Source organism: Sparus aurata, chromosome 10, assembly GCF_900880675.1.
Source record: "Sparus aurata chromosome 10, fSpaAur1.1, whole genome shotgun sequence".
Taxonomy (NCBI): domain Eukaryota; kingdom Metazoa; phylum Chordata; class Actinopteri; order Spariformes; family Sparidae; genus Sparus; species Sparus aurata.
In genome coordinates, this window is record NC_044196.1 from 2,587,302 (window position 1) to 2,656,575 (window position 69,274).

General features: G+C 42.6%; 2 protein-coding genes and 1 long non-coding RNA gene across 3 annotated transcripts; all 3 read right to left on the reverse strand.

The window, feature by feature from the left end:
- Nucleotides 1-19,286: 19,286 nt before the first annotated feature.
- Nucleotides 19,287-22,396, reverse strand: LOC115590028 (uncharacterized). The gene is made up of 4 exons (XM_030431271.1): nt 22,356-22,396; nt 21,533-21,886; nt 21,296-21,394; nt 19,287-20,120 (listed from the first exon to the last, which is right to left on the reverse strand). The coding sequence occupies exons 1-4, from the start codon at nt 22,390-22,392 to the stop codon at nt 19,696-19,698; spliced, it is 915 nt and encodes a 304-aa protein (XP_030287131.1). The 5' UTR covers nt 22,393-22,396; the 3' UTR covers nt 19,287-19,695.
- A 23,545-nt stretch (nt 22,397-45,941) lies between these two features.
- Nucleotides 45,942-55,376, reverse strand: LOC115590352 (zinc finger protein OZF-like). The gene is made up of 2 exons (XM_030431702.1): nt 55,064-55,376; nt 45,942-46,348 (listed from the first exon to the last, which is right to left on the reverse strand). Exons 1-2 carry the CDS (start codon nt 55,374-55,376, stop codon nt 45,942-45,944), a joined length of 720 nt encoding a protein of 239 aa, XP_030287562.1.
- Nucleotides 55,377-56,939: 1,563 nt separating this feature from the next.
- On the reverse strand, nt 56,940-58,480 carry LOC115590096 (uncharacterized). Its single transcript, XR_003985658.1, has 3 exons — nt 58,398-58,480; nt 58,211-58,302; nt 56,940-57,065 (listed from the first exon to the last, which is right to left on the reverse strand). It is a non-coding gene; the product is annotated as an uncharacterized LOC115590096 (long non-coding RNA).
- Between the last annotated feature and the right edge of the window lie 10,794 nt (nt 58,481-69,274).

A 69,274-nucleotide genomic window follows, 5' to 3' on the forward strand; every position in this document is an offset into this window, starting at 1 on the left:
AGTATTTCCATCGAAGGTTTGGTCTGAAGTTTCTAACTGTGGTCAGACGCCATTAAAGTTCTGGACCTGTAAATAAACCACTTCAGATTAATGAGGGATGTTTTAGTGTTTCTCTTTATTTTGTGACATTTGTGAATTTGTTCCCTTATTACAACTTTTATCATGTATTCTTCAGCTCAGAGAGTAGATAGACTTTTATTTTGTAAAGTAGAAAGCGAGCCTTTCTCAAACAGGAAGTTCCGTGCGTGCTCGTGCCTTTCAAAGCCGCCATCACAGCGGCCGTTAACTCAACAGACTGATCAGCTGTTTTAATCTCTCTGATCTGCTCCGACCGATGATGACGTGTGCTGACGAAACGCTCGTGATATCAGGATGAACATATCCATCAGGTCCGGATCCAGGGGCGGATCTAGAAACATATTTATGGGGTGGCGAGAGGGGGGCAGGAATTTTTGAGGGGTGGCAACATATGGTTGACGTATATATACTGAATTTAATCACAGTACACAAGGACACGGGCTGCCATTTACAAACTCATACAGACAACTTTATCTCATGCAATCAATGTCTTGTATTTGAGGTTTCATGTGAAACAGTACATATTAGGAATAAGTGACCATACAATGTGATCTCAATTAACAGGAGATGGAAGTATGGTAACACTACTGTAGATGGGCCATTATCACAGGAAAGGCATTAAGGTAAGACACAGGTGATAAGTGGCAGATGTGTGAGAGGGGAAGCAAACAGATTTGACTGTGTCAGAGTGCCAGTGTTGCAGACAGCATTTGTACAAGAAGAAACAATCCAAATAAAAACTTACCCATGAAGATCTATGGACTGAGCTGTACTAAGGTGAGCGTAAATACACTGTAGTAATAAATGGGCACGGCACTCAAACAAGGTGCTGGACATCGCTTTTATTGTTTACTCAGAACACACATTCTCCCTATTTGTCCCTCAGTAGCTTGAACACTGTTTGACAGGTCAGGTCTTTACTGATAAAGTCATGAGAAATACAGTACAATATATACAGTATTCACAGCAGTTAAGGAGACATGAAAGGGACATTTCATGCATGTAAATCTGAGCTGCTGTATCAACAAATTACACAAAAAGGCTCACAGAGTTACAAAAGGGTATGTTACATAAGAACATCTCCATCAACCTGAAAAGAAGTCATATAAAAGTCCATTTTGCCCCCAGTCTGAAAAAGTACAGAAACATTGTGTGAGTAGGTTCATACAGGCTGTATACTGTACATGTAAAAGAAGAGACATCAAAAAACAATTACACAGTTTTTCCCCTATAAATATTTGTAGCAGCGGTGCTCTGAGTCATTAACTTACTAAATCCAGGAGGGTCCAGAAGAACATTTAGAAATATAACCCTTGTGAGAAAAAAAATGGACAGGTTGAGACTTACAAAAAATGGCACAATGCAGAAACGTATTTGTTGAATCTAATTTATTTTAAATACCGCTGCTTATATACTGCTGGTTTGGAGTCAGTGGGTCACATGACATTGAAGATATAGAAAAAACTGCAATTATTTAGTATGAATATATTTGTGCTCAGTAATTTAATGACGGTCCCTAAATCAGTGTCCAGTGATTCAGCTGGAGGCTCTGGGAGGTGAGCTGACCGTCCTCCTGCTGCTAACACTGGGTGAACCTCAGTAAAGTCACAGCTGGGACCACAAACAGAAACCACTGTCTTTCATTTCAGCTTTTTTCCACTTACGATAACCCTTGAATGAGATGAAAACAGTCCTTGGAGCATCGGGAGGGAAAAATGCCTACAAGCAAAACAGTGCGCTGCATGTTTGGACTGCGAGTCTTCTAACCAGGTGAGATTTGTACCAGTGGCTGCAGAAGATTCTCCTGCTCCTGGAGGGACTCAGGGAAACTCTCTTGCTTTGGCTGCACTGGCACCTCACACCTGGACATGGATACGTCTAGAAGATGGAGGGAGGAAACATTAAAACTGCATTACATCTCAACTCATTATAGAATATAACTAGTAAAAACACAATCAATGTAGAACCATCATTGATTAGTTATAACCATCAGACTGTGTTAACACACACTAACATTTTAGCCTGGGAGAGTATTTTTTAGGTTCATTTATTTAATTTGGGAATTTAAGCTGAGCAATAGAACTAAAATACATTGTACACAGAATATTAAAACTCTGTCCCCATCTCATCACACTTTCACTTACAAGTTTCCACAATTATTCATATTCAAGCAAACATGAATATGTATATTTATTTGAAGAAGTCCCTTTTGCATTTAAGCACTTTTTCCTAAATGCACCTTAATGTTCTGATCAAAATGTCCGTTTTTGTCACGTGTTGTTCTTATTGATATGTAAGTTAGTTTACTACACAGCAACAATGTCCACACCATGTGGAGCAGCTGGACTAGAGATGGTTGGTGATGCTCAGCACTCTGCTTTCCCTTTCAGTGTCTGAGCCCTGCACGTTATCTTGTCTCTCTCTTTCTCCTCCTCATCTCGGTGTTGCTCTCCCTCCTCGTATCTTCATCGCTGTGGTGTTCTCCCTCCTCCTCCTCCTCTCCCTGGTCGCCTTTCTCTCTCTCCTTCCACCTCATCTCCTCCTTCTACCTTGCTCACTTCATATGCTACCTTTCCTCTTCATTTCTGGAAGATTCAAAGTAACTTTACCGTGTTTTCCTTGACAGACGTTGAATCAATATTAGCTTTTGTAGCCTAACGTTAGCTTACTTTACACAGAAGTGACGTCAGACCTAGCTAACATTACATGTACAGTTAGCGAAATAACGTTCTTCAACCTGATTTTTATCATCTTAAATCAGCATCGCAGCTATACTAGCACTGGGCTTTGATATTATTTCATTTCTTGATAGATAGTTCATCAGTTTTTACCTCTTTCCTCCCGTGTCTCCTTTCCTCGCGACTCCTGCTCTTCGCTTCGCGCCACTCAGTTTTCCAAACGAAGCGTCTCTTGCTCTGACGTCATCTCGTGCTGCATTCAGGGCAGTCGGACATTGGAGATTCGCGCTCGTAGATGTCAACTTGGCCATAACTTTTCTTTGGATTCGTTGCTGCCAACTGGGGAGGCAAGGCTTTCTTTTAGATGCCACCCCGGTAGATGTGAGCATGCGCGGTGATCTGATCAACCTGATGATGAATCGTAGTATTGATAAATTGATGAAAGAAACAAAAAGAACATCATGGCTTCTCATGGCGGACGCACTGGCGTCTGATTGGCCCGAGGTGACGGACTGCGGGCCAATCAGAGAGCGCGCTGCGGGAGGCTGCCGCTCCTAGCAACAAGAGAGTTCAGACTTGTTATTGATTGATTTACTAAGACAGGTGTGTCACCTTTAACACCTGAGACACGTGTTTATATATCTGTAACAGATGTGTTTCATCAGGAGGTTTAAAGATGTTATTATTATAAAATATAATCTATCATAAAGAGGAACATGTGATCAGCTGTTTAACATCATCACATCGATCCAGATGTGACTGTTTAATCAGAAAAGTCTTTTATTTTCTTTCTTTTTATGGTTTATTATCTTTATTAATAAAGTGCTGCAGCCTGCTGGGCGACATTTTGTGTGTTATTCTCTATAACATGGTGTTAAAATGTCACCCAGACAGACAGAATCTAATCTCAGCTAAATATACTAAAGTATAATCAGCACTTTCAGATTATTTGTATGAATATAAGAGTTGTTTTTAATCTGATTGTTCATCAAATAACTGAATTTAAAAAGTGCTGATTCAGCTCTGAGGCAGCATGTAATCTGTAAAGTAACTTAAACAGTGTTTTCAATAAATGTAGTGGAGTAAAAAGTACATATTTGCAGAAATCCTCCAGTAAAGTACAAATAGCTCAGAAGTGTTCTGAGGTCCAGCAGTGGAAACGTTGTCAGAGGTAATAATCCTGCTGTGCTCATGTCGCCCTCTGGTGGTTGTTTACCAGAACATCAGTGATGAACTCTGATTGTCTGACAGGAATCTTCATCTGATATCTTATAATCTGTTCTTCATGTGTTTCTGTGAAGAAAACATGGTCCTGCAGCTGAAACACACTGATGAAGTGAAGATGACACAGATCCACATTAAAGACATGTTGGACTCTAAAAAACACTTAAAATATGAAAGAATGTCCATTTATTCATTGATTAAATCATCTTTTACGTTTGGAGTGTATTTCCGTCAAAGGTTTGGTCTTAAATTTCATATAAAGTGGCATTAAAAGGTGTTAAAGTGTTAAATGTGAGTGTTTCTGTCTGTAGACACTCTGTAAAGGTAATGATACATGTTGTTACTGCAGAGACCTGCTGTCTCTACATCTGAGGTTGTATTTACACTTTACTGTCAGAGTTCAAAGGATCTAAACCACATGTTTCAGTCCAAACCACCATGTGACATCACTCTGACATCACTCTGACATCACTGATCAATAGTCATCAATAGTGAGTGTGTAGACTGTGTGTGAGAGTCAGAGTGAAGAAGAAGCTGATGAAGTGTCCTCCTGTCTTCATCCGTCCTCCATCAGCTCCTTCACCTCCATTTAGTCTCTGATCCAAAGTCACATCAGATCAATAATCAAAGATTGACCAACAGACCGATCAAACAGATTGATCAGCCATCAGAGGAGTCGGATCAGTGGAGCTGCTTCTGTTCCTGATGTTCCCTGCAGAAGAGACAGAGGACAGTTAGACAGAGACAAGCAGCCAACCAGAGACAAGCAGCCAACCAGAGACAAACAGCCAACCAGAGACAAGCAGCCAACCAGAGACAAGCAACCAACCAGAGACAAGCAGCCAATCAGAGACAAGCAGCCAATCAGAGACAAGCAGCCAACCAGAGACGAGAAGCCAACCAAAGACAAGCAGCCAATCAGTGACTAGCAACCAATCAGAGACAAGCAGCCAACCAGAGACAAACAACCAACCAGAGACAATCAGCCAACCAGAGACAAGAAGCCAACCAGAGACAAGCAACCAATCAGAGACAAGCAGCCAGCCAGAGACAAGCAGCCAATCAGTGACTAGCAACCAATCAGAGACAAGCAGCCAACCAGAGACAATCAGCCAACCAGAGACAAGCAACCAATCAGAGACAAGCAACCAATCAGAGACAAGCAGCCAATCAGTGACAAGCAGCCAATCACATACAGACACACAGACCTCTGTTCTGTATCTTCATACTGACCTTTGACTTTCAGCTCCACTGTTTTCTCTCTCCACACGTCCTTGTTGAAGACTCTACACCAGTATCTTCCTGTGTCTGTCTCTTTGGGGTGTTTCAGGGTCAGACTGAGGTCTCCAGTCTTCAGCAGGTCTTTCTTCATCTCTGTTCGGTCTTTGTAATCCTGGTCCTGGTCATCAGGCCGGTCAGATCTGTTCCCATACAGGTGGACTGTCCTGTATGAGGGTTTATAGCAGAACCACCTCACTGTAGCGTCCTCAGGCAGGTCAGGTGTAGTTCTGTAGGGCAGCTGGACAGACTCCTCCCCCTCCTCCACCTCCACCTGACAGACTGAGAGGAAACAAAGCACAACATCAGCTGTTCAGACAGCAGCAGCAGTTTTGAATAACTTTATTGACTGATTACAAAGTAGTAGAGAAAGCTGAAGGACAGAACCAGATGAGAGCAGCAGGTAACAGGGGACAGAAACACAGGAAGTAAAACCAGGTTTTCAAGGTGTTGGACATGATCAGAGTCCTGATGGTGTTGTGATGTTTTGTCCCTGTGGTCTTCACAGTAATGTCTCATCTCAGTGTTCAACTGCTGTTTGTTGCTTCTCTTTGTCACTTTCACATTTCTGGACGTCACATTTAACATTTTCTTTGATCAACTTCTTCAACAGGAAGTGAAGATTTGTTGAATCAGCTGAGAACTGATCATCAATCAATAACTGATACAAACTATTAAAGCTGCATTTCTTTGTTCTAAGTGATGAAAAGATTTGTTGTTTCTTTCAGCTCGTTCCTTCAACTTTCTTCTGGATCAAATAAAAACATCACATTCAGATCAATACTGTCAACTCTGATTGGAAATCAATCAGCTGATTGATGTCAGTCAACCAAAAAACAACACGGTCAATAAATGAAGATTCACAGAATCTAAATCATGTCAGTCACGTCCAAAGAACAGCTGGTCATCAACAACACAACAGAACACATGTTTATAACACCACACACTGGAACACTTTACACATCTTTCATCATTCTGTAATCATTAAAATCTAGTTTTAAACCAGTTTCAACATTTTTACAAACAGTAAAACAGCATCATCATCCACAGCTGTCTCTGTTCTGTTTCTTCTGCTCAGATACACCAACATCTTTGTCCTCCACACAATGAAATTAAGAAGCTGCCATTTGTCTTTATTTCTCTGAGAGGACCTGTAGCCCAGAATGAACTTCTGCTTCAAACAAACTCCCCAAATAGTCTGAAAACATGTTCCAACATCACAAACAGAGGCAGCAGTGGACAACACTCCATGAAACAATGAGAAACAGTCTCAGGATGAGACAACATGGACAGACAGGACTCACATCAGAGTTAATGACAGAGACAAACACAACACATGACAGCTGATGTCATAAAGTGGACCATACTAAACTGTTGGTGATGAGAACTCGACCTCTGTAGGACATTTTTGTTTTAATCCACTTCCACCTCGCTAGACGACCTTTAACATTCTCCCAGTTATGAAGAACAAATGAAGGATCACCTAAAAACACTCCTCAGTATTTCAGCCCCCGTCTTCCAGATCAACCCTCCAGACACACTGAGCTTCTTCTCCACTCCACCAACACTGACAGCTTCACTTTGTGACCAACAAACTTTAACAGTCAACAGGTAGACGTCTCTTCCTGGAGCTTTCCCACTCTGATGCTCTGCAGAGCAGCATAGAGCTCATCAGAGGAGAGAGCTGCTTCCAGCTCTACATGACTCTGCTGCTCAGCCTGAGGAAGACCAGTGTAGAAGCTGAGAGACGCTGCCTGCTGCTCTCTGTGCTCACATTCAAACAGCTCACTGGAAAAGTTGACAGCATGTTTGTGGATTGCAGTGTGATCAGTCAGCAGCTGCCCAGTGTCAGACCTTAAACTGTGAATGAACCTCTTCTGTCCATTCTTACGCTCCAGACCAAAGAACAAGTGTGATGGAACATCCATCTGGGATACAGTCTGGAAGCTGGACCGGACCAGAACCCCCTGAGCTGAGACACCCAGCAGGAAGCTAAAAGAGACTTTTTAACTTCAGAGTCTCAGTCTGGTTCTGGTCTCTGCTGGTCTCAGCTAGGCAGGGTGCTGCCAGGGATTTAGGGCCCCATGAAAAGAAATCTAATTGGGCCCTTGTTCAGGCCGGAGAAAACATGTGATGCTGTTTTATATAAAAGTGCATTTTAATGCTATATTTGACTGTCATTCCCATATTAGTGAAAAGAACAACATGACAGTTACTTGGTTACTGCTCACTGTCTCCTTGTTGTCCTGCAGCTCTGATTTATCTCCACAGCTGCAGACTCACAGCTGCTGGCTTTGGATTTGGGCTGAATAAATACAGATATGAGGCTGTATGGTTGTTGTGATTTCATCTTCTGATTTCCAGAAAATAGAAACATTTCTCTGATTGTATTGAGTCACACAGTCTGCATGCAGCAGAAATGTTCTCCTCTGTTCTACTGCAGAGCAGGAAGGTGAGAGTCCCAGACTACTGACCAAACACTCTGTTGTAGTCAACTATATTATATATACACATACATATGCTCTTTTTATTTCACAACTGTTTAATACATGAAAATCATTCTGACATAAATATGGATTATAGACCATTTCTTATTTTATAACTCTCTTTTAACCCTCAGAAAGTGATGGTGGATCATCTGGCATCAACATTACTGTCTTCTGAAGGTCGTCACAGGCTCAGTTTTAAGATTTATTTAAGCCATGAGCTGACACCAAACATGTCCTGCTGTCTTAGAGGGAAAGGAGCTAAATATCGCTCCACATTTGAACAGTTTTCACCTCAATGTGAAATGATGACTTGTAATAATAACTTTGAGTCAGCACTTAATGAGGATGAGATGAGGATGAGGAACCTGCTGCTGCTCAAACTGAGAAACTAGATTCATGCTGTCTGACTGCCTTCAATCTTTACAGCTGCTGACATTATTATCAGCTTTAACTGTTCTTAAACTGTGTTAGCTGTGAACTGTGCTCACCTTTCTTTACAAAGAAATGTGTGAGGAGTTGTCTTCCTCTCCTTGCTTTCTTTCCTTTCTGCCTTTTCCTTTCCTTTAAGGCTCCCTGGTTTTATTTTCTTGGGTAAAGACATGTTGATGAGCAGCAGCCACTCCACTGTTAAGCTGTTTGGACTGAACCATTCTGTACTGTGAGGGGTGAGAGGGGCCTCAGACAGTCTCCACTCTTTATTTATACAGAGTAAAGTCTCTCATCTGATTTATTCTGCCAGTTTTAACTTAGTCATGACACTAATTACTTAAGCCCTATTCACACAGGACTAGTATAACCTGGGGACCTCCAGTAATCTGTAATAATTGTGGAGGTCGTCTGTGATCTAAATCCTGTGTGAATCTGCCACGTCTGTAATTTGTAAAGTAAAAATTCCACCACAAATGACCTGCCATATTTCACCAACCACAGAGGTCATGTGATGATATTAGTCCTGTGTGAATCAGCATCTCTGAGATTTGGAGTCGTTTTCTGTTTTTCTTCAGGTTTTTTGTGTTTTCCACCTTTTTCTGCCTTTTTCCCGGTGGAGAATTATGGATGCTGTGTTGGGAATTATAAATGAAAGTTTTGACAGCATTTTGGGTGCAAATTCAGGAGGCTCAGTGAAAAATCTCAAAAGATGATTAGATGGATTACATGCATGGCAGCAGGCCGTAAGGAACATTTTTCTATCTTTCAACAGGCTCACCAGTTATTATATTAGGGCTCCGGTACGATCGATCCGGGAGATGATGTCAGTAAATTAGAGTTAAAACACAGACTTCACTTATCCTGTGTGAATGAGCTGCACCAAACAAAGACGTGGTGGGATCATTTCTAAATCACTTGAAGTCCCCAGGTAATACTAGTCCCGTGTGAATAGGGCTTTAGAAATAAAAAATAAAGTAAAAAACAACATTTTTATTTCAGGCCTTTCAAGGCCCCTCCCACACTGGACCCTGGTAATCAGTCCCAGTTGGACCCCTCAGCTGGTCTCAGAGTTCCTCCTTCAGACTCCAGAGCTTTTACTGAACTGATCAGGGCCCATATTCACAAAGAATCTTAAGGCTAAAAGTAGCTCCTAACAGGCGAATTTAGGAGCAACTCCTAAAAATAATGGGGGTGTCAGTCGTAACTTTAGGACTCCTAATTTTTGAAAATAAGAGTTATTCACAAAACATTTTAAGCCTAAAAGTAGCACCTAAGTCTGGGAGACCTTAGAAGTCGTCCAGAGGACTCCTGACTCGCTAAGACCTGGTCACAGCCAAATGTTTTGGAGATGCTAAATAACAGGGAATTATTAAAACGATGTCGGATGGACCGTGAAGGGACTGAAGTTGTGGTTGAGTTGGTGAGGGACGCAATAACGTCCCAACCAACCGAAACAATCCAATAACGCCAGAGTTAAAATACACACCGGTATTTGGCTACGGGGAAAATGCAGCTCTTCGCACGGGACTAGTATAACCTGGGGACCTCAAGTGATTTAGAATTTATCCCACCACGTCCGTGTTTCGTGCGGCGCATTCGCACAGGATAAGCAAAGTCTGTGTTTTACTGACATTATCATCCGGGTCGATCGCACCGAAGCCCTTGATGGAGCAGCACAACGGTTAGATATGGATATTTTTAATATAATAACTGGTGAGCCTGTTGAAAGATGGAAAAATGTTCCTTACCGCATGCTGCCATGCATGTAATCCATCTAATCATCTTTCGAAATTTCGCTCTTTTGATGAGCCTCCTGAATTTGCACCCAAAATGCTGTCAAAACTTTCATTTATAATTCCCAACGCAGCCTCCATAATTCTCGACCGGGAAAAAGGCAGAAAAAAGGTGGAAACACAAAAAACCTTAAGAAAAACAAAAAACGACCCCAAATCACAGAGATGCCGATTCGCACGGGACTGATATCATCACATGACCTCTGTGTTTGGTGAAATATGGCAGGTCATTTGCGGTGGAATTTTTACTTTACAAATTATGGACATGGCAGATTCACACGGGATTAAGATCACAGACGACCTCCGCAATTATTACAAATTACTGGCGGTCCCCAGGTTATACTAGTCCCATGTGGGCTTTTGTCAATCGGAAAAAGTTGCATTCCATCAATACACAAATTGTCTTTGACGCATGTTACAATATACTGGACAGTGTTGCAAAATGGCCCGGATCAACTCACGATTCCCGAATGTTAATGGAGAGTGGTTTGACGCAGCTTTTCGAGCAAATTCCGCTTTTATTAGCAATTCACGTTTTTCATCGCAATCTTCTAATTTGTAGTTTTTCTCTGAAGCGTTTTTGTTTGGGGGGGGGGGGGGGGGGGGGTTGCACTTCATTCTCATCATAAACACATTTCTTTATCCAATATCTTTCCATAGGCTTTGTCATGGGCTTGCAGGCTTCTTCCTTATTTTCACTTCATGCATTGCGTAGAAGATCAGAGTCTCGATAGAATTGGTGATTACGGAGCTCCGAATATATATTGAATTGACTTTCTTGCGTAAAAATAACTGGGAGAGAAATGCCGGCCGGACAATCCTTCTCTGTTACTAAATACAAGGAAACAAAAATGGTTTCTTTGGCTTTAAGTACGATACTCTAACAATGAGCAAAATATCACAAAATAAAAGAATCAATTTCGTTCTTGCTCGAATTTCACAGAAAAAATCTTTTCAGAATAAAAGAGCTTCACCGGGAGAGGTATCTCGCAAGTGGCTCAAATCTCTGGAGGTTACTAAGTCTCAGAGCTTCAAAAATCTGGCAAAGTACGGAAATTAACTTGAAAAGTAAGAAGTTGCGCGTACTAAAAATTAAAGTAAGTACGAAAGTGGCAATCGAAAGCAAGCGAAGAATGCGAAGAAGTTTTTCAGGAGAAGAGAGGAGAGTTTCAGGAGAAGCGGAGTTTTTCAGGAGAAAGCCAGTGAGCAGCGGGATACATGGGCTTTTATTGTTTTAACCGGGGGCGGAACTGAGGGCGGACTCGGGCGGCCTGGTCACGTTGTTTCCTCCGGCGACGTCATAGCTCATGTTACCGATTTCTCACTTGTTGAATCAATCTAATGATTTGATAAAGTTTTAAATCGCAACTGACTATGTGCTGAAATCCACCATGGTCTCACATTAACAATTGTTATGGAAATATAAAAGAACACAATTGAAGTTGCCTAATAGGCAAAAGACAAATTATTGGTTTAAATACAACACAAATACAAGCACATAATCAGTAAAGGCACTAATGGCTCAAGAATATCTCATACATTGACAGTTTATACTTCCCAGACATGTATCAGATTAAAAGAAATCGTCTAAATACTTAGAAATAGATGATAAAATAGAACATTCCATTAGTATTGGCCTTTGAAATTATACCAAAACTTACCAGGAGGTGGTACTCTAGCTCCACCAAAATATTGACATTAACCCTGTGATTCTTAACATAAGTTTTCTTTAACCAACACAAATGAGAGACAGAGCATGTTTGAGGTCTCATTTAGCTAGTTAAAGGTAAACTGTCAAAAAGAAAATGAGTTTGTAACCTAATGTTTTTTTGTATTACAGAAGAAATCAAGGCTTTTGGTTTCTTTAAAATGAATGTGAAGACACCCTGCCGGGTTTGAGTGTCGTAACTTATGGGATGACATCTTTTATAGTACATGCCAGATGTAAGCCTTTCCTTTGGTGACAAGCAAGTTGTAACAAAGGATAAACCTGATGTTCTCCAGTGATTGAATTGGCACTGAATGTAAACAGTCCGTGAAAGCGTAGACAGGCACTGATGTAACCCAGGTATTGATCAAGTCCTTTCCGAGCCTGATTGTCCATAGGTTTATTATGAGAGGCTCTAATAAGGCCAGAGTGTGAGAGAGAGGGCAATAAAAGGGTCAGAACTCTCTCTAGGCGGGGGAAGGAACAGAATCAGGAGGTTATCTGGTGATTCCACATGAGAACTCAGCAGACTGTCCTTTCTCGCAGGCGAAAAATGCATATAGCTGGATCACATGCTGTTTTTGTCAACAGCATAGTGTCAAAGAAAAGGGGGGCAAAGGAAGTACAGTATCCAAGCTACCACAATATGGCAGGGAGTAGGTGAGAGGTGAGATGGACACTGACATGCCATTCACACCTCCTGTGGTGAGAGAAACAGAGGACGATGGCTGGTTCCTACAGTGTAGTGCCAATAGAAAGCGCGGTCTGACGGCGATGTAAAGCAGTGTGAATTTTACCTATACAACGTACACTTGACCTGATGTAAAACATTTTAGGTGAGCCTTGTTTTAGGTGGTTAATGTCTCTTTTTCTCTGGACCCGTTCACTGCAGTACAAAGCTGAGCGTCTGGGCTGGAGCGGCTCTCTACTTCTCCAAACTTAAGCTGCGCTGATCGGTGATTACGGTAGGAAACAGATCGACTATAGATATGTACTTTATATGACCCCACTCCAAAAAAACCTAACTATCCCTTTAAGATGGATAAAGAAAAGGATAGAGTTTTAGGCGGAAAGTTTCACTTTAAAAAGTTGCCAGACGGATCTTTTGAGAGAACAAAAGTAATCTGCCCTTTTTGCAAAGCCGAATTTAATTACCACAGTAGTAATTCGTCTTTGGTGTACCACCTCAAAGCAAAACACCACTGCCGAAACAACCGGGCTTCACCAGGCTATGTTACAGGAGTGTGGTACTTGTCCTGGGCGAATAACGAAACCTGTAAGAGAGAAGCTAACTAATGCTTTGGCTAAATGGATAGCTAAAAACTGCCGCCCAGTTAGCATAGTAGAAGACGATGGAAGGGATAAATCGTTCAAATTGCATTGGGAGAAATTTCTTGTAATCTACACTCGAGGGGAACCGTCGTGTCAAGAATACACACTTGGTATGAAGATGAGAGGGCCTGGAGGATGAACATGCTTGACCTAGCAAATGGTGACGTGCTCACAGGGGACCACTGGACTTCTGTGACCAATGACAACTACTTGGGCGTCACAGCGCATTTCACTGATAAAGAATGGCATCTGCAATCATTTGCACTAACTGAGTAAAACAGAAGAGCGACACTATGCTGAGGCATGTGCTAATCACTCGAGGAAGATTGAGGAAAGGTTAACCACAGTTGGCACCGACACTGCTCGTAACATGGTTGTAGCTGCCAGATTTCTTCCATTTGAACACCTGCCCTGCAGGGCCCACAGCCTGCAAATGAACATGGTTTCCCTTCATGACAGTGGATTTGAAAGTGGCTGAAGATCGCCACTGCACTTGACCCCAGGTTTAAAGACCAGGGCCCGTATTCACAAAGAATCTTAAGGCTAAAAGTAGCTCCGAACAGGTGAATTTAGGAGCAACTAAAACAATGGCCGTGTCAGTCGTGACTTTAGGACTCCTAATTTTTGAAAATAAGAGTTATTTTATTTGTGTCGATGTCAGATGGACTGCAAAGAGATTGAAGTTGTGGTTGAGTTGGTGAGGGACGCAATAACGTCCCCAACCAACCGAATCAATCCAATAACGCCGGAGTTAAAATGTTTGGCAACACTCCAGTATTTGGCTACGGGGAAAGTGTAGCTCTTCGCACGGGACTAGTATTACCTGGGGACTTCAAGTGATTTAGAAATTATCCCACCACGTCTGTGTTTCGTGCGGCGCATTCGCACAGGATAAGTGAAGTCTGTGTTTTAACTCTAATTTACTGACATTATCCCCCGGGTCGATCACACCGGTGCCCTTACTGGAGCAGCACAACGGTTAGATATGGATATTTTTAATATGATAACTGGTGAGCATGTTGAAAGATGGAAAAAAAATTCTTACCGCATGCTGCCATGCATGTTATCCATCTAATCATCTTTCGAGATTTCGCTCTTCTGATGAGCCTCCTGAATTTGCACCCAAAATGCTGTCAAAACTTTCATTTATAATTCCCAACGCAGCCTCCACAATTATAAAGAAAAGGGCAGAAAAAAGGTGGAAAACACAACAAAACACGATTCGCACGGGACTAATGTTATCACATGACCTCTGTCTTTGGTGAAATATGGTAGGTAATTTGCAGTGGAATTTTTACTTTACAAATTATGGACATGGCAGATTCACACAGGATTAAGATCACAGACGACCTCCGCAATTATTACAGATTACTGGAGGTCCCCAGGTTATACTAGTCCCGTATGAATAGGGCTTTTGTCAATCGGAAAAAGTTGCATTCCATCAATACACAAATTGTCTTTGACGCATGTTACAATATACTGGACAGTGTTGCAAAATGGCCCGGATCAGCACACGATTCCCAAATTTTAATGGAGAGTGATTTGATGCAGCTTTTCGAGCAAATGCCGCTTTTATTGACAATTCATGTTTTTCATCGCAATCTTCTAATTTTTTATTTTTGTCCGAAGTGTTTTTGTTTGGGGGGGGAGAGGTACTTAATTCTCCTCATAAATACATTTCTTTATCCAATATCTTTTCATAGGCTTTGTCATGGGCTTGTAGGCAACTTCCTTATTTTGATTTCATGCATTGCGTAGCCTAAATGACTTTTCAATGGGCTGCCCTGTCACTCAACAGCCAATCACCGTTGTCACCGCTTCTAAGTGCGTCCTTATAAAATGACGTCATCCATAGTAACAGAGAGTTACTTCTAGTTTAGGAGTTCACTGTTTTCATAACTAAAAGTAGGTCTGAGCGGCTTTGTGAATTACTTTTAAGAAACGACTCCTACATAAAAACTTTTAGTCTGATTTAGGAGGAATCCTAACGTTAAGATAAAAGTCTTTGTGAATACGGGCCCAGGTCTTTGTGACATTCTGAGTGTTCTGCTGACAGAGTTTCCTGATTTGGACTTTTCTAAAATCCCACCACTGTTGTAAAGACACAAACTCAGATTCATACTTTGGTGTTTCTTTGCAGTTTTTCTCCTCCAGTCAGGCCGTGTTAAAATGCCAACAGGCACTGTTGGTTTACATGTTATAAAAACAGAAGCTGTCACAAGTGAGTGATCAGAGAAGCCAACAGGGCTGATAACACAACTTTTAAACACATTAAAATGATGTTTAAAACAATAAAGCCATCCAGCCTGGCCACAGACAGTGAGTTATGTTCAGGTGTGTCCACACTCTTAAAAAAAGGGTTCATCAAGGTTCTATATCGAATCCTAAGGTTCTATATCCTCTATCAAAGAACCGTCTGTCTAAAAAGGTTCTATCACATTTCTGTAAAAAAAAAAAAAAAAAGGGAGTGATTAAATTTATGTGCTTAATGAAAAACAAGAGACTGGCAATGGAATAATTGAGATCTTGTTTCAGACAATAAAGAAATGAATAAATAAAAAAAAAATAAAGCCCTGAAAATAAGTAACAATATGCTATATATATAATATATACAGCAATGTATTTACTATAACTGCTATATATAGGCTATAAGTAGCCTATAGGCTACATATACACAGCCTGTATGTGCTTTCATTGTGTTATTTTGTATGTTTTTACCCCTACAATTCAACTAAAGAATGTACTTTTTATGATCTCTTCAATAGCTGTGTGCACATTCTGTCCATAATCGAAAAGTATATAATAAACATATTATATATGTGAGTGTGTGTGTGTGTGTGTGTTATATCAGCCTATATATAAACTATGTTATGTATGCTAAACGTGTAGGCCAATAGACTACTGAATTAATCACTCGCCCACTTTATATCTTTTATTTTTTAATTACAAAATCATTTTCATCATTTGCTGATTCTCTGCAGCTACATTCTCCTCGTTGGCATTTCATATTTACGGTGAATCCGACATGTGACTGTATCATTCATTCAGTATATATATCTCAAAGTGGAGGAGGCGGAGCCACAGAAACATACAGGTGCATCTAGCAGCCACCTGCTCTTCAGTCGGCAGGTGTGTTCACGGAGGATCACACAGTCTCGCGGTCTTTTGACTGTGACCGGCAGCAGCGTCTTCACTGAATGTGCACGAGCGACGACGGTTCAGTGCCAACGGCTGTCTGGAGACTGAGCGTTCGTTTTCTGCCGTTACAGTTGCTAACCTAGCTAACCTAGCTAACTAACGTTAGCCACCAGACTCCACTGACAAAACAGTAATTTAACCTCTCAGAATCCAGGAGCTGCGTCGATCTGTGAGTTTGTTTGTGTTATAGTGTGACGAGCTAACCATTTGAAACACCAACGTCATTGTTATTGTGACACTTTTGTTAGCACAGGAGCAACTCCCGTACGTGTTGTGAGAGGTACAGTGACCGTTACTGGTTGAAGTGGTTAAATCAGCGCTGTAAAAACGACTGCAAGTATTACCAGCTTCATGTAGTCTCACAGTACACAAAGTGCAGTGTAATGCAACGTTATATATGATAAGTATGAAGTAACAGAAACCTTCTTCTTGTCTTTTTCCCCTGGAAACTGTATTTCCTGGACTCTCTCCACACTTTAACTGAAGGTGTTCAGTGTTTTCATGTAAAGTGGGACACTGCTTCATGCAGTGCTCCTACAGATCTGCTTCCTTCAGCACTGATGACCTATGAGACATTTTGAGTCTTTGTGTGCTCTGTGTTTTTAATTTGAATCAAAGTAAGATGAACTAGCTTTAGTTTATTCTCAAATGTGCCTCATGTGGATCCCTAAAGCCAACACAGCCAGTAGTTATATTTAATATATGTTGCAAAGGGTTGAATCAAACTGCATCACCTACTTTATAACTAATGTTTCCTCATTGTGTTTCATCTGTTATTCATCTGAAACTCATCTGCAATTTTAAAATGAAATGTAAAATGTGTTCATATCTCCTCCAGATGCTCCAAAGCTTCCCTCTGTGTCAGTGAGTCCTTCTGCTGAGATAGTGGAGGGCAGTTCAGTGACTCTGACCGGTAGCAGTGATGCTAACCCAGCAGCTACTTGTACCTGGTACAAGAGCAATGGAGATGGAGTGACTTACAGCTCTACTGAGATCTGTGCCTTAAAAGGATCAACAGTGGACATTAGCTGCAGCTACAGATACCCATCCTCTGTAAAGAGAGCTGAGAACAGATTTTGGTTCAGGACAGTGCAGAATGAGAATTATGTGGATCTGAAAAATGAAGCGAGGTATTTAAGTTGTGTGCAGTATAACTGTGGTAACAACGACTGCACTCTGAGAATCACAGACCTGAGAGAGAGCGACTCGGCTGAACAGATGAAACACACACTGTCATTTGTAGAACATTATTTGTTCAAACTAAGAAATGGTAAGAAAAGAGTGTCTATTCCACTTCTCAAAATGTACATCAGCTTTCACAGTGAATGATGAAATTGATATTCAACAAAGTCTTTGCTGAGATTAAAATCTTTACCGACTGTTCTTTTGTTTTTGCTGCTTGCATTTAACCCGTCACTATTATTCAGTAACATTTATTGGTGATCTCAAATGTATGAGGATTGCCCAGTGATATTTTAATATTTAAATCTATCTATCTAATCTATTTTAACTGAAATTGAAATTTTGGTGCATGTGTTGCTAATATATTTTAATTACTGTGTGCATGGTACTGAGCCTTGTTAAAATCACATATTAAATTATACAACTTTTTTGCAGAATCAGTTTTTGTTGGATATTTTTCCTTCTAGTAAAAATCTTTATTTTGGGGAATTGAAGCTTTTAAGTGTCAGTTTAAAGTGGAGCAGTTCTCACCAAGAAAGTTGTGTAAAAGCTGAATTGATGCACTCATTGACTCTATTTCAGCAGCTGTTATGTGATTTTGCCTGGTTTATCACTGTAATATTTTATATCTTGTAATGTAACCTACGATTCATGTTGTGTTTTGTATTGTTTTTATATGGTGCAACTACTTTTTGATGTTCAATACAGTCAATTTGAAACCATCTTTCTCTTTTTTCTTCAATCTGCAATAGGTTGGTAGTGGAAAAGGACTGACTATATGTTATTTAGGTTTTAAATATTAAAGGTTATTGGTTATTTTATTGAAATTAGTAGTAATAGTAGTAATAGTCGTCATTAACTCCGTATCATGGTAACTCTGTAGAATAATTTAACAAAAATGTGGCAACCAAAGCAGTAAGGGAATAAAAGGTTTGGGATATTTATTGAAACTTTAAAAGGTTCTATATTGAACCATTTTGTCTCGCCACAAAGAACCCCAAGGATTCTTTTAAATGAACCCTCTGAAGCGGTTCTATATAGAACCATTTGAGGGTGCCAAATACGTACCAAGCTATAGAACCCTTAAAGGTTGAATATAGAAGCACTTGTTCTTTGTGTCCAGGTGTTTTGTCTCTCCACACATCACACAACTCCTGAGCCTCCATGAGGTGAAGCAGACGAGTGTGAGAGGCAGCGTGAGGCTCTGCATGGTTCCTGTCTGACCTGCTGTCCTCAGTACTGTTACAACCTCCACCCATAAATACATATTCCTCATTATTACATTTATCAATCACTTCATTTAAAACATGTAGAAACACCACTCTCTCCACTCCCACAGCCGGAGCATCAATATTAATAAACACCATCTTTACGTCTTCACACACTGCTCTCACTTTTAACAGACGGCCTTTAATAACTTCTTCACTTTCTACAGACTGAGGAAGAAAGTTTGTGGAAACAACAAGTCCAGCCCCACAACTGTTACTGGTTTGTGACTGAAGAAGGTTTCAGCAGTCCACTCTGTCCTCCAGTCAGTCTGGTTATCAGCAGTACTGTGTGTCTCTGCTACCAAAATAACATCCAGCTTGTTGAGAGAACACAGCTTGAAAAGAGACGCCCTTTTCCCATCAGCCCTTGCTGCATTTATATTCAAGCTGCCTGTTCTTATGTCTCCCATAGCAGAGAAACAAGGTGTAAAACAATAAAGAGTGAACAAAGCAGGAAAAAGAAGAAGTAACTATTTGACTCATTCATCCAAAACATTTCATCCTCTCAGAAGACTCATAAACAGTAGAATCAAAATCCTCCACTGTGAACTTCAACATCCAGCTGAACTCCTCAGTGTTGTTCAGAACCATGAAGACCTGCCTTCTGAAGGAGACAACATGTCTCAGGTGTGGAGGTTTACAGCCCAGAGGAATCAGTTTGACTGGAGACATTAACTGTCCGTGTCTCTCCAGTTCTCTCTGCAACATTTCATTACTAATGAACGGAGGAACTCTGGACAGAATGATGTTTCTGGCTGGATGAACCAGCGGTACCACCTGAACAAAGGTGTCCTGGATCACTACACCTCGTTCAACAACCGTGCTGACTTTATCAATACTGTCCAGAAAAATAACCACTCCATTGTTCATCCTAGATTTGGACTTTATACCGTCATAACTGACTATTTCTCTGATTGCTGGACTGCAATCCTCCACAGAGCAATTAACAGTGGGACAGAGTTTGACTCTGTGTCTGTGTGTGAGCGTCTCCAGCTGAGGACGATTGATACTGATCCACTAAAACTACAGCACAGAATACTACTGCAGAAATAAATCTAACACACAGACACACAAAAGATAGAAACACACTCGCTCACTGAAATGCACATCCACACTCACTAAGAGAGAAACAGAGAGAGAGAACTGACCTTTGACATTCAGCACCACATCTTTCTTCATCAGGTTGCGTCCCTCCCTGTTGTAGACGGTGCAGGTGTAGGTCTTACTGTCATAGTTTGTGGGGTATTTCAGGGTCAGACTGTTTCCAAGCAGTTTTCTCTTCATCTCTGTTCGACCTCTGTAATATATATCCTGTTCTTCAGGCTGGTCAGAACCGTTCTGATACACATGGAGCTTCCTGTAGCTGTCCTCCCACACCACTTGAATGTCTTTCGGCAGGTGAACTATGGTTTTGCAGGGCAGCTGGACAGACTCCGCCCCTGAATCCACCTCCACCTGGTAGACTGAGAGGACAACAAACCACAACATCAGCTGAACAGACAGCAGCAGGAACTGTGATGGTAACATGACCTCACTGTCTCATCCTTCACTTATAATCCCAGACCTCACTGTTGACAGTCTGCATCAACAGTCAGGGAGCTACCAGAGTAAAGATGCTGCCCAGGTGCATGATGGGTAGTAGGGGTGTCAACGTTTACAATTTTTTCTACACGTGTAAACGGGGCTTCTAACCGACGTGTACCCGGTTACACGTCGGAGATTTATGATCTCTTTCTATCGCAGTTGTGGTAGCACCGATGCCAGCAGCAGTCTCTCCCTCCAACTTGTTCGGGTGTTTCCATCACAGGTGGTTTAGCATGGATTCCGTGCTGTTGTTGTAAGCCAACTTTGCCTGACATAGCCTCCACTCAACTTGATTTCCACTGGCAGTTTGTTCAAAAAACACACAGTGCTCCGCTTGTTGACCGCCGCCATCGTGTCCCCCAGTCAACTTGAAGTGATGTGACGCGACACTGGCTGTGGCTGCGGGTTTTTTTTTAATTTTTTTATTATATCAACGTAACATTGTGCCCCATTCATCTATTATGTATGCGGATAACTGCGCTAGTGGGAACATTTTAGTGTATAGTTAGTTAATGTTATTATCTGAAGCTTTCAGGCAACATTATCTTACTTTCACTTTTAAAAATTGCGTCCGTCCAATTTTCCTTCAGGCGTCGGTATCAATTTATAGCGGGTCGGCTCTGGTACGGAATGTAATCTGTGCTACTGTCGGAAAACGGGTCGGATGCGGTGACCCGTGCAGGACTCTGCTCTAAGTGACCATTTTAATCCTCTAGCCAATCATCAAGCTAAATATCCAACATGCTAGTTAACGTCAAAGACTGCGGTGGAAGACAACGGTAAAATATTTCCACTAGATTTATTTATGCCTGAATTTTTAAGGTGTGGCGGCTTTTATTTTGCCGTGGCGGTGCGCCACAGTCAATTAAATGTAGAGGAAACCCTGAATACTATATATATTGATGAGAAATGAACGAGGAGGAGGAGGAGGAAGAAAAAAAGACGTGTAAATGGTTATTGATTTTTCTAAACGGTTATGATTTGTTATCCGTGTACCCGTTTACACGTGTAGACGTTGACACCCCTAATGGGTAGTGTAGTAGTAGTGACATACCTGACATGAAATACTGCCTAAAATATACTAAAAGAGCTCCAACAAGAAGTCCAAGAACCAGGAGAACCAGGAGAGCTTTGGCCCAGGATGGGAATCGTTCTGTGGGAACCAGAAACATAAAGAATATGACCTCTGACCTCTGACCTCTGACCTGTATCTACAGGAGGTTTTAGGGTTAGTTGCTGACCTCTGACCTCTGATCTGTATCTACAGGAGGTTTTAGGGTTAGTTGCTGACCTTTGACCTGCAGCTGTACGTCCGTCACTCTCAGTTCTCTGTGTTTCCCCCCTCTGAACCATCTGACGGTGCAGGTGTAGGAGCCGCTGTCAGAGTGGTGGAGTTTTGTCAGATTGAGGCTGAGGTCTCCAGTTTCCAGAGCGTCAGTCTTCATGGATGTTCGGCCGCTGTAAAGCTGGTTTTGGTCTTTAAGTTTGTCACCTTCCTGCTGACGCTGGTGGACGGTTGAAGGATTGAGATCGTAGCGGCTCCACACCACTGAGGGCTCGTCCAGTCCATCAGTGTCAAAATCACAGGGCAGGAGGACAAACGGGTCCCAGTCATCCACCTCCACAGCTGAGGCATGCTGGGAAACTGTGAGGTCACACAGACAGAGAGGGTCAGTGACAGCAGCCTTATTTCATGTCATGAGTGAATGTGGTCCTCTGCAGTGTGTGCAGCCTGTAAACTGTGCTGCTAAAGCTCAACTCAGACTCTGTGTGAATGAAGGCCAACATTTACATCCACATGTGACGCTGCTGTCAGCAAAGCATCATTATTACGTTTGTGAACAGAAGCCATCAGAATGTGAGCGAGCTGCAGGGATCTAATCCTGAAGAACAGAAGTGAGGACAGTGTGACTGTACAGTCTTCTACATTCATCAGGGTTTAAAGACACAGTGAACATCTGCTGCCTTTAATCTGTTCTTCATGTGTTTCTGTGAAGAAAACATGGTCCTGCAGCTGAAACACACTGATGAAGTGAAGATGACACAGATCCACATTAAAGACATGACGTTGGACCGAGGTGACGATCAGATCAGAGGGAGGAAGGTTATCTTACCGTGCACGAGGATCACAAACACCACAAACATCTTCATCTTCCTGTCACAACTACAACAAGCACAAAGTCCTCTTTACTGAGCTTCACTTCAGAAACACATGGAGGACATCAGTTCACAGCCAGTCGTCACTTTGCTGCTGCTGACCGTCCACTGACACCAGGACTGAACTCAACTTTCACTTTGAGCTGTTTCCAGTGAAGCAGCTGCTGGAATGTGAACAAACAGGTCCAACATGTCTTGTTTTGATACGTTTGTGGATATTATCTTTAATATCTCACACAGACGTGTGTGTGTGTGTGTGTGGGTGTGTGTGTGTGAGCAGCCTTCAGATGAAAACAAAATTGACTAATGGACGATCAATATTCCCTTTGATGTAAATACTGATGAATTCATCTGTTAAGGGAGTCTGGTGACTCTCTGGGTGACAGGCTGTTGTTGACCCGTCGGCCGTTGTCAGTTCAGAGTTGAGCTCCAGAGTTTGTTAAAGCAGCTCTCTGGAATGAAGTCAGACTGCCACAGATCACTTCTGAGGAAAGAGGAGGAGCTTCAGTTTCCTCACACTTTTCAGAGCTGTTGGTCCAGTTTGTGTGAGCATGAAGCAGCCTCAGACTGACAGACAGGAAGCTGAACCTTCAGTCCTCCTGATTCTCTGTACAAGAACAAAACGTCTTCATCATCTGCAGAGTGTTGTGGAATTTCAGTTTGTATGACCATTTAGATGAGATGAAGACTCAGAGACACCGATGACTTACGTTGAAATAGTTTAAAGAACAAGATCATGGAGGAGCAACACAACATCACATCTGTGACGTGTTCCAGCAATCTGAACTCTGCTCTTCCATGACAGTAAACCAGCCATATTATAATCTTTGCAGAAGCATACATCTAATTACTACCCTACAGCAAGCCAGCATATAAAACGGTACAGTATCATCACTGCTTGGTTCCACACACACACACACACACACACACACACACACACACACACACACAGCTAACGTAGCCTTAGACCTATATTAGCTAGACAATAACCTAGACCACTTTCCCGACTTTCCAAGGTTACACATTAACACAGCTTGCATAACAAAAAGAAAATCATGGGCGAGCAGGTGCAAACTAGAAATACAGGCAACACATCTAAAAGTGTGACAGTTCAAAGAAATAACTACTGTGACTGTTAGTAGGAACAACAATGTTTACAACAGCAAAGTCACAGTAAACTCAATATCTGGAAGAAGTTCAGATAAACAGCCACACAGACAGCTGTTGGATTAGATTATTCTTAACTCTCATTAACAAGCAGTTAGCTTAACAAGGACAAATGAGTGCTTTTCTGAAATACGACTCATATTTAAGCACGTTGAATAAGTGGAAGGCGACTTGTTAGCCGTCTCATCTATGTGTGTGGTGGAGTTCTCAGTGAGGCAGCAGCTTCTCTCTCTCTCCATTTTTTTTCAATTCAATTCAATTCAATTCAAAGGGGCTTTATTGGCATGAAAGTTTCAACAACAATATTGCCAAAGCTCTGATGACTGAGCATAAGCTGGACATGATTGGCTTATGTGAAACATGGCTGAAACCTAATACCTTTCTGCCATTAAATGAAGCCTCTCCTCCTGACTATAACTACGCCCATGTTGCTCGGGCCGCTAAACAGGGGGAGGTGTTGCTCTAATCTACAAATCTATTCTCAGCCTAAGCTCCAACCAGGATATTAAATTTACTTCATTTGAGGCTCTGGTTTTAAAACCATCCTCATCAAATAGTAACAGCCTTGTCCAGTGAACAGGCTTTCACCTGGTTGTACTGTACAGACCTCTTACTCCCAGTTCCTAGAAGAATTTGGTGAATTTATTGCAGATCTTGTGACTCGCTCAGATAAAATCCTAATCATTGTGGATTTCAAAATTCACTTAAATAAGCCCTCTGATCCTCTTGGGAAAGCTTTTTTGAGACTTCTTGATATTTCCAACTTTATTCAGCTTGTCCATGAACCCACTCACTCCAGTGGAAACACTCTGGATTTGATCATTTCCCATGGACTTGATGTGTCAGCCCTGAACGTCGCTTCTGTCTCCTCTGCTATGTCGGACCACTTTCTCATTACATTTGAAGCATCATTAGCCTGTCCCTATGTCAATGACACTAATGTTTTTTCTTCTCATCTTTTCAGCCCGGCAACCACAGCGACGCTCAGTGATAAAGTGCCCGGGGTCCTGGCTCCCTTTGTGACTGCGACAAAACCTGTGGAAAGCCTCACGAATGAAGTGAACTCAGCACTTGTTTCGCTCCTCGATTCTGTGGCACCGGTCTCTACCAGGACAAGACGACCAAAGAAATCTACTCCCTGGTTTACTGACGAAACCCGGCATAAATCTAAACTGGAGGTTTTTCATCTTGCCTGGCATGATAGTGTGCTAAACTATAAGCGTGCTCTAAATACTGCTACAACAGCATATTTCTCCAGCCTAATAAACAATAATAAACACAATTCTAGATTACTCTTTAACACTGTGGCTAAACTTACTCAAAAACCACAGTCAGTGAGCTGTGCACCCTTTAATGCAAATGATTTCTTAGATTTCTTTTGCAATAAAATTGATGAGATCAGAATTAAAATTAACTCATCATCTCTGGCTTCCTCGTCAAACGTTGACAAAAAATATCCTGCTGCCGATTCTGAGTTAGTCTCAGCTCTAAACACTTTTGAAAATATCTCCCTTCAGATACTGTCTAAAATTGTCTCATCCTCTAAATCAGGGGTGTCAAACTCATCTTCAGCCCAGGCCACATCAACATTATGCTTGCCCTTAAAGGGCCGGTTGTAACTGTAAGACTGTATGAATGTAACTACTCCGTAAAATATTGTAACAAATAAGTGTCTCTGCATTTAATTATTATTTATTCAACTGTACAAATATTGAACAAGCATTTACATAAATGTAAAAATATATTTAAGCACATTGCTCTGTAATTATAACTGGTCCCTTTAATTTATCAGGTTAAGAAACCCACCATTACTCCATCAATCACAGATCAAACTTTTCAAATTAATAACAAAGATAAGCCAAATATGATCACACACAAGTTATTACATCAACTTTGTTCAAAGTGTTTTTGTCACTGTTGAGTTGGGCAGAACTATGGCACACAAATAATTCTGAGCTGCTAAAACACGTCTCACGTGTGTGGCATTTTATAAAAACAAAAAGCAGAGAGCCTTGCAGAGGGTAATGAGAGATGGTTTTGATTACAGTAAACATTTGAACACATACACCTGTAAACACACTGAATATGTGGCATTAACAGAGCACATGAAAAAGCACCAGGAACTGAGGCTGAGACGCTTTGACAGACAGGAAAGTGGGCAACATTGTCCTGTTCCAACTGGGACCTCCACAGGTGTAGTTTTCGCTGGAAAGCTGTGACCATGTCGGACTTCTTGTGTGATGACTTCACTAATCCAACCAAGCCCGTTTTTCCTCCACACATTGCAGATGCACCATCGGTAGTTAACCCATCAACTTGTCCCACGGTAATGTAGTTTTACTCACGGACCTTTCCACCGCATCAAAAATGTTCCTGCCCGTCGTCGTCGTCCCATGCATGGCAGCTACATCCAAGAGCTCGTCGCTGACGGTGAAGTCTGCCTTCACGCCTCTTATGAAAGTGGACAGATGCGCTTTATCCATGTTGTCCGCGAAAAAGCAGGTAACTGCGTGACTCTTCGGCCAGCTGTGTTGTCAGATTGTCTGCTAGTTCCTTAACTCGGTCTGCGATGGTGTTTCTTGACAAACTGATATTGTTAAAAGTCTGATTCTGGTCGGGGTACACCTGCTCACACACCTGCTCACACACCTTTAGCTTGCAGCGCTTCACAAATGCGCCCTCCGAAAAACACTTGGACGCTCGGTGATTTCTTCAGCCACAATAAAGCTAGCTTCCACTGCTGCATCACTTTTAGCGGTAGCTTTGGTGAACACATTCTGCTGCAGCTGCAGTCTGCCTTTTATTTTGTGGACAACTTCTCCATCACTTATTAGAAATCCGCTTTAGTCAAACGCTGATATGGAAACACTGGGATCTCGCAGCAGGATGCGATCTTTTCGCGGGTCACACAATGCACGTCGGGTTATCGGGTCATCGACATGCATTGTGGGAGATGTAGTTTATGGTCACTGTACACTGTAAAGCAGTGTAGACTTTTATTTTAAGACAATTGTATACCTTTTAAGCTCTCGCGGGCCACATAAAATGACGTGGCGGGCCGGATTTGGCCCGCGGGCCTTGAGTTTGACACATATGCTCTAAACCAACTACCTGCGTCCTGGACCCCTTTCCGGCAACACTGTCTAAAGAACTACGTCCAGCACTGGGACCTACAAAGTTAAATACTGTTAACTCATCTCTCATGACTGGTGTTGTCCCTTCTAGTTTTAAGTCTGCTGTGGTTCAGCCTCTACTTAAGAAACCACACCTCGACCCAGGATCACTAGATAACTATCGACCAGTATCCAACCTTCACTTCTTCTCTAAAGTCTTAGAAAGAGTCGTGTCCCAAAAACTTTCAGGCTACCTACTCAATAATAATCTCTGGGAACCTTTTCAGTCAGCGTTCAGAGCCTGTTACTCCACTGAAACCGCCCTTACTAAAGTGGTAAATGACATTCTACTTAGCTTAGACTCTAACTCGACCTCAGTGCTCATGTTACTGGATCTCAGTGCTGCATTTGATACTATAGATCATGGCATACTGTCAGACAGACTTGAAAGCCATTTTGGCATCTCTCATCCATTTTTACTGCTGTGAAGTATGGAGTTCCCCAGGGCTCTGTTCTGGGCCCTTTGCTCTTCTCTTTATATATTTCACCTCTCGGCCAAATTATTCGGAGCTATGGAATACATTTCCACTGCTATGCGGACGACACTCAGCTGTATGTGCCCTTAAAAGCTGATGACAAATCTCAAATCACGAAGCTAGAGACCTGCCTATATGCAGTGAAGAAGTGGATGTCAGAAAACTTCCTGCTCCTAAATTTGGAAAAAACTGAGATGCTGGTCATCGCCCCCGCCAAACAGAGACACCATGTTGACCAGGTGACTGTAACTCTCGACAACTGCCTTATTTCTCAAAGCTCAACCGTTAAGAATCTAGGTGTTACTTTTGATTCTACACTCTCTTTTGATCAGCACATCAAAGAAATTACCAAGATTGCCTTCTACCACCTGCGCAATATAGCTAAAATTAGGTCCTTCCTGTCCACCGCGGATGCAGAGATCCTGATTCATGCCTTTGTTTCGTCTAGTTGCATGTCGAAGTGTCCTTGAGCAAGATACTGAACCCCAAATTGCTCCTGATGAGCAGTTGGTGCCTTGCATGGCAGCCTCCGTCATCAGTGTATGAATGTGTGTGTGAATGGGTGAATGTGGCATGTGTTGTACAGCGCTTTGAGCTGTCGTTAGACTGGAAAAGCGCAATAAAAATGCAGACCATTTACCATTTAGGCTGGATTACTGCAATGCCTTACTTTCAGAGTCTTAACACGTACAAGAACATTTGATCATATTACACCAATCTTAGCATCTCTGCACTGGCTCCCAGTGCATCTAAGATCAGACTTTAAGGTGCTGCTGGTGACATACAAAACTGTACACGGCCCCGTCGTACATGTCAGATCTCATTAAACCATATATTCCAACTCGGGCATTACGCTCTCAAGATTCAGGGCTCCTGATGGTTCCCAGGATCAAGAAGAAGTCAGCTGGCTGCAGGGCTTTTTCCTATCGGGCTCCTTTCCTCTGGAATAACCTCCCAGCTGACATCAGACAATCTGGCTCTGTTGACGCCTTTAAATCTAAACTCAAAACTCACTTCTTCCATTTAGCCTTTAATTAGCCTTGATATCAATTATAAGCTTCTTCAGTGGGTCGGTGTCGGTCTCTATGAGTTCCTATAGTACTAGAGTTACACTGTGCTGCTGACAAGAAACAATCTGTTTATTCTGATCAATATTGCATTTCTCTAACCTTTGTTTTGTTTTCTGTTCCTACAAGCTGCAAGCTGTGTCACTCTCTACCCTCTCTATAGCTTCTCCTCCCCCTCCTCCTCCTCCTCTCTCCTCCTCCTCTCTCTCCTCCTCCTCCTCTCTCCTCCTTCTCTTCCCCCCCCTCCTCCTCCTCCTCCTCTTCTCTCTCCTCCTTCTCTTTCTCCTCCTCCCCTCTTTCTTTCAGGCTCCCTTCTGCTGGACCACGGCCCCCTGGGACCATCCACCATTTCCAGGCTCCTGCTGCCTTGAAACACTGACAGATCTGGATCATCACACCCCGGGCTCTGCTGGATCATTGCTCTCCTCTGCCTCACTATCTCCTCATATCTATATTTCTGTTAATCTTGATCCCTCTCTCTGTCTATTACTAATGATCTTGTGTGGCCTGCCCTCTTGCAGGTCATCATGGTGGACAGGAGGTCGTCTGGCTCGGGCTCCACTTGGTGATGCCTCGTCCTGCTCGGTCGTCTCCTGGATCCACTCACTTTACATAACTTGTATCAGACTTTCTGTTAATGAAACTTGTAAACTGTGAATTGTTGCTTTTTTCTGTACACACAACATCTATTGCATGTCTGTCCGTCCTGGAAGAGGGATCCCTCCTCTGTGGCTCTTCCTGAGGTTTCTTCCATTGTTTTTTTTACCCTGTTAAAAGGTTTTTTTTCCATCAACATGTGAAGTTTTTCCTCACTCTAATCGAGGGTCTAAGGACAGAGGATGTTGTTCACTGTACAGATTGTAAAGCCCACTGAGGCAATGTGATTGTGATTTTGGGCTATATAAATAAAATTGATTTGATTTGATTTGACTGAGTGGACCCCAGGACTCACTACTATACAGCGCAATGGGCTGGATGTTTTTACACCGTCGTTTTTTTTACATCCCTATGCACAACAGGAATTTATTTATTCATTAAAAAAACACATAAAAAGGGCACTTTTTATTACGAGGCTAAAAGGGGCTCAATCCCCCCTTGGGCCTGCTGTGGTACAATCCAACATGACTGGTGGTTAAAAACGTTGAGGGTTCTCTTGTGATTGTAGATTATCAGTGGGTATCTGTCTAATTCCACTCTACATGCATTTGTTGGTGTGTTTCTGTGTACTGATGTACTGATACGGACATATCAGCAGAATTCTGCATGTAAGGATTGTGTTGGATGTTTGTCCCAGCAGGTAGAGCTCTGATGACTGAGTGGACCCCAGACTTCACTACCATACAGCACAATGGGCTGGATGTTATTACACTGCAGTTGTTGTTTTCTTCTACATCTCTATGCACAACAGGAATTTACTTATTCATTAAAAACACAAAAAAGGGGCAGGGACTCAATCACCCCTTTGGCCCGATGTGTGCACGTGCCTGCTGTAGTGCTATAAAACATGACACACCTTCAGTATCAAACTAATAAATGAGTTTCAATGGATCATTTGTGTGAACTTTGTCCCGTACAGCTGCTGCAACAGGCCATAAAACTGAGGACAGTGTGACTGCACAGTCTTCTACACTCAACACAAACATCAACACAACACAACACTAAACACATTTTTATCGAGTTCAACTCAAAGATTTCAGACTTTTTATGCACAATGTGTTAGTGAGCTCACTCTATTGCACTATTCTCACCCCGGAAGCTCAACCCTGCCTAACGCTGCCTGGTTGACTTCCTGTATAGGACTGCAGAGTGTGAATTCTGTGCTGAGCTGGCACCATGTAATTGCATCCTCTTACTTATTTGTTCATTTGCACTAAATTGTCCTCTCTTTTTGTTGTACTGTTGTAGTTATGTGTGGTGTCCTTGAGTGCTTTGAAAGGCGCCTTCAAATAAAATGCATTATTATTATTATGACGTTGGACCGAGGTGACGATCAGATCAGAGGGAGGAAGGTTATCTTACCGTGCACGAGGATCACAAACACCACAAACATCTTCATCTTCCTGTCACAACTACAACAAGCACAAAGTCCTCTTTACTGAGCTTCACTTCAGAAACACATGGAGGACATCAGTTCACAGCCAGTCGTCACTTTGCTGCTGCTGACCGTCCACTGACACCAGGACTGAACTCAACTTTCACTTTGAGCTGTTTCCAGTAAGTCACATGTTAGACGCTGCTTCCTGTGACGCCCACAGCTGTGGTTCACTGTGTTTCTGTCCTCGTCTCTTGTCTTAGTTCTTTATTTTTGGATGTCACCACAGTAACACAGCCTCGATGAGCAAGTGTCATGATGGCTGTGCTGACTGTTCTGCAGTTGTCTCAGGTGTCTCTAATAGACAGACATGTCCGTGAGCTACAGCAACATAGACAGGTGTCTGAGAAGGTTTGACACGAGGGATGTGATGGAACAATATTAGTTAAACTCTTGTGTGACATTTCTATAACCCCGTGTGTTTGTATGTGAAAGGAGAAGTGGTTAAATGAATACCACATCCTGTCTCAGGAGTTGTTGCAGTCTGTTTCCTGTATGATGCATATATTGTTTAACCTGCATGTAACCACTAACAATAGTTGAAACGAGCACCATCTGTCATTGAGAATGTGACATGAGAAATATGAACTAAGAATGTTTGTTCCTCAACAGTGACTGTTATGCGATCACTGGGTGTGACCTGTGAAGACGATGCTATAAATGTTGCTGTTTAATATGATTCTGTGGAGATCTGCAGAGACAGCCTTACAACCTGTTACTTTGTATGATTGCTCCCCTTGCTGCAAGTAAAAGATTATTGATCAAAGGAACTCTCTCTGGTGATTCTTTCTCTCTGAAGGTTAAGAAAAACTGTGTTACTAGAGCGCACATTTTTCTGACAGTATGTAGCACTCTGCAGGTCGCAGGTGACTAGAGAGCCTGCTAGTGATACAGTCAGTGCTGTATGGACTCTACCAGCCTAGTTAATGTGGTCAGTCAGGCAGTGTGTTTACATGACACTCAAGAAAACCGAATTACTGTGTTAGTCTGACTATGATGGGATTTCTAAGTTGCATGTATTAGTCTGACTAAAATCGGACCGGATCTGATTTCTCATAGTCGAATTAAAGCACCCAGATTATTCGATTGATAGTCGCATTCAGAGCCGGTTCTAGGCAGGCATATATGAGGGGGCAGACAAAAATATGAAGGGGGCATCATGTGTACACATCATGCACCAGTAGGCCTGGGCAATAAACCGAAAATTTACCGATACCGAAATTTACAATGATAACCGACGTCATTTTGGCCATGTCGGTATATTCGGTGTCATAGGCATAACATCCACTAGGGACAGGGGACATGTTAGGTCCACTTGATTAATCTACCCCGGCGTATACCGATGTGCTTATTTTACATTAATTTGATAGCAAACTCCGCCCGCTGATGCGACACCAGCTATGCCAGGTTAGTAATCAAGTGAACCCACTCTCGCTGTGAGTCGCGGACAGTTTGTGTAAAGATGCTGCGTTCAAAGGCTGCAACAGGCCACAGTCTTCGGCTGGGCCGGTCCATTGATCAAACATTTGTGTTTTGTTTTTTATTCACTCAAAATAATGACTGTGCGCGCATCTCTCTCCTCCCTCCATTGTTGTTTGCATTTGTGTTTCTGCGTGGTCTGACACGTGAGTGTCCTCATGCTGGAAAACGTGACTTCTCGCTTAAGTGACGTCACTCCCCGAGACGCAAGAAGAAAGCAAAAATATATATTTTTTACTAAGGAAAATGACAAAACTAGTAACGCGTTACCGGCATCACTGATTGTGTAGCTTAAGTGCAACATGGGGCATGAAGATGTAAAGAAAAAAATAAAAACAATAGAATTAACTTTGAGGAAGTTTGGAGGAAAGTCGGAGGTGTGGACCCATTTTAAACAAGTCGTGGGCCGTGATAATAACATTTGTCGGCTTTGTCGAGTGCGTTAAGTGCGGCACTTGTTGCATTATTCATTAAGATTTCTGTAGTTCAAACAACTCGCAATTGTAGTCGAGAACGTCAGTTATAACAGCCCACATATTAAACAGTTGTCGGGTTTAAATCGGTCTCGGGCTCATAATTACATTCAGTGTGTCGGCCGGGCTCGGACACAACGTGCACGGGCTCGGGTCGGGCTTGAATCTAAGCTCTACTCGGGTCCAGCCGTGACTTTACTGAGGTTCACCCAGTGTGAGCAGCAGGAGGATGGTTAGCTCACCTCCCAGAACATGGCACTGAATCGCTGGAAACTGATTTAGGGACTGTCATCAAATTACTTAGCATAAATATATTAATACAAAATAATTGCAGTTCTTTCAATATCTTCCATGTCATGTGACCCAGTGACTCCAGCAGCAGATTGTATTAGTAAACTGGACGAATGAGACACAGCTATGTTTATTGTACATTAGTACTTCCTCTATTTTATGTGAATATTAATATGCAGAAATCTTGATTTTTTTTTTCTCAATAGCTTCCATGTCATGTGACCCACTGACTTCTGAAACAGATTCTGTGTCTATCAAAAATATATAATGATAAAGAAAATAATGGTAAAAAAAAGTTCTCTAATGCTGAAGAGGTTAACATATTATTAACCAGCAATGTCAACTTCTCCACTATTTTGTCTCATGTCTTAGATTCTGATTCTGAAGTCCTCAAAATGTTTATTTATTTACATCCAACCTCTTCCACCACCTGCAGTACAACCACGTGATTCAATTCGAAGAAATAAAAAAAAGGGAGAAGCGAGAAGCTTAGAATTTGTTTATAAGGGACTGTATATTTTATACTTTTTAAACTTGTTCAGTTGTTGTCATTTCAAGTGTAGCACTCCACCACCCTGTACCATAAAACGCCTAAGTGACTGGGATCAGTTTAGACTTGGATGATGGGGTGTTTTGGGTTCGGTTTGTTTAAAGGTAGATACCAAAAGGTTTACCTGCGTTTGGGTGATACCATACCCGATCAATCTCAGCAGAAACTAAAAATAGCATTCAAATCTCTCTATTTCAAATATACATTTAAAATGACTGACCCGACAACTTGGATTAAATGAATTCACATATTTTACTGCGGCTTTGTTTGGAACAAATAGACAAATAACTGTGCAAAGAATATGCACCCCTTTCTCACAGAAATAGACTTCTCACCAAACCAGCGAAATAATACACATATACACCCTTAAGGTATAATTGGCTTGATAAACTGTTGAAAACACAAATATTGTTTACCACAGGTATGAAAATAACAAACAGCATGAAAATGAATTAGCTGTTTACAAACTATAGCTCAAATTATTGGCTTATATGTTTCAGACAAAAACTCCTTATTTCCTTCTTCTCCTTTAAACTTAAGATATTAGTCACACAATATCCATTTCTCAGACAAATAATACTTTGATTAGCTTGACATTACACACAGTGGGCCCACACACACACACACGCACGCAAAACAAAAAACGTGGCAGGCCTGTGGGTTGCTCGGGTGCGGTGCGGCCGAAAAAACTCTCTCCTCTTCAATACAGTAAGAATAGTTTATCTCACCGGGCAATTTCCATTCCAGAGACACAGTTCACAGACGGATGAGATGAACCCAACAGCGAAGATGAAGTCGTCTTTAGGTCCTCGTGGAAACACCAAACACAGTGGAAGTTCAGAAAATGGCGTCCGCTGCTCCGACAGCTAGCCAGCTAGCGCAGTCAGCTCAGGTCCGAGTTGCACCCGCCCTCGGTCCAGACCACCTTGGTTACTCCAGGAATGTGCGTGACGGTCCCTCGCCTCACCGACTTGCGCTGAAACGTCCTTTTAACACTGAAAAAGACTACTTCCAAAAGTTCACTATCTGCAATCTCCAGCTCCGTGGCTCACTCATCTCACCGTCGTGTCGCTGCTTCGTCCCCTCTCCGTCTTCCCACACGTCCCGCCCCCTACTGGGCTCTTCCTTACCTACAGCCAATTACCACAGGTGACACTGACGGATACATACAGTTACCAATCAAATAAAACAAATGACAATAAAGGCACAGTCTGTATTTTTTCTTTAACAATTTACCTTACTGTTCCTTTTGACTTATTTTCCAAATATTTACAATCACTCACTTATGATTAATTTGCCTTAATCTCTGAGTTAACCATTCTTCCTCTTTCTTAAACCAAATTACTTTTAGTTTAGATGTATTACTGACTCATTTCTGCTTTTATTTAGGAACCAACTCATTTTAATCCCTGATTTCTCCACCCGGGTTACACCCTCCCCCTTCTAAAACATTTGATGACCCCATCAAATTAAGGGTTAGATGACCTGGATTGGTTTATACTGACTAAAGGTTTTTACTCTGAAACAATCAGGACACAATGCCATAGAATGACACCAGGCTGTTCTGCATAAGTGGAATCTTGAGTCTCTGTAGGTGCCGCTTCCAACAAGTACACCATGGCTCAGGACAGTCAATGGCTGGTCAGAGGGTTTTCCCAGCTCATCATAACTCAGTCTAATCACTGGTTTCTTCAATCTCCTTGTACGTTCCACTTGAGGCTCCTCCTCAACAGATATTTCATCCTCATTCACATCTGCTCCCCCTTCTAAATCTCTTCCTGCATCTGGATCAGTGGAGGGAGGCAGATCAACAATTGGAATATCAACAGTTTCTTGATTTAGGTCCACTTCAGCCAGATTTCTGGCTGGTGAAGCAACTTGGACTTCATCTGTGTCTTGACTTTGTTGTCTTGGGGCAAACTCTGGCTGTGACAAAAGATCTCTCCACTCTTTTGCTAGTGGTCTGGGTGGGTCTACATCCTCATATTCCGACTCTGAAGAGAGCGGATCATTTCCATTACTGACGATCTGTGTAGGACTTTGAGTCTGTCTCTGCTGTGTCCTAGTCACAGGCCTCTGTGGTATCTCTGGTTCATCACTATCTGCAGGTAGCCTCACTAGATAACCAATGGGTAACAGGTGATTGCGGTGTACTGTTTTTACAACTCCCGTTCCCCTTTCTGGTTTCACTTGGTAGACTGGAAGGTTTGGCATCTTCCCCACAACAATGTATGGCATTGACCTCCATTTATCCTTCAGCTTATGCTTTCCAGTGACACCGAAGTTTCTTAACAGCACACGGTCTCCTTCTTCTAAGACTTGCTCCTTCACTAGTTTGTCGTGTGCCCTTTTGTTTTTTTGGTGGTTCTTGTCAGTGGCATCTGTAGCAAGTTGGTAGGCTTTGCTAAGATCTGCTTTCAACTTAGTTACATACTGCTGGTACGTCACACTCTTTTCACTCTGATCAGTTACTCCAAAACAGATGTCTACAGGTAGACGAGCTTCTCTTCCAAACATTAGCAGATAAGGTGAGTAACCAGTTGCCTCGTTTCGGGTGCAATTATAGGCGTGCACCAGATGACTGATTTTCTGACTCCACTTCTGCTTCTGATTTGGATCCAGAGTTCCAAGCATGGATAATAAGGTGCGGTTAAATCTTTCAGGTTGTGGATCCCCCTGCGGATGGTAAGGTGTTGTTCTGGACTTACGGATCCCTAACATTTTCAGGAGGTCTTGGATCAATTTACTTTCAAAATCCTGCCCCTGATCTGAATGTACCCGGGCGGGAAGTCCATAGTGTACAAAGTACCGCTCACAAAGGATCTTGGCTACTGTTGAAGCTCTTTGGTCTTTGGCAGGAAACGCTTGGGCGTATCTGGTAAAATGGTCAGTCACAACAAGGATATTGGCAAATCCCTGAGAATCAGGTTCAAGAGATAGAAAATCAATACACACCAGATCAAGTGGGCCTTTACTGGTTATTTGATTTAAAGGTGCAGCTCTCTGCGGGGCTGTCTTTCTTGCAACACACCTGCCACAGCTCTTGACATACTGTGCCACTTCTGCTCCCATTTTAGGCCAGTAAAACCTGCCTCTGATGAGTTCAACTGTCTTTTCCACTCCCAGATGCCCGGACTCGTCGTGGAGGGATCTGAGTACAATGGGAACATATTCTTTGGGAAGGACAAGTTGTCTTACTTCGGTACCAACTGGTCTCTCTGTTACTCTGTACAGTAGGTCATTAGCTATCAGCAACTTGTTTGCCTCTCTCAGCAACAGTGTGACTCCAGAATCCTCACCCCTGACTGAGTGAAATGAATGACGTTCTTTGACGACTTTCTTCACTGGTGAGATTACTGGGTCGATATCTTGAGCTTTTATAAGGTCTTTATGGTTTATCTGTGTCAGGCAACCAAAATCCAGACGGGTAGGAAACACATAACACTCTGGGATGGCATCAGGGGACACCCCTAATAGCTCTGCACTGTTAGGGGACTCTCCAGCTGGCTTTCCACATCTGATCTGTTTACAGAGAGCTTTGACATTTTCAGGTAGGATGTTTTGCCACTCAGCACCATTGTCTGGAAGGGGGTTGCGCGACAATAAGTCGGCGTCAATGTTGCTACTCCCTGGTCTGTACTGGAGGGTAAAGTTGTATGTTGAGAGGGCAGCAAGCCAACGATGACCAGTTGCGCTTAGCTTGGCGGATGTGAGGATGTATGTTAGGGGGTTGTTATCCGTCCTTACAGTGAAACTTGCTCCATACAAATAATCGTGAAATTTGTCGACAACAGCCCATTTAAGTGCCAGGAACTCGAGCTGATGCACTGGATAGTTCTTCTCAGATGAACTTAACTTTCTGCTAGCAAAGGCAACTGGCCTTAGCCCTCCTGCATGTTCTTGGTTGAGCACAGCCCCTAAGCCCTTGAAGCTGGCATCTATGTGTAGTACATAGGGCTTCGATGGGTCAGCAAATGCTAAAACAGGTGCGTTAGTGAGGCAGTGAATGATGTTCTTGAAGGCCTCTGTGCATGACTGATCCCACCTGTCCCCAAAGGGTTCACTCACTTTGTAGTATGTCTTATCGGGTACCTTGACTGCTTTCTTCTTTTTCTGGGTCGGGGGGTAACCCTTACAGAGTTCCGTTAGAGGTCTGACTATGATGGAATAGTTCTTTATGAAGCGACGATAGTACCCACAAAATCCTAAGAAGGACTGCAAGGACTGGAGATCAGTGGGCTGTTTCCAATGGGCTACTGCTTCAACTTTAGCTGGGTCTGTTGCAATTCCATTCTCTGACACAATGTGTCCCACATAAGTAACTTGCGGCCGGCAGAACTGGCATTTGTCGAATGATAACTTCAGACCAGCCTCTTCCAATCTGTCGATTACTTTGAGGAGTCTTTCTTCATGTTCTTCCAGTGTTTTTCCAAATACTATCAAGTCGTCCAAGTACACTATGACCTCAAGCATGTGCATGTCTCCAACTGCCTTCTCCATCAATCTTTGAAAAGTTGCCGGGGCCCCCGTGATTCCCTGTGGCATTCTCTCGAACTGGTAAAATCCCAGTGGACATATGAAGGCAGTTTTCTCTTTATCCTCTTCTGCCATTGGGATCTGGTAGTAACCACTGCGCAAGTCCAAAACGGAAAACCACTTGCTTCCAGTTAAACAGTTTAATGCATCATCAATCCGTGGCACAGTATACTGATCAGGGATTGTTCTGCGATTCAGTGTTCGATAATCTACGCACATGCGCAGCTTTCCAGATTTCTTACGGGCCAGGACAATGGGCGAAGCATAGGGACTTCTCGATTCCTTTATTATCCCTGCTGCCAGGAGACCTTGAAGATGTCGTCGAAGGTCATCTAGCTCAGAAAGCGAGATGCGACGAGACCGTTCTCTAAATGGTGTATTATCATGAAGCCTTATATGATGTTCAACACCTTCAGCTAATCCAACGTCCCACTCCTCAGTCGAGAACACATTGGACCTCATAGAGAGTTTTTGTTGAAGACGTTCTTTCCACTCATTGGGAAGGGGAGAATCGCCAAAATCAAACAGTGCAGCATCAATCTTTGGGGAAGTCTCTGCCTTCGTACTTGAGACTTCAGTCACCATATCAGCTACATGCAGGTTTGCAATCACTGTGCCCATGGGAATAGAGGTGGCCTTTAATGACTCGTTCCGCAACAGAATTAGAAACTTGTTTTTGTCCATCATTTTTGAGAACAAGACAGTTGGCTGAACTAGCACACTTGGAGGGAGAGCAGGTGAGAATGCACGTTCAGTGATAAGTATTTTATCTCCCACAAGGTTTTTCTCTTTAACCTTACAGGCAGCTATATACTCACTGCCAGCAGGAATGACAAGAGGACCAGGACCGGACCACTTCACTTCAGCTACAGGGCTGTCATTGGGATTGACTTTGGGGGGGGCTGTGACTGGTATTGGTTGGACTTCCTGCTCTGGGACACATACCCTCAGTGACCGGAGGTTATCTGGACTTGCAACTTTGTCATTGGCGATGAACGGTCTAACCTTGCGAACATTGGTGCCTATCAAGATAGGAATGTTGTCTGAACATCGGGGATCTGGACACACTAAGGCAAGGACAGGGGCTGACTTAGCTTGGCCACGTTTCTTCTCTGGGAGCTCTAACTCAACTTGAATGTAACCCCTGTAGGGATAGCTGTTCCCGGACTCACTAAGACCCCAGATGGCTAAACCACTGACTGGGTGCAGGGGTACATGGGACAGGTGCTTGGCATACCAGCTGTCAAAGATGATAGTTACTTGTGATCCACTATCAAAGAGAGCGGTGCATGGCTGGCCTTCCACTTTTACACTGGTGGTGGATGGTGGCCCTATAAGTCCTTCTGGCAGATGGCTTGACGGGACATTCATGGAAAACTTCTTTACATCAGCATTATGGGTGCTCTCTGGGGTTGTAGCCACATTTTTTTCTTTTTGATTTGTTCTCAGTTGACGTTGAGCACGGATCAGTTTCTGTATCACTTTCTGGTTGTTTTCTGCAGCATTGCATTTATTGGAAATATGTCCGTCCTCACCACAACGGTAACAGAAGAAGTCACTTGAGTCTCTTTGAGAATAAGCTCTCGGTGCTGAGGCTCGCTCCTGTCTGTAGATGGGCGGAAAATCTTGACTGGGTTGGGCTCGTTTGAATACTGTGGTAGGGTTGACTGACATAACAGAGACCTGTTTCCTCAGTTTTTTTACCTCCTTCTTTAACCCTTGAAGGTGTTTATCGTCCTCTGATGATCCCACCTCAGCGATGCTTACAGATTCTGAGGCAGGTTTTTTAGCAGACTGGGCAGATGGCAGGGCTGTAAGTTCTGTGACTTTTAATTTCAGTTCTTGTATCTCAGCTTGGAGATCTTTTACTTCTACCTCTGCTGGTATTGAGACAGTCTTAACTTGTACTGATTTAGCTGGGCTTAATTTGCGGCGGGAGGTCTATACTCCTCTTCAACCCGTATCTCACTTAACAGCTGCAAAAATGTAGGTGGTTGACCCTTTCTCTCCCTAAGCCTGAGGTTTAGGAGCATCATGTCAGATCTGGTGGCACCTTTAATGAGTTGTTCAAGACGTGCTTTATCTGCGGAGGCAGGCTGCAAACCTCCCTTCTGGACTACTTTGTTCAGGACTCTCTCCATTCTTCTCAGAAAGGCTGAAAGCTTCTCACTTGGATACTGACTTAGCATTCTAAAGGCAAAGTACAGCTCTTCGCCTGTTTCAGGTGTGCCAAAAGTGTTATCAATCACATCAAGGTACTCTTTAGGAGTTGCGTCCGGGTTGTTGAATCGCACAGCTTGCAAAATCTCTAGGGCTGGACCCTTCACACTTTCCATTATTCTCATTCTCTTTTCTCTGTCTGATCGGTCACACTCCTCTATCATTAGTCGTGCTTGCTCGATCCAGTTGTCCAGCGGCTCCTCTCCAGGAGGTGTAGGTACGACGCCAGAGAAGGTTCTCAATCTTCTGTATGAATTACTGTCACTAGTGGGCTTAGACGTTCTCTGCATTATGTCTCCCACTGCTCTAATAATGGCTTCAGGTGTGGATGCTTGGAGTGTAAAAGCTGGACCAGGCACTTGTTGCTCCTCCTGCTCAGCATCCCTTATTTGTTCCTCAGTGGACACATGTTCCTCTTCAGAGGGTCCAAAACTCCTCCATGGAACGTCACTGCCCCCTGGTAACACGTCCAAAGGAATGGCTTTTGTATTGACTTTCTCCCTGCATTCACACAGTACAGTTAGTGCTTGACATTGAGGATCATACATCCTTCCTCTGACTTTGACACACCCAAGAGCTTTTATGGTCTGCATAGTTTCTTCAATAAAGTCAGTCTGTGTGTCCTCCGGGACATCTTTGACTAATACGGCATTTTGAAGGTTAATGCCTTCTCCTTTGCACCAGTGCTTTAATTGTGTCATAATGGCTGTGTCTCGGATAGGCTTACTTGAGTTTAGAAAAAACAGTATTTGTTAGTGTTTTTAGCAGAGTATTTATAGTGATTCAACTTTTTTTTTTTGTTTTTTTGTTTTTTTACACTTTTACGTTCAACTGAATAAGCTTATAAACTAAAATATATTGCAGCTTTAATTTATCCTTTTATTAACTGTTCTTATTATAATGCTTCTTTACTTTTGTTGTCGGGGTCAGGAACTAATATAACAAAAAAATTATCCCAGCGGTGCCTCCATTTTATGTAGCACTCCACCACCCTGTACCATAAAACGCCTAAGTGACTGGGATCAGTTTAGACTTGGATGATGGGGTGTTTTGGGTTCGGTTTGTTTAAAGGTAGATACCAAAAGGTTTACCTGCGTTTGGGTGATACCATACCCGATCAATCTCAGCAGAAACTAAAAATAGCATTCAAATCTCTCTGTTTCAAATATACATTTAAAATGACTGACCCGACAACTTGGATTAAATGAATTCACATATTTTACTGCGGCTTTGTTTGGAACAAATAGACAAATAACTGTGCAAAGAATATGCACCCCTTTCTCACAGAAATAGACTTCTCACCAAACCAGCGAAATAATACACATATACACCCTTAAGGTATAATTGGCTTGATAAACTGTTGAAAACACAAATATTGTTTACCACAGGTATGAAAATAACAAACAGCATGAAAATGAATTAGCTGTTTACAAACTATAGCTCAAATTATTGGCTTATATGTTTCAGACAAAAACTCCTTATTTCCTTCTTTTCCTTTAAACTTAAGATATTAGTCACACAATATCCATTTCTCAGACAAATAATACTTTGATTAGCTTGACATTACACACAGTGGGCCCACACACACACACACGCACGCAAAACAAAAAACGTGGCAGGCCTGTGGGTTGCTCGGGTGCGGTGCGGCCGAAAAAACTCTCTCCTCTTCAATACAGTAAGAATAGTTTATCTCACCGGGCAATTTCCATTCCAGAGACACAGTTCACAGACGGATGAGATGAACCCAACAGCGGAGATGAAGTCGTCTTTAGGTCCTCGTGGAAACACCAAACACAGTGGAAGTTCAGAAAATGGCGTCCGCTGCTCCGACAGCTAGCCAGCTAGCGCAGTCAGCTCAGGTCCGAGTTGCACCCGCCCTCGGTCCAGACCACCTTGGTTACTCCAGGAATGTGCGTGACGGTCCCTCGCCTCACCGACTTGCGCTGAAACGTCCTTTTAACACTGAAAAAGACTACTTCCAAAAGTTCACTATCTGCAATCTCCAGCTCCGTGGCTCCGTGGCTACTTATCGTTCATTTATCGTTATCGAGGTGAGTTGCTCAATATATTGTGATATTGATTTGAGGCCATATCGCCCAGCCCTATGCACCAGCACTTTTACAGCTTACAGTAACACTGTTTCTTCATTGAATTGGGTTGTTAGCTATGTGTCCAACCCCAACCTGGAGAAGTGGATTGCACTTTGTCAGGCCTCTACCATCAGACCTGTCCAACTTTCTCTTTGTGAGCTATAAAAAATATCTAATGAACTGCTATATCTGCATGAAAAGAACATCAGTAATGATTAGGGCCATCAAACGATTAATTTATTTAATAGCGATTAATCGTATTTTGTCCACAGTTAACTTGCGATTAATCGCAAATTAATGGCAATTTTTTTGGCACATTTCTTTCTGTTCTAAATGTACCTTAATGTATTTTTGTTCATGTTGTTAATACTTTTAACAACATAAGAAAGTGCAAATATGCTTGCTTTATGAAAATGTTTATTCAACACTTAAAATCATGCTATTCAAATAAAAGGCTCAAAAAATATCCCCTTACCCTAAATAGAATCAAAACATGGAGATGTCTGCTTTTGGTGAGGGGGGTGCTGGGCTCTCTGCATCTGCATGTGTTTGGCTTGCAAATGATATTTGAGACTCGACGTACTTCAGTGGTAACTCATTTCATGTCGACAGTACGTGCAGATAACTTTTGTCCTATGGACCGAACCATCTGGCAGTGTTTTAAGTGAATTTGCCGTTCTGAAGTTCTTTCTCCATTTACTTTCACTTTCGCTTTTCAGTCCACCGTGTTTTTCCCGAACGCCAACCCTGCTTCTTCTTCCTCTGATTCCCTTTCTTCTTCTTCTGCCGCCCTCTGGAGCAAGACTACAGATGCCACTGACAGCCGTAAATCAAACAATGCACGTTCCTTTTTTTTTGTACCGAGCATTAATCGCGCTTTTAAAAAATTAACGGCATTAAAAGGATGTTGCGTTAATGCGCGAATAACGCGTTAACTTTGACAGCCCTAGTTATAATGAATATTAGCAATAACTTATTAACTTTGGGAAGAAAACAGATGTCTAGTTCAGAAAGCCACTGACATAACTGCAGGAGTGGATGGGCTTATTGTTTCTGTGTGACTAGAACTGAAACATCAATATATGACATCTTAATATAATTCTATGCAAAGACCTATTGCCAGTCCCAGTCCTGCACACTGCACCTGTACCGGCCACTGTTTTTTTGGTGGTTCCTGGTCCACTTTCCTCCTCCTCCTCTTTCTCCTCCTTCTTCTTCTCCTCCTCTTCCTCTTTCTCCTCCTCCTCTTCCTCCTTCTTCTCCTCCTCCTCTTCCATATCCCCCTCCTCCTAACTCCTATGCCTGGCATTATCCTGTCCCTCTGCATCAACTCTGCGACTGACACTGGGCTTGTCAGCTGATATTAACAATAACAGCAACAATGATAAATGAGTTAGGATGTAAAAGACAAGATGTATAGCCTATATATATCAAATAATATCTTTTTTTAACTTTGAACACAGACTCTCTCCTGAAATATGTTTGCTTTTGCAATAAAGAAATGTGACCCTGCTGGGTCCCGTGTCATCATGGCCTGACTGACCTTCACCCCTCCACCACTAAAAGCTCTGTTAATTTGGTGCATTTGACTGCATCCTGTATTAACCGTTATTTCTATTTTGCCCTTAATTTTTCTGCTCCACCCATCTCTTTCTGCGGCTTCTTTCATTTCAGCTTGTTTGCTCATTTGAATTTATCCCGCTCATCTTTCTTTATTTAAACAGGAAAATAACAGTTTAATGACTGACTGAGCGGCTGAGCCAATCACATTTCAATAGAAACAAGGATCAGCTCAAGTTGGGAGGGGCTGCTCGTATCCCCCCTTAATATGCTAATATTAGATTGACCCAGTCTGACATTCCACTCTGTGCCACCTGCGGCTGTTTGATTGGGTAAAAAAACATTCCGACCACCGTCCGGTTCGGCCTGGAACAGACCGACAGTTCGGGAATACTCCTGTACCTCCCTATGGCCAGCCCGCCCCTGGACACAGAATATTTGTCTTCAGTTTGTCACATGCAGTGGACGTTGGCACTCATCTCTGTGCTTGTGACGCTGCTGCTACTCCAAAGTCTTCCCACTCCGTGGCCGTGGTGAAACCTGACACTACACTGTTAGGCTACGTCTTGGCTCATTCGCATACTGCAACAGTGATTGGATATTTACTGAGGGTTTAGGGGAGGTGTGTGTGTGTGTGTGTGTGTGTGTGCTGCACAGTCTGTGAATACACGCACAGCGGAGGGAAAACGAGAGGAGAGGGAAGCCGATACTGTATCGTGTGTGTCCCTTTTTCAGTGGATTTTTCTGCGACTGCAGATAATTTTGTCAGCTTGTAATATAATCATTTTGTGACTATATTAAAAAATGCTTTCTCAACTTCTAAAATTTTGAGTCGAGGGGGCGCTGCCCCCTCTTGCCCCTGCGTAGAGCCGGCCCCGGTCACATTCCTCCTGCATGTATACATTCCATCAGATAGGATCGGATTTTAAATTCTGCGCAGGCGCGAGATTTTTCCCCGGGGCCGTGAGCCGGAAGTAGACGGACGGCGACGTCTTTCCTCCAAAATCACCTTAAGAAAGAGCGCCATTGTGCCCCTAGTCTGTGTAATTATCATGTACACCATATACGAAGTGTAATAAGATGTAGCTTCGTCTCGCTCTTCGTACGCCATCTTTGTTGAATGCTGAGGCAGCTGGTGACGTAATGAGGTCAGCCGAAAGTGTCTCTGTTAACACTAGTTGAAATGGTTACAGCGCCACCGAGCGTACCGGGGTATGACATGCTTCGGCCCAGTAATCCGATTTTCTCACCGGCATGTATACTCAGATAATTGCAGTTGTCTGATTGAGTAGCAGAGTCGAACTATGGCTGTAATCTGACTAAACTGTGCATGTAAACGCACTGACTGACGTAGTGCAGAAAACCAGACTGATAGCTGAGTTTATAACACTGAGACTGTCACCTTCCCTCACCACTCTCTCACTGAATACTAAAGTATATTCAGCACTTTCAGATTATTTGTATGAATATAAGATGTGTTTAATCTGATTGTTCATCAAATAAATCAATTTTAAAAAGTGCTGATTCAGCTCTGAGGCAGCATGTAATCTGTAAAGTAACTAAAACAGTGTTTTAAATAAATGTAGTGGAGTAAAAAGTACATATTTGCAGGAATGGAAATACTCAAGTAAAGTACAAATACCTCAGAAGTGTATTTAGTGCAGTTCTGAAAACTAAACCTGGGCAGAGCTCATGTCGCCCTCTGGTGGTTGTTTATGAGAACATCAGTGATGAACTCTGATTGTTTGACAGGAATCTTTTAATATAAAGTGCTGAGTGTTACATTCAGATGTTTCTCAGAGCTTTAAAGTTAGTTTTTAAAGAATGATTTTCCTCGCTGGCTTCAGATGAACTGACGACCTGTTAGAGGCTCAAACTGATAAAATATCACAGAATAACAGAAAGTAAATACGAATCCACCTAATATTTGCTTTAAAGAGGCTTCAGTGTTTGTTTCTGTTGCAGCTTTATTGATCTATCAGTTATGATTCCAGGAACAAGTCCAGTGATTTTAGGCAGAAACGCTTAGAATTTAATAAACAGCAGCTGAAGTCAATATGTTACAGTACAACTATGACTATGAGGCCTCAAACATTCCACTGCAGCCTGTTAGGTCCTGTAGTTAAAGTGTCCTGAGTCCACAGAACCTTTTCTGGTTCAGTTGTTTCCAATGAGCAGGGAGCAGAATGTGGAGGAATGCGGTCCAGCTCATTCAGCTCTGGACCGACCGGCACCGCCTGGAGCCAACGCTGCTGATCCCCCCTCAGTGTTTGTGACCACAGTCAACAGCAACTGTGACCTCAGAACATTTGTCTGCAAAACTTCCAGAGCATCAAAATCTAAAAGAAGAATGAGAAAAGTCCAACACTTCAGCTGGACTTGAGTCCGTCCTCCGCTGCCTTCTGCACCTCCTGGTGGCTCTTCATGTGAGTCTTCAGACAGTGGCTCTGACTGAAGGCTCTCTTGCAGACGATGCACTCGTACGGTCTCTCTCCGCTGTGCGTCCTCATGTGGACTGTCAGATACGTCTTGCGAGCACAAGCTTTCCCACAAACCCCGCAGACGTACGATTTGACGCCCGTGTGGATTTTCATGTGTGCGGTGAGGCTGCTCATGCGGTTGAAGCACAGGCCGCACTCTGAGCACTGGTACGGCCTCTCCCCGGCGTGGATGATCATGTGACTGTTTAGAGCTTCTTTAGATGAAAGGCCCTTGCCGCACTCGGTGCAGGTGATTGTCACCTTGGTGTGCGTCCTCAGGTGAACCTTCAGCTCACCTATCGTGTAGAACGTTTTGCAGCAAACGTCACAGAGAAACGCTTTGTCTTGCTCTGAGTGAATTTTCTCGTGCAGTTTCAGTTTCGCAGAAGCTCCAAAATGCTTCCCCCAATAGTCCGGCAGATTAGTGAGATAATCGTTCACTTTGTGATACAAGCATCAAACTTGGCACAAATATTCTTTGGGAACCACTTTTTCCAAAAAGCCCGTTAGCCACACAAAAAATCCAATATGGCCGCCAATTTCCAATACAACCGCCATTGAAAGCCATTAGACTTGGTATTTGACCTGGATTGAGATTGGATAATCACATTTTGATGATCTTGATATTTATATATAGGTGAAAGGATATGAGCTTTTTAACTCTTCGATAAAAAGTCAAAAAATGTGTTAAATTGTGAAGATAGACGGCAATGAATGGCAAAAATAACGCCTTTTTGTACAAATTTTCGTTAGTTTAGTTAATTGTTTTCTCACTGTTTTTGGCATTTTGTTTGTTTGTTTGTTTTGTTACATTTGATACATTTTATATCAATAGAATATTTAAAATGAATGGGAAATGATCACTGGTTTGAACTGAACAGGGCACACTTCCCAGGTTAAGTAGCAGGGCTCGACAGTGCGAATGTTTTGCTCGCATTTGCGAGTTGATTTTTTCCAGTGCGAATAGAAAATTACATTCAGTCGCATCAGTGCGACTCCGACAGAAACTGTAGTACATGCACCGTTTTGCTATTTAAGTGAGCACCGAGCAGTAAACACCCACACTTTTTCTGCCATTTATCCGCAGTTTTGCACAAACGCCTCTCTACAGTCGCTCACTTTCTCCGGCCGCTCTGTGTCTGCTTTCGCTGCAGCTGCTAGGGGTGGGTGGATTGATCCAAATGTTGATAGTATCAATACCAAGGTGAGTATTGGTATCGGATCGATACTAGCGTGATGAGATCGATATTTTTGTTGTAGTTTTTCTTCTATAAATTCAGCAAATCACTTGTATTCCTTCATAGAGTTTGTGTGAGCGCAGCACTCCTCTTCACTTCTCTCACTCCGCTCACTCAGGTTCACTGTAACTGGAACTTAAAAATATATACTTATATTGATATAGAGCCTACCTCAAACCTGAAGTGTGAATATGGCAGAATATAATAACACCTTTGTGTATCTGTTGAAGGACCACCATTATTTCTATTTAAGCTACATGCAGATAGGTTATAGATTTAGTTAAGTTAAATATAATTTTCTCATTTCGCTAAAATCTTTGTCCTGTGTTTCATCATTATCTTAATCATGCTCAACTAGTTAAAGGAAAAAGTAATAAATCACTCAATGATCAGTATCGGTATCAGTATTGGTATCGGCAATACTGGCCCTGTATTTACTTGGTATCAGATTGATACCAAAATTTGCAGTATCGCCCACCCCTGCCTCCTCTCTCCTCCTTCTCCTGTTGCTGCTTCAAACATGACACCGGCTTTGGGACTGACCGGCTGATGATTGGCTGTTCTGCCTTAAGTCCCGCCTCTCTTGCTGTGTTAGATTTATTGTTCAGCTCGTGCTGATGATGCGGGAACTATTGTAAAATACCAAATAATAGCCGGACGTGTTTTTTGTTTCAATCACTTAACAGACCAGGTGTTTATTTGGGACAGGCGTTTAATTCCCTCCTCACAAAAATACGGGATGAAAATGTCACAAACTTCGCCAGCTTCTCTGTGAATTCTCTGGCATTATCCTGGGCACAACACATGAAAAAGGCGAAGAAGAAAAATGTGCAGTGTCAGTGGTCACGTCTTCTTCTTTGATGTTTTTTCAAAATAAATTAGACTCGGCATTTATTTGGAACCGGCGGTTATTTACCAAAATATACACCTTCACCCGGCGTTTAAAGGGGACCACATGATGTGTTTATAATGTGTTTATGTGTTTACAGCTGCTAATTTATGTAACGCTGTTACTGTGATGATACATGACAGTTAAATATTGAATCTGTCTATAATAACCACATCCTGACATGTAACTGTGATTTTTGATAATCTAAGTACTAATAATAACAATCATGACAAAAAATTAACAAAGACTGCAGATCAAGATAAGAAGCTGCAACTGGCAGTGAGCAGCTCTCTTTTCTGTTAGCAGTGAAGTGATGTACTCCATGACAGAACATTATAAAATATGATAATGTATACAACAACATTTAATGGTAAAATAAAAAGTACAGTTGCAGTAGGCTTCTATTATGAATATGAAGCATATATAGTTTATTATTATTATTATTATTATTATTATTATTATTATCACTACTATTTTTCTGCATATTCTTGACTTTGAATGGGAGCTGCGGTAAAGCATTTCTGTTTCTGATTCATATATTATGCAGTCAGTTGTCCACATTTTGAGTTAAATTAAATGAATCAAGACAGATGTCACATTTACATGTCAGGGTGTGGTTATTATAGGTGCCTTTAAAAAATGATCCACCGCGGTCAGCCTTTGCCAGAAACTGCCGACATACTTAACAATACATTACGCCGTCACGGTGGTTCAGCCAGGTATACTGATCCCTCCACATCGGGAGAAATAATGGTATTGTTTGTACAGTGCATTCAGAAAATCAATCACCTGAAAAATGATAACAGAATTATAGGAGTGAGAGAAATGATACATCTCAAAATATTAAATATGTTGTAATTTCAATTTTGAAATTTTAATACTTGTTATTACGCAAACCCCTGTTACTTTTTGCCATCATTGCCAGATCATACTGATTTTGCAGGGACAGACTCTCTAAACAATTAAATGGGAACAATTTCAATAAATAAACAAGTCTTTTTTTTTTTTTTTTCAAAAAAATAGTTATTTTCATTTACACATGGGGCCAGTAAAACTCGAATCTACTGGCCAAGCGGGCCAGGAAGAAGACATTTTTATGTTGGACACTGGGAGGCAGCCGGGGCTGCAGCTGTGAGGCTTTAAGACCTCCACACGAAGCAGCCTGGCCGTGTCCACAACAGAGGACCTGATGCGCATCAGCCTCGTGCGGCCTCCACTGGAGAGCTATGACCCAAGTCCAGCTGTAGAGAGGTGGCTTAGCTCCAAGTGGGTCAGGAGACCAGACTATGTTGACTGCTGGAGCAGGGACATTCTTCCAGTTTAAAAGAGCCAGTTATAACATAAAAAAAAAATGTTGTGTTCTACTAAATTTTTCAGCATGGTAGCACAGTGCTACTTGGAAAAAAGCTTAGCGTCAAGCCCTGAGTAAGTGCATGTTTTTCTTTATTCATTTTGTTTTCTTTTTGTTTGTATAGATTTTTTTTTATTTCAATAGAACAGTGAGGTTTGATAGAAGGACAGCTTTGGTGATAATTTGCACTGTTCCTTCTCAGCATTTCCTCAATGCCCACTCCATCATCCAACCAGGACATGGACTGGCAACTGGTTGACTTCTTGAAAGAGTAGTATGTTAGTGGCAATCACTGGAATAACCATTGCTCTCAGGACTACATGGTTCATGAGTTGGAGGAGATTTCAACTCTTCCTTTAAATCTGTCTGACAAAGACAACACTTTCTCCAGTCAGTTTGAGATGCAGAACTCAGAGGATTAGAAGCAGCCATTATGTGTAATAGTTGAGGCCGAGGGGCTATCCTTTTACCACCTAACCATACAAAATACAAAAGCACATTCAGATATGGGACACAACTAGGTTCAAACATCAAAGTGCCCTACACCTAGCCCGATCATTCATCTAGTGTGATCTGTACACCATCCAGGTAATTAAAGCCCCATTACACTTGGCTCAGCTTTCCTGCACTGGCACATCCTGTTAATTCAGGTGCGGCTAACTATATTACAACGAACTAAACTACTAGTTGGTAAATATAAAAGGCTAATTAGATAGCATTTGGGACACTAAGCTATACTTGCTATAACTACAGTTAGTACACTACAACTACGGTAAGTACTCTAATTCAGTGTTTTTCAACCTTGTTCCTCGGGGAACACTGTCCTGCATGTTTTAGATGTTTCCTGCTCCAACACACCTGATTCAAATGAATGCCTCCTCATCAGGCTTCTGCAGAGCTTGATGATTGGCCGATAATCAATCAGGTGTGTTGGAGCAGGAAACATCTAAAACATGCAGGATAGTGTTCCCCAAGGAACAGGGTTAAAAAACACTGCTCTAATTAGCTGACACTGAACCTCATGTTGAGTCTCACAGCAATGATGCCACCAGTGTGCCCTGGTTGTGCTTTGACATCATGCCGTAGGCAAAATAAACTTAATAGCCAGTGACACTGGCCATTTCTGATTTTTTGTTTGAGGAGTATTGTGGTGTTCTGGGATGCATATCAGTAGAAATAACGCCATAGATTGTAATGGAATAACTCCGCTAGCAACCATGCTAACTAATCAATTACATGCAATGTAATGGCTTGCAGCTAGCGAACTAACATCAAATATATTACAGCCCAGGGGTCTCCCCAGATGGTGGAACAGCGGCGCTGCACCGCTATACCGCTAGGTCAGCGCCGCTATACTGCGCGCGTGACGGACAGACGGACAGACGGTGCGCCGCTACACTAAAACTTTCTGGGGAGAACCCTGCAGCCTGATCTTTGAGTTGATCCAAGCTCACAAACAGTATTTCTGGTATGTGACAAAAGTATTGCACTTCATTTTCAGCTCATGGGCTGCATTATCTAGATATTCAACATTTAACCAAGTGTCCCAAATTTGACTAGTCAGAGCTATATTTTCCACTAGCAGGAGCTAGCTAGGAATAAGATGGATAAGCGCTGTCTGTATGGAGACTTATTATGATTCATGTAAATGCAGAACGTATGGTCAGGTCGGTGGTTGTTCAGGTGTGTTGGAGACACTTTTTTGACAGCCTCAGGGAGACAGGAGCCGACTGATCAGTCCAACTGCCTTTTTTGACGACGGTCGGAAGTCAGATAGGTGTGTGAAGGCCTTTATGAAGACATTTTTCAACATTTTGAGATTGATGAAACATTTTGAGTATAAAAAGATTTTGCATAATTGAAACTTCATGTGTGATGAAATTTTACAGAAAACTGTGAATATGAGTCGAAAAATGGCCGCCATCTTGAAAACTAGCCTTGAAATAGGGGTGGGCGACATATATCATTTGCGATAATATCGTCATTGTTGTCTTGACGAGGTGCAAATTTCCATTATCGAGTATTTTAATTACTTCGGCAAAAATATTGAAACGCACCTGGAAACTCCTCACATCCACTTAATACGAGGTGCAGCATCGCTCTCTCATAGCAGGATTCAGTCACACACCAGTGGGCCTACGTGATCACATGACCTCTCGCTAGCATCCTCCTTGCAACAGTTTAGCAGCGCGTCGTGATGGCAGAGAGAAAATCCAGGCGCCTCCAGTCCCTGAAGCTACCAGTACTTCGGATGATTGTTGTGTCCGCTTGTTAGCTAGCGCCAAGCTAGGAGCGGTTGCTACTTTCAAATTAAAAGCCCCCCGCTAAGAACCCAGTTCTAAACTCTGATTGGGTAAAATGTAACGCTCTTATTTTGATGACAAATTCTTTGTCTCACTGTTCACAGCCGAACTTCGAGCTTCATGTCACGTCACATGTTTACACCGAACCCAGAGGTGGCTTTTGGAAAAGGAGGAATATTTTAGAATGACAGGGCAGCAAATTGCCGCCCTAACCTTGGAGCAAATGTGCCGTCTTTTCTATCTAAAAATGGCTGTGGACAGACTGGTGTTTTTGGCTCATAATCTGAAGTAGCCTAATCAGTGAACTGTTAGCCTAGAATGTTATTTGTTCAAAGTTCTGCAAAGTTTCTGGCATCTGTCCATAGCTGTGATAATACTGGGTATTTTTTCTTAGAATGGTGGATTTTTTTTCAACATTAATGTCATTTGTTTACAAATCTCTATATTTTTGAACAATATTTGAGAAAACCCTTAGTGAAGCTTTTAAGCAAATGTCTCTTTTGGATTTTTTTGTTGTTGTTGTACAATCCTGGATGGAACTTGAAGTTAGTCATTTGTTTAATAAGGCCATAAGATAGACTTGATGATGCGCAATAATTCTCAAAATATGCATAGAGCACTTTGCACTGTTACAAATGCTACTGTTTTTATTTTATCATATGCTCTTGTTTGTCTGCACTGCAGCACAATTTACCTGACTATGGAGCCAGAACGGTGACTTTAAAATTTGGCATCCAAAAAAAAAAAATGGCATTGAAAACAAAACCAATACTGAAAAAAGAAACATTGTCATTGTAACACTTGTATTGAAAACAGTTGTATTGGCATTGAAACAAGTATTGGCCTGAAAAAAGAAACTAATTCAAATAATTCAAATCCGAAAATCTTATCATTTTATTTTATTGGGATTTTTTTGTATTTTTCAATGACAATCTTCAGATTTTTTCTTCATGTCACTTTTTTTTCAGTGACAGATTTTTTTACAATGTCAGTTTTTTTTCAGTGTCACTGATTTTCAGTTTCAACTTTCTGTCACTGTTTTGGCATCGAGAGGGAGGGGCCTGAGGGGAGGGGTAAGTAGAGCGTGGTTTGCATATCATTTGAGAAGGTAATGGCAGCAGCCTGCGGGAAGGCGGGGCTGGACGGTCCAGCCATAATACACCATTTAGCGCCCGTGTGCCGGCCGTCTCTGGGCAGCACAGAGTCCAACTACCTCGCAGACTTTTCCTCATGCTCTCTCCTGATGTGTCAAAGTCTCTGTGTATCTGGTTCTGTCCCGGAGCTCTCAAGCCCCGCTCCTATATGCATATGGAGTGTGGTAGTAGTACCGGGCACTGAGCACGGAGCATTAGCCACAGTTAGCACAACAGTAGAACAGCCGGTTGCTCCGAGCCGGGACTGCAGCACCGACTGCAGCGTTCTGGTCTGCTCCCCGAACTCTGTGCCACCGCACCGCTACCGGAGACCGGAGCTCCTGAGCTCCCCTATAAACTCAGTTCATGTGAATAATATCACTATTCCTACAATGACTCCTTTGAGTCGAAGCGAATAAACTCAACACGTCAGTATGCGGGTAAAGTCAGTGATTGTGCTACTGTGGTTCATAGTAAAGTACAACAGACGGCTGTAATCAAGTAACAGACACATATTTTCATAACTGACTGACTTTTCTCCCAGCACTCTCCTTTATTGTCCGGTCTTTGTATGTGTGTGCAGCAGTGCGGTGTTACAGAGCTCGGGGAGCAGACGGAGCGCTGCTGTCGGCGAGGCAGCCCCGGCTCGGAGCGACACAGCTGGGGCTAATGCTCATTAGCTCCATACTACTACCACACTACATACGCATATAGATACCGGAGCTAGGGAGGTCCGGTCTCCGGTAGCGGTGCGGTGGCACAGAGCTCGGGGAGCAGACCAGGGCGCTGCTGTCGGCGCTGCAGCCCCAGCTCGGAGCAACAGGCTGTTCTACTGTTATGCTAACTGTCGCTAATGCTCCGTGCTCGGCACTCCGGTACTACTACTACCACACTCCATACGCATATAGGAGCGGGGCTCGGGAGCTCCGGGACAGAACCAGATACACAGAGACTTGGACACATCAGCAGAGAGCTTGAAGAAAAGTCTGCGAGGTAGTTGGGCTCTGTGTTGCCCAGAGACGGCCGGCTACAATTTGGTAAGATTGTCATTGAAAAACACAAAAAAAAATCCCAATAAAATAAAATGATAAGATTTTCGGATTTGAATTATTTGAATTACTTTCTTTTTTCAGTGCCAATACTTGTTTCAATGCCAATACAACTGTTTTCAATACAAATGTTTCAATGACAATGTTTCTTTTTTCAGTACTGGTTTTGCCAATTTTTTTTTTGGATGCCAAATTTTAAAGTCACCGTTCTGGCTCCATACCTGACAGCTGAATGTTTACAGAATTCAATATTTCTACATTGTAGTTCAATTATTGAGGACAAAAGTACAAAAATGGAGAGTCTTTCTTTTATTTGTACTTGAATGCTAAAGTTTAAAGAAAATAAATTAGTGTTTTTCTTAAAGTTGAAATCTGTTCAACTTTTCACACCGCTGGGCACTCGGAAAAAGAGTTTTTGAGAGCCCTCAGCGCTAAAGGATATCGACAGATGATCATTATCGCCAAAATCCCCCAAAATATCGAGATATTGTTTTTTGCCCATATCGCCCACCCCTACCTTGAAACAGTTTTTTTAGTTGCATCATTGGATTTGTCTACTCAAAAAAAAACAATTCGATGTCTAGATCTTTTAAATATGCCCAGCCATTACCATTCTACAATAAAAAAGGGGTTTTGGTACATTTTATGTGGCCGCCATCTTGAAAAATGGCCACCATATTGGATTTTCAGGTGGCTAACGGGCTTTTCTCAAAAAGTAGGGTCTCTGCATTATTCATGCCAAATTTGGTGCTTGTATCACAAAGTGAACGATTGTTCTGGAATTTGGACTTAATCTGCCGGACTACAAACCTGACAGCAAAAGTGTTTTATCCCCACGTGTAACAACTTGTGTCAGGACAGCGCTCGGAAGTCGGCGATGGATTTGCCGCAAATGTTGCAGCAGTAGATCTTCTTTCCTGTGTGGCTGCTGCTGTGGATCCTCAGCTAGCAGCAGTGAGGAAAGACTTTCCACAGATGTCACAGCTGTGTGTCTTCAGGTGAGTTTGAAGATGACTTCTCAGCTCGTCTGCAGACTCTGAACTTTCACCACACGCTCCACAAAGCCTCTCCGGATCGTCCACGTGAGTCCAGGCGTGTTTGATCAATATGTTCTTTGACCTGTGCAGAGCCTGGCAGACTTTACAGGACAGAGCAGCGTCACTGTTTTCAGTCGACGCCTCCTTCTGTTTCCGTCTCTTTGTTTTGTCTCCCAGATGTTTGACTCGCCACTTTCTCGTCGTCTTCGATGGTCTCGGTTCAGCTTGGTCCTCACTCAGCTCCTTGTCATTCTTGTCTGGCTTCCATTCATCATCTCCGTTGTCTTCTTCCTCCACCTCCTCATCATCATCATCTCCCCACATAGCAAAATTGGTCTGGCCCAGCTCTGGCCCACATAAGGCACTTGCACTCGGCTGACATACCGCAAAGAATGACGGCCCCCCAGTGGCCCGGATATGGTTTGCCAGAGCTGGCTCACACATGGGCCAGCTCTGGGCCAACTGCAAACACACACAGTTGGTCCAGAACTGGCCCATGTGTAAGCCAGCTCTGGCAAACCAGATCTGGGCCACTGGGGGGCCGTCATTCTTTGCGGTATATCACCCGAATGCAAGTGCCTCAGTTGGTCCAGAGCTGGCCCATGTGTAAGCCAGCTCTGGCAAACCAGATCTGGGCCACTGGGGGGGCCGTCATTCTTTGCGGTATATCACCCGAATGCAAGTGCCTCAGTTGGTCCAGAACTGGCCCATGTGTAAGCCAGCTCTGGCAAACCAGATCCGGGCCACTGGGGGGGCCGTCATTCTTTGCGGTATGTCACCCGAATGCAAGTGCCTCAGTTGGTCCAGAGCTGGCCCATGTGTGAGCCAGCTCTGGCTAACCAGATCTGGGCCACTGGGGGGCCGTCATTCTTTGCGGTATGTCACCCGAATGCAAGTGCCTCAGTTGGTCCAGAGCTGGCCCATGTGTGAGCCAGCTCTGGCTAACCAGATCCGGGCCACTGGGGGGCCGTCTTTCTTTGCAGTATGTCAGCCGAATGCAAGTGCCTCAGTTGGTCCAGAGCTGGCCCATGTGTAAGCCAGCTCTGGCAAACCAGATCCGGGCCACTGGGGGGCCGTCATTCTTTGCAGTATGTCACCCAAGTGCAAGTACCTCAACTGGCCCAGAGCTGGCCCATGTGTGAGCCAGCTCTGGCTAACCAGATCTGGGCCACTGGGGGGGCGTCATTCTTTGCAGTATGTCAGCCAAGTGCAAGTGCCCCGTGTGGACCAGAGCTGGGCCAGACGTCAGTCTAATCCATGCTGCATCTGGCCCGGATTAAAAAACAACAGAGGTACAATTATACAAATGACTTTATTTTCACAGCTAATTTCCAAAATACATTTCCAATATTGAATAATCAATGCAAAGTGTTATCAGATAAGTGCAATATGCATCGGAACATTCAGTACTTTTTTCACAATTCAAAAAGCGGCAACATTTTAACACTGAAAAGTTGCATAGCTGGCAGTATATGACTGCAGCCATGCTGCATTCATGGTAAACACACATCCTTTATAATAAAAGCATAGTATCAGAAATTATAGACTTCAAAATAAAACTCTGAGATTTTTCCATTCACATGTACGACCATCAGTTGAGAGCCACTAACATAGACTGTTCAAAAACATACAATGCAGCGGAATGTTGCATAATACCTTAACATATACTTACAACATATCTGTCAGCAAACACAACATGTCAAGAGTCTACAGAACATTATTACAAATTTAACATTCACTGCCATATCTTCAGTTTAAAAACCAACACTGAACATTTTAGACAAAACAACTTGGCACAGACTTTCACACCATGCATAGAAACATTACGTCTCCATGTGTTCCACCAGCAGTAGCACCTTACAAAAGGTGAAGAGAGTTCAGATCATAAGTCTAAAATGCATTACGCATGAGAGCTTCTCTCACTGTCCATCATTCTCATTTACTCACTTCCTCCGCTGTTCCCATCAGGTGCTTTCTGCAACCATTTTGTAATCCTGGTCTCGATTTCTTGGTCTGTGGCATCAGAAGTCAGACACACACATACAAACACACAAATTAATGAATATCACAGTACAGTTCACAAGTGACACATCTGATGACTAGCCAATAAATATGATTGGCACTACATTCCAACAGCCATCAGTGTGTTTGGCCATTAACATGCCCCCCCCCCCCCCCCCAATGCATTGAATGGAAAAGAAATTCATGAAACTATTTAACAGTTTTTTTACTTTATTTAAATTTTGTGATGACGAATGCAATCACATTGCTGCAATTTAAGTTGTTAGAATACACATATAAAGCACTAGGGATGTTCCTGATTAAACAACTGGTCATGTGAATGTTTCAAACATCGCTTGTCGTCACCAGAAATAGTGTAATCTAGTGTAAAAGGTGGCAGCGAGTCCGGCAGTATCTCGACATAGAAAATGAAAATAAGGATGTAGCCTGTGTCAGAGTAAACTGGCATACCGGTATAAGTGCTCGACCGGAGCAATGCATAACCACATTCAGTACCCACATCACACACACATTCACATCAGCCTGCTTGTAGATCTTGCCAAACAAATTTCTACAACATCCCCCCTCAGAGAAGAAAATAACAGCTGCACCCCCTCAAATAATTATTATTGCTATCATTACTGTTAATATTTTTGCTGTTGCTATACGTCATGTTCCATGCATTGTCAGACATTGGGATGGCATTTAGCTCGGCAGCAGCAGCTTCTCCATCATCACTGAACACAACTGAACTCCGTTTTTATTTAAATGAGGAGCTGTTTGATAGATACCATTGATCCCACTGTTCAACAACCAAATGCTGATATAGTTGGCACTTAGTGGCACACATTAATGAACTGAACTATGTTAATGAAATGTGTCATCTTCTCTGACCACTGACATGCTGTGTGGCTACCGTTAGCAGTGCTAGCAGCAGCCTGCTCTCCGTGCAGGATAACATCCACATCTGATGATTTTCCAACTTTTACTAAATCATTAATAATTAGATGCTAAAATCATAACATTCCATCCATTTCTACATAGGCACTCTTTAAAAAAAAAAGAAAAAAATAATTAAAATACCACTGAGCCATCAGCTATTCTGGATTGCACAACCTCATCTCAAACAGGCTGGGCTTTGAAACAGTTTTCTTTACCTTGTAGGCCTTGATTAGCTCCTCTGTTTTTCACCAAGATAGAGAATGAGGCCTCTGATCACATCCTCTCTTCTGGACTCAATGCTGTTGTGCTATAAAAAAAGAAAGGAGATCATGCTAAGTACAAACATCAGAATGCTAATATATAACTAACTATTTAACTGCAATAAATACATGCCTCATTTACCATGTCACAGGTCTCATCAAGTTTCTTCCCAACAGCTTAGAGGCTCAACAGCCTGGGTGTGTATTGGTCCAACTTCCCCAGTAATGTGAGATCTTGAGATACAGAAAAAAAGAATCACAGAGACACAGAGCAACAAAAACAGAACAGAGTCATGCATTTTATTCTGACAGCCTCATCAGGCTTACTTTTGCTGCATTTTAGACTGGGCTGTCACGACATTTTTTTCAGTGAAAGACCAGAATCTCTGCCCCCAAAAATTACTTTTTGTCTGGTCCATAAACTGAAATAATCTAACATGTGTCCACTTTCCCCACAACAATTGTTTTTGCATACCTTCACCAGTGTGCTTGACACCATAAATCATCTGATAAGCACACAATGACATAGTAACTGACCACTAAAGAGATCGTCTATGCAGCACGCATCTCACTCTGCCCCCTGTACAGTGGGCTCTCTATTTGAGAGCTCGGCGCAGTGTATCACCTGCAGCGTGGCTCGCTCTGCCCTCTGCTGCGGTTCGTGGCTAACAAGCAGACCTAACTTAACAACCTAGATGTAGGCTAAGTTACCTGCTAGTTAGCAGCCACCGCTGCGACCAAAAACCGGCCACACAAACCCAAACACACACGGCCGACTTACAGCTAACACTCCTCGCTAACGGGACTAGCTAACGGCTAACCCCGTTAGCGAGGGGTAGCCCCGTACACCGGGGTGTTAGCCGTTAGCGAGGGGTGTTCGCGGCACCAGGCGCCCCTCGCTAACGGCTACTGCCTCGCTAACGGTGTTAGCCATTAACGGTTAGCCGTTAGTGAGGAGTTACCGAGGGGCGCCGTGTGTCGCGAACACCCCTGGCTAACGGCTAACCCCCCCGGTGTTAGCCGATAGAGAGGGATTCTGCACAGTGCCATAGATAGAAATGCATACTAACGTTAGTTTACTCTATCACTCTGGTTCTGCATGCAGCCATAAACCGGCACCCAGCGCTGTCTGATTAACGTAATGTGAAAGAAAAAACACATCCATGCTTACTTTAAATTATAGTCACTTGCAAACGTCAGGTTCAAATTACATTTGAAGCAAGTATTTTAAAACTTGCTAACATTTGTTTCAAGTTACACAGAAGTCTGTTGAAGCCACTGTTGTTAATTACAAATTACATCAAGTGCCTCCAGTTATTTTACTTATTTCTACAACAATGTAAAACCTGAAAGATTGTAGTAAGTAACCAACTATATCAATAACATTAACTAAATTCTTACCTTAACAGTTCAGACTCCCATTTTTCAAATTTCTCCTTTTGTCTTTGCTCAGGCGTTTGGCGCGAATACCCAGAATGCACCACAGGGGGGGGAGGGCAGTCGGAGTAAATACAAAGTGTAGAAGATTTGTTGATCCGCTTACATACAGCTTGTTAGGGAAAACAATCAAAATGACTTGTGTTTTTAACAAATGTAGAATAATTCAAAACTTGATATATTCATGTCTAGAGACAAACTTTGTTTTGTATTGTTATTATCACAGGATTCATTATTTTACAATTATTTATTCTTAGATTGACTTGTTTCAGTGTATAGAAACGCCTGTAGGAACCAATAAGACTTATGTGGGAACCATTAAGACTCCTATAGAAGACTCCTGTAGGAACCATTAGACTCCCGTAGGAAACGTTAGTAGGGACCGTTGAAGTCCTGTAGATTTGTGTAGGAGATATTAGAACCTTAGAAAAACAAACCAAACCATTAGGACAACATAAGTAGCCATTAGAAACCAGTAGAAACCACCAGGAACCATTAGAAACCAATAGAATATGCCTAATGGTTTGTCTGATTTTTTTCAGCAGGGTACATATCTGGGCCACATACAACTAACCACAAATAGCCCACATTTGGCATGCCATTACATAAACGGTGCCATCATTGCCAGACCTGGCCCACATCTGGCTAACATTCTATTTACCAGGTCAGAAATAGGCCAAAAGTGCCGGCTTGATGCCAGATCTGGCCCAGACCTGTCTGTTACAGATCTGGGCCACATACACCTAACCACAATTGGCCCACATTTGGCATGCCATTACATAAACATTGCCATCATTGCCAGACCTGGCCCACATCTGGCTAACATACTATTTACCAGGGCAGAAATAGACCAAAAGTGCCGGCTTGATGCCAGATCTGGCCCAGACCTGTCTGTTACAAATCTGGGCCACATACACCTGACCACAATTGGCCCACATTTGGCATGCCATTTCATAAACAGTACCATCACTGCCAAACCTGGCCCAGACCTGTCTGTTACAGACCTGGGCCACATACACCTAACCACAATTGGCCCACATTTGGCATACCATTACATAAACGGTGCCATCATTGCCAGACCTGGCCCACATCTGGCTAACATACTATTTACCAGGTCAGAAATAAGCCAAAAGTGCCAGCTTGATGCCAGATCTGGCCCAGACCTGTCTGTTACAGATCTGGGCCACATACACCTAACCACGATTGGCCCACATTTGGCATGCCATATCATAAACGGTGCCATCACTGCCAAACCTGGCCCAGACCTGTCTGTTACAGACCTGGGCCACATACACCTAACCACAATTGGCCCACATTTGGCATGCCATTACATAAACGGTGCCATCATTGCCAGACCTGGCCCACATCTGGCTAGCATACTATTTACCAGGTCAGAAATAGGCCAAAAGTGCCAGCTTGATGCCAGATCTGGCCCAGACCTGTCTGTTACAGATCTGGGCCACATACACCTAACCACGATTGGCCCACATTTGGCATGCCATATCATAAACGGTGCCATCACTGCCAGACCTGGCCCAAATCTGGCTAACATACTATTTGCCATGCCAGATGTAGGCCAGAGGTGCCGGCTTGATGCCGGATCTGGCCCGGACCCGCTTGCTATGTGGGTCCATGTTCTCCTTCGCTCTCAGCAGCAGCGCAGGCAGATGAAGAGCCACTAGAGTCCTGTGATACTCCACATTGTTGCCCGTCTCCCTCCACCTTCACTTGTTGCTGTCTTGAGTTGCCGGAATGATGATCCGCTTTGTTGCTCTCCACTTTTTCAACAGGACTGTGGTCGGAACTGAAGGTAGAAAACAGTGTCATTTATTTAAAGTGAAACTCTCACCAAAAAGCAACCGAGGCTTTATTTGCGACTGAATATGAGTCAAACCTTCGTGTAAAAGCATAATTACGACGTAAGACGCACTTGGAAAATTTACCGTAGTTGGGTTTTGGGCATGTTAATTTTGAACAGGAGTGCTCGGGGCAGGGATACGATGGCATCAAAATCTCTATTTTCAAAACAGTAAGAAGGCTCGACACAACATGAAACTTTGCTCGTAGCATCACCAGGGTCTCTACACATGAACACGAGCATTGAGAACATTATTTGTGTAAGTGTCGATCCCCGAGTGCGACCTGACAGGCAAGCTTGAGGAGTGGTTCACCTTTACTCTCCTGTAGACTTGTAGTTCCTGAGACCGGTCTTGGTCTCGAGACCGGTCTCGAGACCACTTTTTAGTGGTCTTGGTCTTGTCACGGCCTTGACAGTCTTTGGTCTCAGTCTTGTCTCGGTCTCGGGTCTCTCGGTCTCGCAATGTCTCGGACTGGCTGAGCGGTCTCGAAGGGATTTGCAACCTATAATATCACAGTTATTTTTTTTTTTTGATATCATTATACGCCCCCTTCAAGTGGTATCAATCACATGCACTTTGTGACACAGACGGCGTTGGCGCTCGTCCTCTCAACCTTTTGAACTGTTTGCCAAATGAATTGCTTTGACTTCAGCTAACGAAAGGCTGTAGCATTGGTCGTCTGTTTGGATTTCAGTGTTTCCCGCTGAAAACCACCACCACCATCACCACGGGAGGAAGGGAAAGGGGGGTGTATGGCACGGTATGGTTTTGTACGGTGTCACTGCACACAGTCCTTCTGTCAATCAGTGAGAGCACACGCACACACACACGCTTGCTCCCTCTCGTGCCTACATGATCAACATGCAATGCAGCCTTATTTTATTAATATATATTTTATTTTATTAAATGTTTGATGTGGTACATGTATGTATAATGTGTGATGTGGTTAACACGGTTAAGTCATCTTCTGTGTGGCCCTATGAGGCTATCATGCCACTGCAGCTGCAGAATGGTTTAGGCTACAGATTCTGTAGACAACAACATCAGACCTTATAGAGTAGAAGTCTATTTTCTGTTAAGATTGGTTTCATTTCTTATCAACAATACACACAAGTTAGTTGGCTGACAGGAGGAGCAGGCATAGTGCTGCAGTTATGCAAAAAGATGAAGTCAAATACAGAGATGATCTGTTCATGTGTCATACTGGATTGGATTTAGGTTTCATAATACAAAGACCTGATTTTCATATCACTTGCAAGACAGTTTGTTGTGGTTGAATATGAACAGATGTCTTACAGATGTCTCTTTCCCTATTTTGCAGGTACTTGGAGTACAAAGCAGGACCTGCATCACTGGCGATGGCAGACACCACACAGCAGACAATATCTTCCTTTGCGCAAAGAGTCCACTTATATGCTCCAAATTCATCCAGGCAACAGGCCATTACATAAGCCATCCTCCAGGACCTTGTCATTGGATGCTCTCTGCCCCTGTCTCTAGTAGAAAATCCAAATTTTAGACACTTTCTTTCTGTCATGGACTGCAAATACACTCCTGTGTCTAGGACCAGCTTGACAGAGAAGCAGATACCTTATCTAGTCAGTAAGGTTAAGGATGACATCATCAAAGCGCTGGAAGCTCAGGCAAGTGTTGCACTTACAGCCGACTCAGAGCAACCTGAAAGTGACAGTGATGACCTTGATGATGAAATGATGTGGGAGGAACATGTAGAAGACTTTGAACAGCCGTGGTCATCAGGTGAGCGCTTGTCTTGCTTCGCACACTCGCTCCAAACTGGTTGTCAGTGATGGCATGAAAGAAGTGACGGCAATAGCAAGAGCCATTGCTAAGGCCACCAAGTTCACAACCCTGCTTCACAGCAGTTCTAAGGTCAGAGACATGTTTGAGAACCCACTTTGGGGCTAATAAATCTATCCCGGCAGCTAACAACACATGCTGGAATAGCACCTTAAAACAGTTAAAAGCTCTCACCACACTTGACCACCGGGATGTCAGAGAAATGTGCAGCAAATGTGATCCAGAAAATATTGCATTTTCAGTCCGAGAATGGGCCCAGCTGAAAGACCTTTGTACTGAGCTTGAGCCTTTTTCTGAGGCAACAGACCTCACAGAGGGAGACACTGTGGTTACCATCAGCATGGTGGTCCCCACCGTCCGTAGATTGTGACAATAGTCAGAGCACTTAAAAAGTCTTTAGAGAAGAGGTTCTCAGGGATCTTCAGAAGGATCAACATGGAGCAGGGGGATCCCGAGGAGCCATTTAATCATCGGATCTACTTCCTTGCCGCCATGCTTGATCCCCAGTTTGGTTTGAGCTGGGTAGATTTAGATGTCCATAATGGAGAATCCGGTCCAGCACTGAAGAGGTTCAGAGACGACCTTAAGAAATCATTAACAGGTGGCTATAATTATTATGATTGTTGTTGTTATTATTACAGTTATTGTTATTATACTGTCATCAGCAGCATCCTGTTTAATCCTGTATCATGTTTGTGTGTATGTGTGTGTGCCCCTTTTTCCAGACCTTTTGATCAGAGAGGTAGACCAAGATGCAACTGCTGCACCTCTAGCAGAAGATGCAGAAGATGCAGGAGAATTGTGCCGTGACTCACCGCCAGCCCTGAAACAACAGCGTCTTCTTTCACGCTACAATGCGTCTAAGATGCAGCACAGCACAACCCGGGACTCGAGCATTACTGCACAAATAAGCAAGTACCTGGACAACATGAATGACTGTGACTGTGATGCACTGACCTTTTGGTCAAAAACCAAGAGCATTTCCCTCATCTACACAATGTCGCCTTAAAAGTCCTCTCCGTCCCTGCCTCTTCTGCCCCAGTAGAGAGAGTTTTTAGCAGAGGAGGCATTCTAATGAGACCCCACAGAGCACGGCTAGGCCATAAGAAGCTGCAGTCTTTAGTGTTCTTGAAGTGCAATCAACGACAGCTTTAACATGTGAACTCACATACATCTGCCTCACATACATCAAGTAAACACACTCATACTACTGACATGCTTACACTCCCCAGCACACACTCACAAAACTACAGACACACAAATGGTTTCACACAGAAAGCTACAAAAAGACACATACACAGAGGACACACTCACTCAACACACAAATGGGTGGCATGATACAGTATGCCTTTCGTTCTACAGTTTTAATGTATTAGTTTATGTATCTGTTCTTTGTTTGTGATGTCTGTGTTCTTTTGTTCTTGTCCCACTGAACTACAGGCTTCATATATATAGGTGTGTTATAATTGAGATGCCATTGCACACATCAAGGTGACAGATTCTTGTGATCACTAGTTCTTCCTCTTGCTAATGTACAATTTGAAGTAGCGTTTTGTAACTATTGTATTTTTGCATTTGATTTGATGCATTTTTTTGGTGCACCTGCGTGTGTGTCTATGTATTTAATTACAGTATTGTGCTTGTAATGGCCTTGTTTGAATAATATATGGCTCATTGGGCCTTTGAATAATATATGCATATGCATTGTGATGGATTTAGCATTAGGCCTATGCCATTTCAGTGATGCTTGATATTATACAGTGTAATTTGGCTACTATAATGGGAAATAATGCAATTTCAAGTTGATAATTGTGTGTATCTTCAATATTTAAAATTCATCTACAGATTAAGTCCAATTTAAATCAGTAACATATTTGCCATTCGTTAGACTTTTTTTGAAGTGCAGGGTGGTGTTGGAGGCTTGTTATTTTGTTAGACAACTTTGGGACGATAGTCATGTCAGTCCTTAACAGCACTCAAGAGTCAATCCTTAATAGTGTAGAAATAGGCGGTCATGCAATTGCTACACATATTTGATTTCAGTCAATTGATGAAACCATTTATAGTGAGTTCACACACAAGACATGCACTGTCTCTGTATTATTGTGCCTGTAGTTGAAATAATACAATCTCATATTTATACTAAGCAGCTGAACCCAGTATGGTGCTTATGTTCTACAACTCATACAAAATGCAAAAAAAATGTTTAGTTTTTTTTTGGTTCTCGGTCTCGCGGTCTCGGTCTTGAGCTGAACTAGTCTTGGGTCTTGACTTGGTCGTCTTGGTCTTGGTCTTGTCTTGGTCTTGATACTCTCTGGTCTTGGGTAGTGTCATTGGTCTCGGTTTTAGGCGGTCTTGACTACAAGTCTACTCTCCTGCCTTGTCAGGGGTCGCACTCGGGGATCGACACTTTTGTCTGCCATGACGGCCACGTTAGGTTACCTGCATAACTCGGCTGTGTTCCCCAGTTCAGGGGGCAGCATCATTCGCCGCCCAGCAAAGGCAGGGTCCGTTCAGAGAGACCTGCAGGCCACGTCAGCCCTGTTGTGAAGGGGACAGTCTACCCTTCGCAGCATTTCCTGATTGCGTCACTATTAATGCAGCCCAGGTCCGTGAAAGTGACAAGAAGAGTAAAGTTAGACTGTCAGATCTGTTTGAGCTTCAGGAATTCCTGATTCCTTTTTAATCCTCCTGCTTGTGGAGGAAGAGGGAGAAGCGGCTCTGGTTATCTCCGGCTGAGAGGACCGTGGAGAAGTAAACCTGTTATTGAACCCACATAATGTTATCAATGTTACCATTATTAGCTAGCTAACAGTTTGGGCTCATTAACATAATTTAAAAAGAACTCATACATTAAGTAAATAACAACAGCTATAATGTAAGGATTGTCCTCTGGACAGTGGCGGCTCTGGACCAGTTTTATTAGGGGGGCCAGATTGGGGCCGGCTTTTTTGTTAGGGGGGCACATACAACCCGGAAAAAAGACAAATCCCTCATTCAGGACAAAACAGTGTTTACAATTTCAACAATTTTGATTGGGTAGTAACTGCTGAGACACTTTATTTCAGCCTTTCCCTCAGCACAAAAATCACTGCAAGTAAATCTGTCATTGTATTATTGATGCAGGACTCCCTGTCGGGGGGGCCACAGGGGGGTCCAGACTCAGAGTTACGGGGGCACTGGTCCCTGTTGGCCCTCCCCTAGAACCCGCCCCTGCCTCTGGAGCAGAGAAGAGCCTCACCATCCTCTCTGCAGCCTCATGTCCTGCTTCATCCTCCTCCTTTCACCTGGTGGTCATCTACAGACCTCTGACTCCCAGTTACTAGAAGAGTTCTCTGAATCTCTTGCAGATCTTGTGACACGTTCAGATCAGATCCTAATTATTGGGGATTTTATATCCATTTAAAAGCCTTCTGAAGCCTTTCTGACCTCTAAGTGAAGCTTTTCTGGGACTTCTTGATATTTCTGGCTTCATTCAGCTTGTTCATAGACAACTCAGTCCCAGTGGAAACTCCTCTTATTTGGTGACAATTTTATTCTACTTTCTAATTATCAGCAGCACGTTAAACTCCTTTTTAATAAATGTCGATATCATTATTGTGGGTAATTTGGAAGTAATTTCATAAACACTCACACAGTCATATCCTAACTGATGTATTTTACAGGTAGAGAACTTTCATGGTCAGCAGGGGAGTAATTATGTAGTCATGTATTTATAAATGTCTTTGAAATTACTTCCAAATTACCAAAAATGATACCTCAAGATGTCTAAAAGAAATCATCCCAACAGGATTTAGTAACATATTAGTCATTTTACTGCTATATTTCTACAGGGCACAGATGGTAAGTTGCGCATGGTAAATAAACAGCAACTTTTCGGTACATTTAGCAACAACAATATGTTTAAGAAAACATATGTGATTTTTCTTTTATGTTACTTTTCGACCAGATTTACAGCAATATATGTGAACTTTGTGATATTTAGTTCTCTTGTAAAAATATAATTTCACATTAAATCTAAAAAATATAAAATCTTAAGTCTAAATAGTTAAATATTCTCTGTCTCTTTGGGGTCTTTCAGGGTCAGACTGAGGTTTTAAACAACTCGCAACACGAATCTGCAAAGAAATAAATTAAAGAAATAAAATGAATAACAAGAGAGTTTGAACTGGCTGGAAGCAGGTGGCTGAAATTACAAATAGCTGCTTAAACACAAACATCGTCTTAAGGAAGTGCAGATGTGCTCAGTGGAATCTACACTCACAGAAATATTTAACCCTAACTTTTAAGATTTGCAAAATAATTAATAACAAGTTCCATTTGATTTTTTAAATATTTTGAACATAAACCTACCTAATAACTTTACATGATCTATATGCATCAGTGTAATAAGCCTATTCATTTGAAATGCATATTCACCAGGTTTATGTATTCAGTATTTAATATAATTTATTGAATTTAAATGCATATTATTCATATTATATATTTAGAATACATTAAGTATATTTGTTTGAATTACATAGTAATTAGGTTACCTATTCAAGATGAATAAAGTGTATGTGTTTAAGATACATAACAATTAAGCTTAAATTCAATCAAAATGCATTAGATTTATGTATTTTTATGATTAATATCCAATAATTTTTTTCTATTAGGTTACCTATTCAAGATGATTAATGTGTATGTTTTTGAAATACATAACAATTAAGCTTAAATTTAATCATAATGCATTATTTTTATGATTCATATTCAATGCATTTTTTCTATTAGTTACCTATTCACGATGATTATGTATTTGTTTGAAATTCAACAATATCTCAATGATGCATACAATCATACCACTATGGTTGCTATGGCGCCGTACTAGGTGGCAGCCTGTAACAGCAGCTCCCGTGGGTTTTTAAGTTTTTTTCGTAGTTTTTTGTTGTATTTGTGTTGTGTTTTGTGTTCTGGTTTTCGCTGAACTTTGGCGGCTCTTCTCCGAGACTGGGAGAGGACGAACACCTTTCTTTTTTTTTCTTTTTGAACTTTTACGGCAGTTTTTGTTATGTTTTTGAGATGTTTTTGCTAGCCCTAGCAACGGAGGGTCAGGAGCGCATCACTGAGCGCATTGTTTACTCACGCGACCAGCTGATTGCGCTGTGTAAACCTGCACTGCTACCCGGAACCAGGCCTGAGTCCTGAAGGAGCTGCGGAGGAGACGCCGTGGCTGCAGAGCCGGAGTGAAACGGAGGGTGAGAGAGGAGACACAGACCGGCTGTACCGGCGATCGTCATGGGAAACGTGAGGTCTCTGGGGAACAAACGGACGAGCTCGCTGCGCTGATAAAGGCTCAGAGGGAATATCGTGAGTGCAGTGTGTTGTGTTTCACGGAGACATGGCTTCACTCACACATCCCGGACCACAGCGAGGCGATTCCCGGCTTCAGCACTGTTCGGGCGGACAGGGACGTGACAAGCAGCGGAAGAAGAAAGGAGGAGGATTGCACTGTACGTGAGTGAGAGTGGTGTAATCCCGGACATTTCATGTGAAGAAACGTCTCTGTACCCCGGACATTGAACTGTTGACTGGGGGATGAGGCCTTATTATTTGCCCTGGGAGTTCACATCCACCATCATTATCGGTGTTACGTTCCTCCTTCAGCTGATGCAGCGCTGGCCTGTGACGTCATCCACTCCGCTGTTGCCCAGATACAGACGCAGCATCCTAACCATTTATTGTCATCAGTGGGGATTTTAATCACGTCTCACTGGATAAAACCCTCCCAACATTTCACCAGTATGTTGACTGCCCCACCAGAGACTGTAACACACTGGATCTGTTGTATGCAATGCTAAGGATGCATACAGTCCCACAGCCTCCCCCCTCTTGAAGATCTGACCACAACCTGTCCTGCTGACCCCTA

Coding starts and splice junctions, on each gene's coding strand:
- LOC115590028 (XM_030431271.1), bottom strand. CDS start 22,392: ATGAAGATGTTTGTGGTGTTTGTGATCCTCGTGCACG. Junction 21,395..21,532: donor CGTACAGCTGCAGGTCAAAG/GTCAGCAACTAA, acceptor TGGTTCCCACAG/AACGATTCCCATCCTGGGCC. Junction 20,121..21,295: donor TAGGCAGTATTTCATGTCAG/GTATGTCACTAC, acceptor TTGTCCTCTCAG/TCTACCAGGTGGAGGTGGAT.
- LOC115590352 (XM_030431702.1), bottom strand. CDS start 55,376: ATGTGGGGAGATGATGATGATGAGGAGGTGGAGGAAGAAGACAACGGA. Junction 46,349..55,063: donor GAGGCTTTGTGGAGCGTGTG/GTGAAAGTTCAG, acceptor TCTACACGATAG/GTGAGCTGAAGGTTCACCTG.